Source organism: Zalophus californianus, chromosome 3 (genome assembly GCF_009762305.2).
Source record: "Zalophus californianus isolate mZalCal1 chromosome 3, mZalCal1.pri.v2, whole genome shotgun sequence".
Classification (NCBI taxonomy): Eukaryota; Metazoa; Chordata; class Mammalia; order Carnivora; family Otariidae; genus Zalophus; species Zalophus californianus.
The window spans coordinates 112,651,233-112,723,321 of record NC_045597.1 but is presented as its reverse complement, the minus strand read 5'-3'; the positions used below and the strand labels follow the sequence as shown (position 1 = coordinate 112,723,321).

Sequence of the window (72,089 nt, the reverse complement as noted above, 5' to 3'; positions counted from 1 at the left end):
AAATCCTTAATTTTGGGATTAAAACATTGGATATTCTAGCTTTGTAAGTTATACAGTGCATGGCCAACTGGGCTGGGTGACACAGTTTAGAAAGGGGATTTTTCAAGGTAGTTTCTCTTTTCTTTTTCTTTCTTTCTTTCTTTCTTTCTTTCTTTCTTTCTTTCTTTCTTTCTTTCTTTCTTTCTTTCTTTTTCTTTCTTTCTTTCTCTCTTTCTTTCTTAGTTTAATAAAAAGAAAACATAGTCATTGGAAAACATTTGCAAAATGCAAGAGGATATGTAAAGAACAACATAAAGATAATCCAATTTATAATCTTCCAACCTTGAGATAACCACTCCAAACATGCCAGTGTTTATTTTATTTAAGTCTATCCCTTGATTATTATTATTAAATTTTTTCACAAAACTAATGTTAGGGAATTCAAAGTCCATTTATTTAATAAAAGGAAGAGCTGGGAGGAGAATACCTAGCTATTTTGTTTAATACTAAATTCTTGGCATTTTCATTGACCTTTCTCATATTTCAAATGTGATTAAGCTGACTTTGCTTCTTTAGCATTCTTTAGGCCATAAGGGCTAGTTTGTCTTTTGATTCTTGATTTATTACTTCACTGTTGCAATTACCTTAGCTTTATAGAGTATATACCTCTTTTCATTGAAACACATCACCCCATACACATACACAAATACATTTTGTTTTTCTTTTATGTAAATTGTAGGTTTAGCTTGTCAAGATCCACAAAATAGGCCCATTAAAATTATAGCTTCTATCACATTGAACCTATAAATCTTGAGAAGAATTGTTATTTTTATATATTTATTTTTTCTAAGATTTAGAAAAATCTGGATTCTATTTTCTACTAAAATATACTTGTTTTTTATAAAAACATATTGGTCCTATGCAAACATTATTAAAATTATTCTGGGAATAGTTTTATTTATTAAATTTTGCTACTTTAGCTTCATTTTTTTTCCCTGCTGTTACCACCTAACTAGTTACTTTTGATATGAGAAAAGTTACTGTGAAAAAAAACAGTTTTCATCATTCTTTCCAATATTTCAACTTCTTATTTACATTTCATGATTTGTTCCTATGATCAGAATTCCCAAATCATAAATCTGTTTGTTTTTGGTTTTAGAGTTTTACCAATCGGTAGAGTGTAGGCTATGGAATTCAGATAAAACTTATACCCAGTATTTCATAGTGTTTCTAGATTTTATTTTTGATTTCTACTTATTTATTTTTTTTTTTTTTAGAGAGAGAGAGGGAGGGAGAGAGCATGCACACAAACTGGGGGGAAGAGCAGAGGGAGAGGAAGAGAGAAAATCTTAAGCATGCTCCACACCCAACCCAGAGCCCCACAAACCTATCCCACAATCCCAAGAATCCCAAGATTGACCTGAGCAGAAATCAAGAGTCGGAAGCCCAACTAAATGAGCCACCCAGGCACCCCATTATAGTGTTTCTTTTTTCAAGCATTGGTATTAAATTTTATCATACTTTAAACATATATTAATATGTGCTTGCCTTTGTGTCTGTTGTTGTAGTGTATAATTAGTGATCAGTATCTTTTTAAAATTCTATTGTTCTTGGAATACATTCACTTTGATTGTTATGGATGATGAGAAATAAGTGATAGAAAGGAGGAAACTTTGAAAGCTCCGTAAGTTAACACAATTTTTTTTTTTTGAAGGGAAGCATATCTTTCCAATCTAATTGCACAGAGGAAAGATTTTATGCTGGATGTCTTGTTTTCTAATGGCCAGATTCTCTGACTCTTGGGACATAGCCAGATGTGGAAGCCTGATTGCTATAACCACAAAACCCACAAAAATAGATTTTAGGCAGATAGTGAAGACTTTGGTATATAAAGTCAAGGCTGAGCATTTGTCACTGAATTTTTCAAAGTGCTTTGGAAACCAAAAATATTAGTAGTTGTGACTCAGGAATAATAAATGCATATTTGTTATGTAAAGAAGAAATAGACTATAAAACAACTTTTCAACTCTTGCTTTTTCCCTGGCTGTTCATCTACACATAATTTTGCAGAAAGTTGGTTATCAAAATGAAACATTTAAAAATAAATGAATATAATTTATATCAATCTTTCATTTGCCTTTTTAGCCATACCTACATTTATCTATTTGATCTAACGTGCTTTAATTCATATTATTTCTCAATCACTGCCAGCAGTAGAAACAGATTATATAGTAGCTCAGGCAGAAATACAATGAGGGCATTCTAATTAGATTTGGTGGTTGTGGTGGCATGGCTGGGCCAGAGTTGGGGGGGCGGGTAATGGTATTCTAATCTTAATAGAAAGAGTTCTGGACGTGATAGCCCTTTTATTTTTCTCCTTTGTTCCCCTACTTTATTCTCTCTCCAAAGCAAGAAAATATTATGTGCCTACAAATATTTTTAAGACATACTTTTTTAATAGCCCACTTCTGAGTTTTAGTTAAGAGTAATACTTAAAATTTTATAGCAGGAATTGTCTGTATAACTTAAAGCATACACTATTCTTGTTTCTTACATCTACAAGTTAGCTTTTAAAAAATATGCATGCTTACATTTAAGGAGTGTTTTGTAATTTATGAAATATCTTCATTGGATTTAGAGCTAAAAAGTATCAAGTATTTAGAGATCTAAAAGGTATTTAGAGATCATCTAGCCCAACTTTACTTGTGTTCCCACAGCAGAAAGAATGAGAATTGAGGTACCCTGCTCTGTGTATGGGCCTTTTAACTGCCTCATTCATATGTACTTTGTCTTCTGCCATGTGTTGATGCGATCTCACCACAAACAAATAAGGTGTTATGTTTACTTACATTGAAGAGTCTGATGCACTTAGCAAAGGTTAGTAATTGCAAATGTTGACCCCCATCACCCAAAATACTACATGCCTGTCTCTTATAGGTATTTGAGAAAGAGCTCTCTGCTACTTCATCAGTAGTAAGTGGTACCGGTTGCTTCTAGGAATTGATATAGGCATTTAGGATCAGTAGATACACTGCCTATTAAGGATACACATGAATTTCATGATGTGTTTTAATTTCTTAAAACTTTGTGAAAAAAAACATGTCAATTTTTCATGTTTTAAGGATCCCCTCAAACTCAATCAGATTGTGACATATATTATAATAGTTGTAATCTTCATATTTAGATGTGTATTTTTCTATTAACTCCATGAAAAAAGAAGTTAAGAGTATAATATGACTTAATGTATATAAAATGTTAGCTCAAATAAGGCATTCAAAAATAGGCTTTCCTTCCTAGTTTTCCTAATTTAATTACTATTATTATTATTATTATTATTATTAATTTACACACTAAGTGTTAAACTTTTAATAACATTTTCTCCTTTTTTACCTGGAATGAGGAACTAGAAGAGATTGTGGGTTTTCTTTTCATAGGAAATTTGAGGTTGATTCTGCAATTTTCTGTGAAATACCCAAGGGCTTAAAATCTCTAAGTGCTGTGTTTAGGATACTCAAAAATTTGGAAATCTCTTGCTCTTTTATAGACAGAAGGTGGAGGGATGAATGTACTATGAGAGCTCCAGATGCCTTTATAGAGAGATATGTTTCCATTATTTGGTAAACATAATAAAATATGACATTGGGGGAAAAACAGCCTCTTTGGTTAAGTTTAATGGGCTAGTTCTTCAATTCAGAATGCATTATGTCTCTCACCAGCTATAGCATCTTAAGGAAGGAATATCCATCCCTCTTTCCTTCAACTACTCTTTACAACATCCCAAGTAAGGGAGAGACACTGTACTGTCTTGTTCCTGACCGTAAAGAAAAAGCTGTTTTTTTCTGTCTTGTTCCTGACTGGAAAGAAAAACTCTGTTTTTTTTTGTTTTGTTTTGTTTTGTTTTGTTTTTTCCCCATTGAGGATGATATTAGCTGTGGGAGTTTCATATATGGCCTTTATGATGCTGAGGGTTTTTATCAAGAATGTATGCAGTACTTTGTCAAAAGCTTTTTCTGCATCTATCAAGAGGATCAGATGGTTCTTATCCTTTCTTTTATTAATGTGGTGTATCACACTACTTGATTTGTGAATATTGAACCACACTTGCAGCACAAGAATAAATCCCACTTGATTATGGTGAATACTTATTTGAATATACCGTTGGATTTGAATTGCTAGTATTTTGTTGAGAAATTTGCATCCATTTTCATCAGGGATATTGGCCTGTAATTCTCCTATTTAGTGGGGGTCTTTGGTTTTTAGAGTCAAGGTAATGCTGACCTCATTGAAGGAGTTTGGAGGCTTTCCTTCCATTTCTATTTTTTGGGACAGTTTGAGAAGAATGGTATTAATTCTTCTTTAAATGTTTGGTAGAATTCCCCTGGGAAGCCATCTGACCCTGGACTTTTGTTGGGAGATTTTTTATTACTGATTCAATTTCTTTGCTGGATATCAGTCTGTTCAAATTTTCTATTTTTTCTTATTTCAGTTTAGGTAGTGTGTATGTTTTTAGGAATTTATCCATTTCTTCCAGATTGCCCAATTTGTTGGTATATAATTTTTCATAAGATTCTCTTATAATTTTTTTGTATTTCTGTGGTGTTGGTTGTGATCTCTACTCTCTCATTCATGATTTTATTTGGGTCCTTTCTCTTTTCTTTTTGTAAGTCTGGCTATGGGTGTATCAGTTTTATTAATACTTTCAAAGAACCAGCTCCTAATTTTATTGATCTGTTCTACTAGGTTTTTTGTTTTCATATCATTTATTTCTGCTCTAATCTTTATTATTTCCCTTCTTTTGCTGGCTTTAGGCTTCATTTGCTGTTCTTTTTTACCTCCTTTGGGTGTAAGGTTAGTATGTATATTTGAGGTTTTTCTTTCTTCTTGAGGTATGCCTGTATTGCTATATACTTCCCTCCTAGGACCGCCTTTGCTGCATCCCAAAGGTTTTGGACCATTGTGTTTGCATTTTCATTTGTTTCCACATAGTTTTTTAAAAATTTTCTTTAATTTCCTGGTTAACCCATTTATTCTTTTTTTTTTTTAAAGATTTTATTTATTTATTCATGAGAGACAGAGAGAGAGAGAGAGAGAGAGAGAGAGAGGCAGAGGGAGAAGCAGGCTCCCAAGAAGCAGGGAGCCCGATGCAGGACGTGATCCTGGGACCCTGGGATCATGACCTGAGCTGAAGGCAGATGCTTAACCATCTGAGCCACCCAGGCACCCTAACCTTCATTCTTTAGTAGGATGTTCTTTAACCTCCATGTATTTGTGGTTTTTCCAAGATTTTCTTGTGGTTGACTTCAAGTTTCATAGTGTTGTAGTTGGAAAATACACATGGTATGATCTCAGTCTTTTTGTATTTATTGAGGCCTAGTTTGTGACCCAGTATGTGATCTATTCTGGAGAATCTCCCTCGTGCACTCAAAAAGAATGTGTATTCTGCTGCTTTAGGATGAAATGTTCTGAATATATCTGTTAAGTTCATCTGGTCCAGTGTGTCATTCAAAGCCATTGTTTCCTTGTTGATTTTCTGCTTAGATGATCTGTCCATTGATGTAAGTGGGGTGTTAAAGTCCTCTAATATTATTGTATTATTGTTTATGTTCGTTATTAATTACTTTATATATTTGGGGGCTAGATGGAGTTAGAGTGTATTATGCTAAGTGAAATAAGTCAGTCAGAGAATGACAAATACCATATGATTTCACTCATATGTGGAATTTAAGAAACAAAACAGATGAATACAGGGGAAGAAAAAAAAGGGGGGGGGGAAGAGAGGGAGTCAAACCATAAGACACTCTTAACTATAGAGAACAAACTGAGGGTTGATGAAGGGGAGGTGGGCAGAGGGATGGACTAAATGGGTGATGGGTGTTCTATGTAACTGAATTCTACTCCTGAAACTAATATTACACTATTTGTTAACTAGCTATAATTTAAATAAAAACTTGAAAGATAAAAACGGTGAAAAGGCTTAGCAATGTATTGATTCTGCTTCCTCTTAATTTTTAACCTGCTAATTAATCTTTGTGTCTTTGTTATTTAGCATAGAACCTACAATATTATGATTACTCAAAAAGATGAGTTAAACTGAACAGAGACTATATCAATGTGTGGTCAGCGTATCTAAATGGACTTTCCTTTTAATAAAAAGCCAATATTTGGGGCACCTGGGTGGCTCAGTCATTAAGCATCTGCCTTTGGCTCAGGTCATGATCCCAGGGTCCTGGGATTGAGCCCCACATCGGGCTCCCTGCTCCATGGGAGGCCTGCTTCTCCCTCTCCCACTCCCCCTGCTTGTGTTCCCTCTCTTGCTGTGTCTCTCTCTGTCAAATAAATAAAATCTTTAAAAAAAAGCCAATATTTATGTTTAAAAAAAAAGAACACAAAGTGAAAGTGAACATGTTTGTATCTGGATTGCTACAGGGGTAGAACGATTCTGATTGTATTGTAAACAATTGCCAATATTTCATAAAAGTTTTCAAGCTCTTCTTCAAATTACATATTGCATCTTTAAGACGGATGTCATCTATATTAATTTTCCTCCTATTGTGTGAAGTCATATTTTTCTTAAAATGTGTTATGTTTTTATTTATTACTACAAATAGGCAAGGAAAAAAGAAGGAACTTGAAATATTATGATTGTTGTTATCCTCCTTCTATCTGAAACACATGAATTAAGGTGTCTCACAATTATTTTTCTGAGGTGTATGATTAAAAAGATCTACATTTTAATCTTTTCACATCAGTAAGCATTTATTTATACAGTATTTTTCAAATTTCTCTTCACTTCTCTCTTCTTCTTAAAATTAAAAAAAAAATTGCTAGTAACTGGAAATAGGGCACAGATATCCAGGAAATGTAATTTGGCAATAAATGCTGTTTTGAAGTACACTGCATGGTTTGTGGATAAATATTTCTTTAATGCGTGTAATTACTGGATCAGCAGAATAAATGTGGTCATGTCCTTGTAATTAATACATTGTCAAAAGTTCATTTAAGTATAATAATTTTACTGGGAAAATGCTGTCTATGTGTTTCCTGCAATAATTTGTTAAATGAAGTGCAATAAATATAAAATTACTCTTAGAAAGATATTTATTCTTTTCAAGTTCTTTTTCGCTGGGTGTCACATAATGCTTTAAGAAACCCCTCCACACATCTTTATCCTAGCCCTTACCTCATCAATTAGAAATTCTCAAGAAAGAGCATAGATACTAAATATCACAATTGACTTTTAAAAAACTAATTCATTTCAGCTTTAGAATATTGTAACATACCATATATCAGAGCTTAGGTTGAAAATATTTTGCCACTAATTATGTAAATTGCCAAATGGTCTTGCCCTTAATAGAGAATACTAGTAAAGCGTGGCCATTTCCTTCTGCACCCAGTGAACATTTATCTGTGGAGGATGGAGTCACAGAAACACAGAATTCTAGAGCTGGAATGATTCTTAGCTATCGCCCGATGCAACCCTCTCATTTTATAGTCTTGTCACATTTTCCAAGCCCTCTACAGAAGGATCCTGGGCTCTGCTAAGTGAAACAGCTGTGGGCACTCAAGGAGGACATGATAAATTAACGGTGCTTTCTTTATAATGTTATGGTCAAAGGGCTGCAGGGAAATATGGTTTACATTGCCTGACATTTTACCTGTGTTGGGCATGTAGCTGAAAGTTCTATAAATAAAGGGCAGTGAAGAAACAAGAGATACTCAACAGGGTTGGGAATAGAATGCACTGTGAGGTAGACACTGCCTAAAGTGGTATACAGCTAGCAAAGACCTTTTTCTTCCTGCTTTACCAAACTAACTGAGGTAAGAGAGACAAAAGACACACAATTTGAAATGTGTGGTAGAGGGTCAGCAGGTGGAAGAGAGAATGGACATTTGCTATGTCAGTGAGCATGTATTGATCAATTGTGCCCATTTGAAAAATATGCAGAAACTATGGTTCTAGATCAGAATTTCAGATACTATACAGTTTCAATCAGTTTTCCTATGGATTACTATGGGCCTTGTAATCACCTTGCTAGTCCAAAATCTATTCTACTTCAGAGAATGTAGCACCTTTACAATAAAATCCAGTTCTTCCTATTTTAATGATCTACCTTTCCCTATAATAGACTACCCGTGCTCAATAATTCTTCCAAAGTACCACCAACTCAAATTTACCATGTGCACTTGACGTTGACTAAAGAATGTTTAGTAGGAAAGAGTTATAAGAACTTAGTGAAGTGATAAAATATCCTTAAAATCCAATATTATTCATTGTGATACCTAGAAATATAGTACAGTTTACTATCTTGGAAAACATCTCACTGATTATATCTCTTTTTATAACTCTGGCCTCTTCACATAAAACTTGGGCTCTTCATTCTCAATCAATTCTTCTGTACATTTTCCTTCACCCTTACTCCCTTTCTGTCCTTAGATGTTTGTAGAGATATTCTTCTCCTATGATGATCTAGAATTATTCAATTCTCTCTTTATATTTCCCTTTTCTCCAAGATCACATGCCAGTGGGCTTATCTCACACACTGAAGAGATATCCAGCAGGTTGCCTAAACAAGAAGCCATATCTTGTAAATTATGCTACTTTCTAATTATACAAAAACAGCACAATATATTCTTTTTTTTTAAAGATTTTATTTATTTGTTTGAGAGAGAAAGAATGAGACAGCGAGAGCATGAGAGGGGGGAGGGTCAGAGGGAGAAGCAGACACTATGCCAAGCGGGGAGTCCGATGTGGGACTCGATCCCAGGATTCCAGGATCATGACCTGAGCTGAAGGCAGTCGCTTAACCAACTGAGCCACCCAGTCACCCCAGCACAATATATTCTTGTACTAATTTTTTCTTTCTTTCTTACCACTGAAATTTTTTATTCAAGTAACTGTAGGAAACATAAAAAATGAGGGCAGGAGGGAAACCTTCACAATGCTTTGGAGGAATTTAAAATCTAGTTGTGAAAAAAAACCACGATGGATAGATGATAGATAGATAGATAGATAGATAGATAGATAGATAGATGATAGATAGATAGATAGATGATAGAGAAACCTAGGTGAGAAAGAGAAAATAACCAGGCTTTTAATTTTAAACAAATAAGCGTGAAGTAATGTGTTACAATATGAATATATGAATGTTCAGAGAGTAAGGAATTCAGAATTCACAGGCTGAGTTGGTAGAACTTTTTGGAAGTTTTGGGGCATAGTCACAGTGCTTGGCCTTGGGCCAGTAGTGTTGTTTTTAAATAGATCCAGTGAACTGAGGCAGTTTAACCTCAAATCCTATTAGGGCAGCGTTTAGGGCTCTTCACTTGCAGGAATTCCTGTTACTAATAGTGGCATGGACAATATGCTGTGTGGCCATTTATTTGCATACATGGTCAAAACATTACAAAAGTAGGGTATTTTAACTCTTATTTGTTAAAATTGCTGTCTATCCCTTCTCTGAGGTCCTCTCCATTGTACTTCCCTTTTATCCAGTGGTGGTGAAATAGGCCATTTGGGGATCTTGCTCTGGGGAAGTTTGATTGAAGATACATTAATTGGGGTTTAGTGGGTTATGTTTGTGTTTCAAAGATGTGTTTCTGTAGGGTTGCAAGATACAATTCAGGACACTAGTTAAACTTGAATTTTAGAATAACAACAGATTAAGTTTTTAGTGTATGTCCAACAAACATGATCTGTTGTTCATATGAAATTTATGTTATCTTGCCATTCTGTATTTTGTTTTGCTAAATCTTTCTTCCGTGTTTGGTTGCAGAGAGTTGCTGCTATTCTTTTCTTCTGTGTTTGGTTTCTCCTAGTCATCCTGGTATAGAAATGCCACCAGATATGCTCTTCTTCCACTGTGTCCACTCTGCATGCCTCAGAACCTAAAGGGTGTACACTCAGAGGTGACACTGCAAAATGATCAAGCGTTGTGCTTACCTGACCCCGAAATAATATAGGTAGTAGAAGAGAAACAGGGTTCAGAATCTCCAAAATCAGAAGCTATTCCATGGACATTTTTTTCCCCAAAATCTACAGCTCATATTAACAAAAATCTGACAGAAATTTCCCCAAATTTGACAACAGCCCTAGAAGTTCACATGCTCCTACCACTAATGAGTTGTGATCCTGAAAGTAACTTTTCTAAACTGCTATTTAAAAAAAAAAAGTCAAATATCATAGAGGAAAAATTTAATTCTCTCTTCATGTATAAAAATTAGAATAATTAAGAAGTTATAGTTATGTAAAAAGATGATTAAAGAAAGTACCAACCCAAAATATAGGGGAAATATATTACAGAGATGGGCCAGAAGTCAATTGGTAGAAGTAATATTTTTCAAGATTTTGTGTTATTTACCATATTCAACATTTAAAAAAAATGTTATTTTGGTGTGCTTTTTCATTCTAAATAAATATTTATGTATTCATAATTGTGTGCCTTTTTTCTTAAAGAGGGTTCCCGGAACTCTAAAGGCTTTAGGCTTGGTGTGATGTCTTGAGAATCATCGAGAGAGTCATAAATTTATTTTCATACTGTATTTATTTAGTCTGTTTTCTAGGCTTTGATTTTTTTCAGTTTTAAGAAAATGAGCAACTGTGGGTGCCTGGGTGGCTCAGTCGGTTAAGTGTCTGCCTTCGGCTCAGGACATGATCCTGGGGTCCTAGGATCGAGCCCTGCATTGAGCTCCCTGCTGAGTGGGGAGCCTGCTTCTCCCTCCCTTCCCTGCTCATGCTCTCTCTCGCTATCTCTGTCTCTTTCTTAAATAAATAAAATCTTAAAAAAAGAAAGAAAATGAGCAATTGTGATTTTGAGTCAGTTACCAACTACTATGGGAATGATTATTGGGAATTATCTATGGTGTCAGATTACCTGTGTTCAATCCATACCCTTTCCTCTTTTTACTTTTATGATCTCATGGAAATTGCTTAGCTCTTTCTGCCTCAGTGGAATAAATAAGATTATTGCTAGGACAAAGGGAAAGGATTCATGTGATACACTTAGAAGAATAGTTGACACATGGTTTAAAGTTTCAATACATTGTGAACGATGTTATTACTGTTATTATCAGTATTATCATTAGGCTAAAAATTCACCTGATTTAATTCATTAAAAAGCAGTAGGTATAAATGGAAGAATGTTAGGCTTACAGTCTCATGGATCATTTAAAAGTTATTTCATTATGGGGTGCCTCGGTGGCCCAGTCTAAGCATCTGACTCTTAGTTTGGGCTCAGGTCATGATCTTGGGGTTGTGGGATCCAGCCCTGTATCCTTGGCTCCACACTCAGCACAGAGTCTGCTTGTCCCTTTCCCTCCCCTGTACATGCTTTCTCTCTCTCTCTCTCTCTCTCTGTCTCAAATAAATACATTAAAAAATAGGGGCACCTGGGTGGCTCAGAGAGTTAAGCATTCCACTCTTGATTTCAGCTCAGGTCATGATCTCTGGGGCCTGGGATCCAGCCCCATGTTGATCTCTGTGCTCAGCGCAGAGTCTGCTTATCCCTCTCCCTCTGCTCCTCCCCCTGCTCACTCACACATTTCTCTCAAGTAAATAAGTAAAATCTTTAAAAATAAATAAATAAGTTAATTAATTAATTTTAAAAAGTTATTTCATGAGAGCATCTACATAAAGATGGACAGGCTTTAATAAAGTAACAAAAACAAAAATATGTGACCTCAAATGTTCCTACCATGCAGCACCAAATAAGAACCATCCTGAAATTTATAGGGTTATGTTCATATGTATCTGTCATCTGGATTTGGAGTTCTTCGAGTTTCAGAAAAAAGAGTAGCCATGATTTTGAAGTAGTTACCAACTACTTATGCTCGAAAGATAGAAGTTCTACAAAGAAGATTTTCTTCTCATTATAAAGGAGAAAAAAATCAGCATATGATTCCTTCACAGTGTCAGAGTGATTCAAAATAAAATAATATCATTAAAAGTCACATTTGCTCAGTTCCCACTAACACCACATCCACAATTGGGCCATATAATCAACTTGATTTTCACAAGGAGAGGGCAGAAATTGTCCATCAATCCAGATGATCTTGGTTATGTTGTGCAGTTACGGGAAATGAAATACTTGCTAACCCTTAACACTGCTCAGAAAACTTCCCTGATATCCATTAATTCAGTGTCATGATTTGACGATAAGCATTCAACATAGAATCAAGTGTATATCTGAAGCAAAGGAAAAGTAGTCACTTTACATATAAGGAAATTATCATAGATATTGAATAAAAACACAACAGGTTTGTGTGAGATGAATATGTGTTATGGACTGAATGTGTCTACCTGAAATTCCTGTGTCAAAGCCCTAACTGCCAGTATGATGGAGATGGGGTCTTTGGGAGGTAATTAGACCAGGTCATGAGGGTGGGGCCCCTTATAAGAAGATGTATATGAGGACACAGTGAGAAGCTGGCCATTTGCAAGCCAGAAAGAGGGCCCTCACCAGGGAACCAAATGAGCCAGCACTTTGATGTTGGACTTCCCAGCCTCTAGAACTGTAAAAGATAAATTCTGTTCTTTAAACCACCCAGTGTTGTTATGGCAGTCTGAGCTGACTAAGACAGTATGCATTGAAAATTATTCTCTATTAATTTAAGAGAACTCCTAATTGGCTTCATTAAACTCTGATATGATGTCATGATGTCGTTCTTTGTGATGATGACCTGTGCTAGATTTCCCTGCAGTGTGCTCTCTCCCATCATGTTGCTCCCAGTATGCTCTTCCCCTTAGTATAGCATTTGTCCAAGTCAAATGTAATTATAGACTCTCTCACCCCACTGGATTCTGAGATCTTTTAGGTCCCAATTTCCTTGGGTCCCTTGTGCCTGCTACCGTTTTGCACAAATTATGCTTTCAATAATGTTTAACTAAAAGAATGAGACAGGGATACATATGTTTTACTTTCCTAACATTTCACTTGGCTACTTTCATATCTTCTGACTGCAATACTAGTTACATTATAATTATGGGAGTAATTCACATTGGACCTTTCCATTGTTATTTAAAGTCCTCAATCCCATTTTGAATGAGAACCTCATGCCTCGGGTTTTATAGAATGCATATCTAATACATAAGTATATCAAATAAAGATGCAATACATGTGAGGCACAACTGAGTATTAAACATAGAAGAACACAGTAGAAGCTTGATCTTCACATCTCAGAACATGGTTCCAAATTTCCAGTAAATTTACAGAGAGTGGAATGTTACCAGGAAAACGTATTTCCTCCTAAAGTCTGTATTTCACTTTTCTAAGTGTTTACTGCCCTGGATCACCACCCTGCTTAAACACATATTGAAGGAGCGCAGAGTTCTTTACTGAATCCTAAACATCATCAGCACAGGGACAAATGCTTAACTAAGGCTCACATCTATCATTCTGGTTGGTACATATGGTAATTTTCTCTAAATTGGCTGGTTTTCTCAGGCTACTGTATCATCCTGAGATATTAAGTTTTTAAATTGGCTCTTCCCACCTCTTTTAAAGTTAGATGGCTGATTGCTGTCACATAATTTAATGATCTAGTCCAATCTATACAATGACTGTGTAACATGGGCAAGATAATTGTAGATGAATTGCATGCCATTAATCAGTTGGCTTTTTGTTCTTACATGTTCCATTGCTTATCATTCAAGGAAGAAAATTGTCTTTTGACAGGGGTCCCATTGCAGCCTTTTTACTGTCCAATAACATCAAGGCTGAGATTTCAAAAGATAAATGAGAATGATCTAAGTGGGGTGGGAGAGGACTTAGTTAAAAGGCCTGTTTATCTAGGAATTATTTTTGGAGAAATTAAAAGTTTGCCTGTATTGTTTGTGGATAGGTTGTATAAGGCTTGTATATTTTAAAACATAGAAATAGTTTAAGTAAAATAGATTTTCGCATTTGAGATTCATCAATTTATGCAAGAGACTACCCTTCATTGAGAAAAGGATAACACCAAATTTCTAACTCTTGGTAGCATCCCCATTCCTTCCACCCCCAATAAACGACTCTATTGGCAGTGGAACTCTATCTTAAGTGATAGTCTAGTCCCTCTATCCATTGTCATTATACTTTACCCCCTCACAGGTGGGAAACATGCCTTTTCAATCATTGTACTCCTACAGCTTACCTCAATTATCTAAAATTTATTAGATGCTCAATTAATGTTTCTTCAACTAACCCAGTCTATTTTTGATCTGCTGCTAAGGAGTTATTACTAGAGAAATAAATCATGAGCTGTCTGGTGGGGAAAGTCAACACATTTGTGTAGTGACATTTCCAATTGTATAGAAGATGTATTTAGCCATTTGAATGCCAGTAAAGTTCCATCGTGTAATGGTTAGCACTCTGGACTCTGAATGCAAAGTAAAGGCCCCACTTATATTCATCAACATGCATTATGGAGTTTTAATTCAATTTTATTTAATCTTTAAGGATGATGACAAAATCAAATGAGATTTCAAAATACTGTTTTTTTAAACATTATATCTATGTCATTCTATTTACATTACAAGGATGATGACAAAATCAAATGAGATTTCAAAATACTGTTTTTTTAAACATTATATCTATGTCATTCTATTTACATTACATTATATTTACATTACATTACAGACATTATCTATGTCATTCTATTTACATTACATTACATATTCTATTTACTATATAAGCAAGTATATGTGTTCTTTTTTTTATCTTTTAAGTTAACCCTAGACTTTCTGAGTTAAATTCCTGATTGAACCACTTGTAGTAAATTACTCCTCTGATGCATCTCAATGCAGGGGCCAAGAAAGGAGATGGACTTTGCTTGTCTCATAGACAGATTTTCTTGTTGTTGTACCAGATGTTCTTAAACGTATGCTCTGTTCTTCTTTGAATGTTTCCACTTGTATCCTCTGGGGTAAAGATGTTTCTGTGGGAATGACTGTCAGTCAGGAAAGTGTGCTTCTTGATGATAACTTGAAGGCAAACTCTTACTGTTGTGAGGAGACTGATGGCCCCAACAGTTATAGAAGCAAAGTTAAAAATCTAGAGGAAAATATTGTTACAAGGTTATTTCAAAATCAATATAAAATATGTATTTCTTTTAAACAGAAAATATGTGAACAAAGAATATCTTACACATGGTATTTATTTTATTTAAGTGATAAATTAAAGTTTTTAGGTAAAAACAACAGCAAAAAAGTAAGTAAAACAATTTCTCCAGTCTTTTCTAGCTGCATCTTCACCTATAGAAATCTTAGCTTATTCATAACTCCTATTGTTTTCTCTTCAAACTTCCGTTTTCGTATAAGCTATAAGATGGCACCCCTTGATGAAAAGCAGATGTTTTTTCGTTGCTTCTTTTTCCTTTTAAGAGTGTTCGGATTTTTTCAGTACAATGCATAACACTAACCCTTTTTAATAAGCAAGAACATAGCCATGACACTTAAGTGAAAACAGGGCAGAGAGGCTGGCAGTCATGTAAGGAGAGCTTCATCAAACACCAGGACATATGAATGTATAAGAATGAATGATCAGAAGTAGGCTTTAAATCAATTTTATTTTCACCATTTTAACATCAAGAAGAGTTGTTAGTTGTAAACCAATTGTTATGCAACTTAATGAACTAATTAGGAAAATCAGTTGCAATAATAGTATTGGTGCAAACTGATCTGAATATAAAAAGTAGAATTAGAATTCTCACACAAAACTTTTCCAACTAAAGAAACTACATAATACTGCTGATAAGATGTTCTTTGTAAAATTAATCATAGGCAGTTCTTCATTTACTGCATCTGATTTCTATAATCCATTCTTCTCTAACTGTGATACATCACATTTTTACTTGTGTTATTTCTGCCGTGTGTACATGTCTTGTGGTCTGCCCGGATGGTCTAGTTAATTTCTTAAATGACGTGCGTAAATTGGCTCCAGTATTATTTTTCCTATTCTTTTGCTTCCTTCAGTGAATGAATGGCCGTCGTCCAGAGATATAAAATAGCAAGATGTCTGCTCAAAGACCACACTTCGACTGGTAAGAGTGCTACAGTTGCCTATTTCAACATCAGAAAGAGCTGGAGCATTCTGGAGCAAATTCACAAACAGAGGAGTGTCATATGAATATTGCCTAAACCATTTTTAACATGGGATTTTCCAAAGATGGGATCATAAACTCCAGAAGATATATGTCAGCTGTCACTCCTATCTTTTGTTCCCTACGTTGTGCATTTTTAATATAAACAAAATATTTTCCTCAGAGGTGACTGGGTAATTGTCTTGATGGTTACATAATTTTATATCTTAGATGAAATATTTATGCATGCAACTCAAGTTATCTGTTATAAAAGGAAACTATTTAACCATAGTGGACTAATGGTACATAGGGAAAATGGGTGTCAAAAGGAAATTTATTATATCTTCCAAGTACTGCTTTCTGTGATAAAATACAATTTGTATGATTGTGAAGTAGCATTGTTTATTTTTCCAGTCAAAAAGTCACTGTCAAAAGTATGTTTGGGGAGGAAAAAAATGGCCTTAAAACAAATGTATCACAGGGAATATCTAGGTTGTTTAAAAAAAAAAAAAAAACCCAGGGCAGCATGTTAAAAATGAACATTTCCAATACAATTTGTCACCCATGCATAAATCTTGCTGACATTTTCAGTCACTTTAATAGCCTGCCCATTTTATAAATCAGTATGAACTTGCACAGTTGCAAAAAGTGTGTATTTTGAACATCTCATTTGCATACTTTACCAAAAGCCAATGAGGCAGTGGGAGCAGCACTGGTGATCATAATACGTGTTTGGGGAAAGGCAGAGAAATCACTAATGGCTTTGCCTTTAGGGATTTCTGTACTCCATAGGGGACGAAAATGAGAAATATTTTTCAAACAGCAGGGGTAAAGGTTTTAAAACTAGAAACACATGGAGTGATAAAGATGTTAGTGCCACAGGGCGCATAGCAGGAAAAATTTACAATGTAAAAACTGTAATTTCAGCATTAGGAAGTAATAATCGTGTTTCATCATTGTTATTAAAGCATGACCCTTAAAGTCACATAAATTAGATATAAGTTTCAAGAGAAGTTTATTAATCTTTAGCAGGAAAATATTAGGAAAGTTTATTATCAGATAAGATTTTCAGGGGAAGACTTGTTCTTTTGATCGTGTGTGTGTGTGTGTGTGTGTGTGTGTGTGCGCGCGCATGTGTGTGTGTGTGTTTCTCAAGGAAGTGTGTATCATTTCAAAGAGTAAATAAAACTTTGCTCACTGTTATCCAATGAGTATCAATAATGCATACAGATGGATTGTTCTTATTCTTTTAAATTAGCAGTTTGAGGAGATAACATGATATACAAAGAATGGAGACTGACCTATCCCGAATATTTCTACTTGTCCAGAATAGAAGGGTAGATGGAAACTAAAACATACCTTATACAGAACGTTTCTTAGATGACAGTGATGGTAAAACAATGTTGCTAACATAATTAAATAAATTAGTAAAAAATTTTAAGCTTCTTGGAATACTGGAAAAATTTATATACCTAAAAGATGAAGTTTTATTAGTAGCTCTGTGACAAAATCAGTGAAAAGCTACAGCTGAGAGAGGGACAAAAACCTATAATTATAATTATCAGTGGACATTAATGAGAAAAAAACAGTTTATGTAAAGAAGATAATTTATTTAGTGGTGAATATGTTGATTTAGAACTGAACATGTACATTATAGGCAAAATATTGTTTTTACCCAATTGAGACTTTTTTTCAAAAGTCTGGCTTTAGAATCTGTGAACTAAGCCTGTATCTTTGCATAATCATTTAGGTAAAACTCAGTTTTGCCAAGGTAAGGGGGGAAAACTTGTTTGTGGATTAATTGTTCAATTTTCTTCTCATACTCTATTTTAACATTCATGGAATAGGATGATGAGTTGTAAATCACAAAATTTATATAAAATAATTTTGGGATAGCAAATATTCCTCAAATACATTATAAACTTAGACAAACCAAATTTGTATTAATACAAAATCAGAAATACACATTTTTGTTTTCAAGTAAGAATTGTAAAAAATATAAAGAAAATATAAATAAGCATAAAAAGTAACTATTTCCTATGACACAAACATAGCCACTTTTAACATTTTCATCTACACTATTCCAGAATTCTAATTATACATATATATAATATTACATATATAATATATATAATCTTATAATTGTTTATACAAACTGTTATAGAAATATATATTTTAAATGTATGAGTATCATTATTTTTTGGCACATACAATAAATGAGCTATGTATCAGCAACGTATGGCCAAGTAGAAAGCATACAGAATTTGTTAGAATGAAAATTTAGGATCATTAAAATTATATTAATTGAATGCAGGAATCTGCCAATAAGATACTAAGCTTGTGTAATACACCCCATCTTAATAATAAGTCTGCTACTGATTTATTTAATAATGCCTTCTCATTCATAGATATTGTTTATATTATTCTGTAGTGACTAATTATTTTAAGTGTTTTGTGATATATTCAAAATTCAGATAGATGGTGATATTTATCCTCTTTCAAAAACAGTAGCCATCAATAGCAACAAGTTGACTGAAAGTCCATCTTCCATTGCAGAATCATTAAGTAAATATTTTTACTGTGTTTGTTAATTTCCTGCAAGGAAAACAAAAGGAGACCCAGTGATAGGAAATTCATGAGAGACAAGAAGAAACTACAAGGATTGAGAAAATGACCATTCTCGTTGTGCTCAAGGTCTTTTTAACTAGAGAGAATATAGATGTAGGAACTAGATTACAGTGGAAAGAAGCAGAGTGAAACTGAGTTGTTCAATGTTTCAAAGGAAAAGGACATGGTACAGTCTGTATTATACATAGAGTGAGATAGAAATAATGAGAGCAGAAGAAAGTCGGTGAATCCAGATAACTATGGTGTTTCAGTGCTAAGTCATTGGAAAAATAAATCATAATTAAACCAGCACATAAAGAGCACTGGGAAGCTGTAAATAGCAAGCACACAGTAAGTTCAGACTTTTGCCCATGTTTAAGGCAAGTAGAATTGGACAATAAACAGAAATAATGAAGAATGAATTCTATGCTTTAAAAGTAAGTAGATGGAATTCCTTTCCCTTGAGAAGTCTTTTATGTTATTCTGAAATCAGCTATATTCTTTCTATTTAGTGCATATTATACTATTTCAATGAAATGTTCACTCTATTCAGCAAAGAGTACGATCTTAAGTTTGGAGAAATTCATGTTGGAGAAAATAAATATCCAGATACCACCCGATAGAGTGAAAGCTGTTCTAATGCATTAGTCAGCTTTTGTGAGGTTATGTGGTAGTAACAAATCACCATCAGATTTACACATATATTTTTTTTTTACCATATTACATGTTCTTCAGTTTTGTATTTTATGTGGCTCTGGCTTATATTCATTCTGGGTTCCAGATTGAAAGATCGCTGTGAAACAATATGGCTCTTAAATCATTCTGTCAAATCTCCTTACATTTCATTAGCCAGAGAAAGTCTCATGGCAAACCTGGTATCTATGCTGTATCCATGCAGCATCCCATACGAAGTTTCTGTAAATGGCTGGAAAATGGGATGCAATGTCCAACAGTTTTATGGGGGATTTGGGGACAATAATGAAATTTGTTATATTTGTAAATACAATAATTTAATTTGCCATATTGGTAAATGTTGAAATCAGAGTATGTATCTAACTGCAAAAATTCCCTGCCTCCTTTAATTAGATTCTTAGAATGTAATTTTATCCTAACCATGATAATTGGTCAGAAGATAGAAGATACAGTAGGGTTGGGGCCATCAGAAAGCAGTGCTGATAATTTCAATAACAAAACAATTGGAAAGGCGAAATCAAAAGAAGTCACCAAGGGTGGGGAGGGGCGGGGAGGCTTTCCAGGCTCACTTTGTTCTCTAATGAGAATCTTTGACTTAAAGAGTGGAGCTGTTAGTATGTGGTGCAGGCTGCTAGTTGTCCAGGAAAAGCTATGCTTTTTCTTTCCTGTTGCAACTGGGATGTAACTGCCCAGTCAGACAACCCAATTTCCAGTTTCTCTTCAGTTAAATCTGGCCATGTGACTAAGGTCTCTTCAATGGAATATTTATGGGTGTGATGTCTGCCACCTCCATGTCTTTTTCCATAAAAAATTTCTACATGTGCTCCTTCTTGCTCCCCCCCACCTTCCCTGAAGATGGAAAGTAATGATTATTCTGTCATTGCAAATCATGTGTTGAAGTTGGAAGAGCTACTGTAACCTGTGTCTGTGAATGGGGCAGAGCCTTCGCCTTTCCTAAGCCCTCCCAGGAGTACGTGCCCTGCACCGTTAGATGGAAGAGAAAGACAATTATTGAGCTACTACACTATGTATTTATTATAGGAGTTTACTTTTCCTAATACATTATCCTTCTTCTAATAAGGTTTCTTCTTAGTCATTGCAGATATTTTCTATAAAACATGCATTCTCTGTTTCTTCCCTGCTCAAGTAAACTTCAGTGACGTCCTGTTACCTACAGAGTAAATTAAGAATTCTTTGGCTCACCTTTCAAAGCTCTTATCAAATGTTTTACCTTCTTGCCACTTCCCTAGTATAATATACTATAGATAAAAAAGACTTGCTTCGTTTCTCGATACTACACATTTTTCAGCTTCTGTGTATTTGATTATTCTGTTCTTCTTTCCAGTAAAGCACCTCGTGTTTTCTGAAAAACTATTGATTCTTTAATCTGCCATATCCCACACATACTGTTCTCTCAATCCAAACATTAAGAATACTTGCAGTGACAATGAGTTTTTTATCAGCATATACCATGTATCACAGAAATTAGTCTAAATACAATTTTTTTCTGTATTAAGTCATTTATTCCTATAAAAGAGAATATTTCAGGGCACCTGGGTGGCTCAGGTAAGCATCAGACTCTTGGTTTTAGCTCAGATCATGATCTCAGGGTCCTGAGATTGAGCCTTACATTGGTGGGCTGCAGGCTCAGCCAGGAATCTGCTTCTTTCCCTCTTCTTCTGCCCTCCCCCCCAACCCCTGGCTTGTGCTCTCTCTCTCTCTAAATAAAATAAATTAAGAAAATCTTTTAAAAAAAGAGAAAGGTTGTTTTCTCTTCAGCTGGGTATTCTCATCACAGGATCCAGCTTTCAACATGTCTTTTGTTTTGTTTTGTTTTGTTTTGTTTGTTTGTTTTTAGAAAGAGAGAGAAAGCACGGGTATGCATGAAGTGGTGGAGAGGGACAAGGGAGCAGGAGAGAAAGAATCTTAGTCAGGCTCCCCACCCAGCGTGGAGCGCGCCTGGGGCTTCATCTCAGGACTCTGAGATGATGACCTGAGCCAAAATCAAGAGTTGGTCGCCTAATTGACTGAACCACCCAGGTGCCCCAGTACGTGTGTCTTTTAATTGTAAAGACTATACTGAAAGGAAACTGAGTAAAATTGATTGGGGGATCCTGTGCTGTCCATGGGTGATATTTCGTCCCGAGATTCAATTAAAACTCCAAGAGATATAATTATACAGAACTGACTCATACTGAGGCAGGAGGGAGGGGAGACTCAGGAGACAAGTTGACCAAAGTAAAGCCATTTTGGATTTAGGCTGACCTTTAAGCTATAAGTCAGCTGATCATAAGAGTCACAAGATCAGACATATGGAAAACCACAAGAACCCACTCTCTCTGGCAGTAAAAGCCACAAAGGCTGGACATTCTTCAAATTGCTCTCTTTGAATAATTCCACAACCCTAAGACAATGGAAAAACTAACTGCCCAATGTGAATGATAAATCTGAAGTTAAAGAGTAAGCCCCTCCCTATACAGTTAGCTAATTAAAAACAACAACAAACTTATAAAACCTTTGGTTAGAGGCAAAGAGGGGGTCCCCTTTTCCATCTGGGAGGAGAGACTGCTACTTTGTCTGTAAAATAGCTCCTTTATTACTTCTATACTTAATAAATCTTTGTCCCTTATGCTGGGCTTGTTCTTGATTTCTTTCTAATGCAAAGCCGTGAATCCTCTTGGCAAGGAATCTGAGGCCCTCCCTCTCAAGGCCTTGGCCCATCTGTTATCAATATTGCATTGATTGGTAAAGATGACCATAGGATGTAGTATGAATTAGAATATTATCTTAAATTTTGAAAGACTAGGTTTTGAACAATTAAATATCCTCTGTTGTCAAGAATTTTGCCTAGTCTTCAAACTATGGATACTATGTTTTGAAGCAAAAGAGAACACATCAATACTGGGGGTGGGGCACTCCATCAATGAAAGGGAGAATTTGTGTATTAAATATTGGTCTTTCTATTGTCACATAAATTTTACTTTCTCAAGTCAAATATCTCAATGCTTTTGTGAGTTCATCTGTGGGTCCTGGAAGATTTGGACCTCAGAATTTATCTGAGATATCTGTCAACAAGTGATCCAAGTCATGATTTGTTAAGGATATTAATTCTCTTTTTCAGATAATTTAAGCTGTTTTTCCGTAATTCCTTTGGGTTCTCATTATCTTACTTTTACTTGTAGATATTTTTAGAGTGTTTATATATTTTTTATAGTAACTTATAAAGTAGATAATGCAATATTGTAGAAAAAAGAAGAGCCTCATTGACTCGCAATTATTTCTAAAATTGTGGTTACAGAAAGCTATCACAAAAGAAAAATTAGATGTAACTTTTGTGAAAAAGTTGGGTTGTTTTTAACAGAAGTCTTTTTATTGTACATGAATTATTACAAAAAGCTGAAGTTACATTTGTTTACTCTCAATTTTCTCAAAAGTAACCAATAACAGCATCTTCTACAGGATATTATGATAAGCAAGAAATCATGTAATGACTCTGATTATTCAGGAAAATAACAGAGTAGGAACAAATTTGTAATTACTTAATGGTAATGGGCTTTTCAAAATTGAGATTTCCAAACTGAGATTACATATAGCAATAACAGAGTTATCTGACTCTTGAGTCAAAAGTAGGCTAAAATATCACAGATCTTAAAGTTTATGAGACTCAGTCACAAGTTGTCAATATGGATTTGAATTGTCAATTGTGTTGTTGGCTCTTTTCAATTAATTTTGTTAAGATATGTGAATAAAGGCAGGACACTCTATAGTAAAATTTGCACAAGTAATTCTGGACTAATTAACTAAATACAGTGGGCAGAAGGCCCTGAATTTTATGGATCATCTATCTAAGAATCTGTAATTGATTTTCTATGTGGAGCACATAACTGGCTACCTGCAGATGATTATTTGAGGAGAAAGTTATACTTTTTGAATACATCATTGGCATATATCCTATATTAGTATTTCTGAAAACAAACTATATTATCCAACTCTGGTTCAATTGAATAATTAATGGATTCATTAAAATGCATTAAATGTGGGCGCCTGGGTGGCTCAGTTGGTTAAGCGACTGCCTTCGGCTCAGGTCATAGATCCTGGAGTCCCGGGATCGAGTCCCACATCGGGCTCCCTGCTCAGCAGGGAGTCTGCTTCTCCCTCTGACCCTCTTCCCTCTCATGCTTTCTATCTCTCATTCTCTCTCTCTCTGAAATAAATAAATAAAATCTTAAAAAAAAATAAATAAATAAAATGCATTAAATGTAAAATATATATCAACAACATCTCAGGTTTTGTTTTTTTGGTTTTGTTTTATAAATAACATGACTTTTTATGGTAAGAATCACCAAATCATTAGTCAGAAAGAAAAACAATGAGCTTATATTTATTGGCCATAGTCTCAACTCCCGGACCAGTAAAAAGCTTTGGGCTACTTCTGATAACGAATGTCTCAGGTTTTAAGGATAGAAACATATCCATAAATACTTAGCATCTAAAAAAGTTCTAAGGAGGAATGTACTATTCTCTCAGCATCTTCACAGGAAACAAATGGCACATTCAAATTAAAAATATTCAATTAACTAATAAAGAGATTATTTCTAAGGCTCAGGCAGAATTTAGGTAATCCACATGGGATAGAGGGTAACATGAATTTGGTCAGGAGCAGGGGCAGCTCTGCCCCACCTAGGCTTTAAAGAGCAAGAGGCCAGGTTGTTTGCCAAACTTGAAGACAGAGAAGGGGCTATCCTGGGGGTGAACACTTCACAGGTGCCAAAATACACCAGCTCTCGTGACCCTGCAAAGCACTCCTACTGCGCTTCTCTCTGCCACCCAGTCTCCAAAACCCAACAGATGAAACAACTAGAGGCCTGAGGGGAAATGAGCTCATGAATGTCTGTAAGGTCAGCCTCAGAGGACAGAATGAATTAGGCAGAGGGAGGATGGGTGAAAAAAGCCATCTTGCCCAACGATTATACCTATTTTCTGGATGAGAAAACTAGAAAATTCATGGCTAGTAAATGGCAGAGCTAGGATTCAAAGCTAGGTTGGCCTGATTGAGAGCCTTGCCGACTTTGCAGCAATGTTTGGTGAATGGCATCTGCTCTCAAAGGACTTGTAGTATTGTAAAGGCTAACATACAAAAAAGAGAGCAATGCAGTATGATCAAAATCAAGATGTCAGCTAGGTTTCCCAATCTGGGACCATGGCTGTCCTTTGTCTCCTCAAAGGTGCAAAAGGAGGAACCACCGTGTAATTTTATCCAGGAATGGATTTAGAATTGGCCCTCGCCCAGGTGAAAATGATGAGAGGGCATTAGGGGAGCATCCCATCACATAGTAAGTGTTGAGCAATGTTCATTTAAAGAGGTTGGTTGTTGCAGCAAGTCAAGCTTCTGGGGCCCATATCTTCTCTATCTATGACCTTTGTGTAGAAACATATTTTGTGTGTGTTTTTTGTATGGGAGAATTCCTGGAGGCTACGAATATTTTAATTTTGGGATCTTTAGAGTGTTGCTGTTGTTATTGTTACTGTCTTTGAAGATCCAGGTAGTGTGAACTTTATCTCTGTTGGTCATACTTATGCTTTTATTCTAAATCTAGGATTGCCATAAAAATACAAATCTTGTCAGATGGCAAAATTTAAAATGATTAGAAAGTACTTTGGAAAAGATGAAGGCTGCTCTTTCTTCTTAGCCCTGCATGTGTGGAAATATTCTGTAAAACTCCAGTGTCAGCATCCAAACATAAAGGATGCCACTGTGCATTCACAAAACCCCTTATATTATACTATGGGATCATTTTCAACCGTTGTCACTGTGGTACAAAGGACAGCTTAATAACTCTGGTCTAAACTCTGTGATTACATACACTCAGATGCTAATTTGATATAATTGAGTGTGCTCTTTTGTTTGATTCTACATTCAGTTTATGTTTAACGCGGGAAGACTGTATTTAGTAGTGGTTATCAAGGGTAGAATAAGCCCCACAGGTGTTCCCCCAGAATCAAGCTTCTAAGTCACCTTTTCCATGAGCTGCTAACATTGTTAATGTCTGAGGCAGCTGGTGTGGGAATGAGAGAAATCTGTAGTTCCTTTACTTGGGACAAGATTCATTTAATCCAGATCTGAATGCTCTATTTCTATGGCACATCTGTTTGAGTGGCATAATGTATGCATTTTTTTACTTCTTAAACATTTTCAATTTTATAAGATTATTAAAAGATGTCTGATCATTTCTTGGTCTTCTCCTATGAATCATTTAATTTATAAATCCCACAAATACAAGATTCAGACATACTTTGTCACCAAAAGTGTGGAGTTTTGAGTTGTATTAATTCTGAATGCTTCAATTTTTTTTCTTAATTGGTTTTGAGAGTCACAGTTTGTCTGCAATTTCACTATCATAGCAGGAGGTAACAGTAAAACTTAATCTATTACAAGTAATATAAGCATTGTTTGAATACCTTCTTTCAAGAGTATCACCTAGGACCTAGGTTTTTGTTTGACTTCTCATTATTTATTTATCTTTCCTCATAAACATAAGAACATATTGAGATTTCAACTTGATTGTTATATTCTTAAAAGGGCAAATACCTATTTATTATATAAATAGGTGAGCGCATACCCCCCCAACACACAGCTTGCCTAGAAACTTTGAATTTAGTATTAATACTATTCCTTATGAATTTTGAAACCATGTGTTAGGGTAGATTGTATTTTTGTTTGGAATTATTTGTTTATCTCTGGACTAACAGGCACATAGGACTTCAGCCCATTTGGGGAGCTTGGTCATGTGACACTTTAGCCAATCAACATGATCAGAATTGAGAGCCATCATGTCTGAGAAGAAGGTTTAAGAAATATTAGATGGGTGGTTTCATTTTCTTTCTACCCATGAGAATAGCATATCCTACATGGTGACTGCTCCTTTAGGTTGCTCCTTTCATCCTAGATGAAAAAGGCAAGTGAAGCAGAGATCATCTCCAACTTCAATGCAGTGCAAGCAAGAAATAAATCTTAATGTTGTGAACCACATACAGTTTGTTGTAGTTGTTACCATAACATACCTAGGAAAAGATAACTGATAAGAAATTGGTACCTATAAATAGAATGCAGTCATAGCAAAAGTCCCAAAATATATGGCATTTGCTTCAGGGCTGTGGAGTGGAGGTGTAGGAACCCTCAGGAGAGACAGGAGAAAATGGACAAACTTTATCGAATGGTGTTATATTTGGTAAATCTGTCTCTTATGATAACTTGAAAGGCTGATAATGTACTTAACAAACTTGTAGTTTTAGATGAGGAAATTGGGAAACAAAATGTGACTGACGGGACTTGGTTGCTTTTGATGGCACTAAAGAAGTTTAAAAGAAAGACATGAACTTAGGACATAAAAGTTAAAAAATAACAGAAGCAACATGTGGATCTAGAAACTTCTCAAATTGCACGATTGAAAGATACAACTATTTATTTTATTCAACCACTAAAAATAAAATTGACAAATGCTTTGAATAACAAAGACTTACTGAAGTTTTGGCAAAAATGGAATCACAGAGGCTACTGACTTGCCTTAGCTAAACTCCACGACAAGATTAAATTGGCTCTCAGTATTTTCTTTTTTTTTAATTTGGACAAAATGGCTTACAGGAAAAACAAGGAAACAAACAAAAAAAACCCAAACAGTATTGTTTTTCTGCTGAAACCCAATAATCTTAAGGTACTGACAATTAAGCCTAGGGAGAGAAAGGTGCATTTCAAAAAGAATTATAGACATGTTTACTGGAACATGGAGCTTACTAAAATCATACAGATGAAGATTTAAGAGGTTTGTACTGCCAAATAACTCCTAGACTGGACCAAAAAACCCAAATATAGCAAAACAAACAAAACAAAATGAAATGTGAGAGTTAAAATGGCATTGAGCTCCCATCTATGGACAAGATGCATCTGCTAACACTAATTAGGCCCCCAAGGAGGGTATAAATTTAATACTTTCTTTAGATGTGTCCAAGGAAAATGAAAAGGAAGGATCTTTCTGAGATGGAGCCATAACCAAGAGAACCTGGTGATATAATCAGAAAGCAGAAATGAAGAGTAATTCTGGAAGATTCTTTACCCCTAAAGTAGGTGGGCAATCCAGATATCTTCCAGGAATAATTTCAGGTGTGTTATGGATCAATTATTTTATGCCTCCCGTTCTTCTTCTTTTCTGTTGCAGGCTTTATTGAAATCAACATGTCACTGTGCCACTACTAAATATTTGGTGTTGTAGGGTGCAGATAAGTTGTTTCTGTAGTGTACTTATCTTTGGATCAACAGTGGCCATACTCATGATGTAGAGTCAAGCATAAGGCCCTAGACTTGAGTCTAATGTCATGATTGGTTGGTACTTTTTGAAAGACCTTTTTTGGGAAAGAATACGTGTACTTTGTGTGCAGATGGAAAACAAGAGAATATTTTACTGAGAGGGTGAGATGTAACAGACTGTAATTATTGTTACCATTTATTCATGTTCCTTCAGTAAGAGGATCCTGCACAGCTTCCTACTGCCAAGTGAATGAAGGTGAATCTTTCTGGGAGGCATTTACTTCTGTGACCCACTGATGTGAGGCATAGCCATGTGATTTAATTTTGCCAATGGGATAAAGGCTGAAATGTCCATACCATATGTGAGTGGAAATTTATGAGCCATGAAATGGGTCAACCATTCTCTTTTACCTCTGTCATCGGAACAGTATGTCCCAGAATCCAGTTGCTCCTTCAGCCTGGATCCCGTAATGAAGATAAGAGAAGCAAAGAAGAGCCACATCTGACACTCACACAGCAAACATGTAACAGCAGTGAGAAACAGACTTGGATTATTACAAAATACTGAGCATTGAAGAGGTCACCTAGAAATGGCTATGTCTTACATGTATATTTTAAACTCTTTTTTCATTTGCCCTTTTTCTTGGTAAGAGTATAAAAGGATAATAAAGGCATTTCCCAGTGAGATGTTAAGGAAAAAAGCTAGGGATCACCTATAGTCATTTGGATGTGTGATAGGGCAAGTAGTAGGGAAAAGAGAGATATGGCTTATGGTTTCTTAATTCCACAGTTTAAGACAGGAGAGAATGTTTAAGTGAAGCCCCAAAGAGGAGATTTCATCCTTTCAATTTTTATACAATCACTGTGTCACTCAACTTTCATCGACATTGATAAACATACTTATTATGATATTGAAATGCAACCACTTTCTTGACCAGGGGATGTGTTCCTTCACTTTTCATGTTTTCTTCAAAACAGTCTCAGCTAATGTTAAGATTTCTTGCATTATGAGTTGTCCATGCAATTCATCTTTGGCATTTTAGTAGCTCATGCATTTTGCAAAGCAGCCTTCTTACTATTTTCACCTTTTGATAATGTGGTTTATAATGAGGTTAGCTCATCTACCATACTGAACTTGACACAAAGAAAACTAGAATAAAATATTGGTCTTCAAATCTAAAGATTCAAATTGTACTATTGCAACATTACTCAAGAATGTACATTAGGAAAAATTGTCAGAGGCTTTTAAGGTGTCAGAAAGGGCAAGATCTGCATGGATAAATTATGAGAATTTTTTCTGTTATGCTAAAAAATACCACCAACCAGTCTGTATTCTGTATTGTTGAGCTCAAGCCTCTGAAATAAGAAACCCTAAAGCTCTCTAAAGCATTTCCCTATTTATGTTGGTTTTATTCCTATACGTTTATGTTTCTGAGCATGTCTTAATTCAGTCAAGTTTCCATCTCAGGTATCTGTGCATTATCATACCAATCCTGTGTTTGACTATTCAGCATGTAAAATTATGAAATTTTTATTGAAGTTCAATTTCAATATAAAAAATGTTATGTCACTATGATATGATTTGCTTAAAGAAACACTATTTTAATGTTATTCAAGAGCATTAGTTAGCAGTTTTTAATGTTAAGAGGTAAATAATTTTCAAAATAATACCAAAAATGAAGGGTTTGTAGGAAGGATTAAAGAATTCCTATGGTAATGTTAATACATAATTTATTATTTCTACTTGATAGTAATAATGGTACTATCAAATATTTTTATAGTCTTTATTGTATGCCAGGACTAAAAGTTATTTACATGTGTTAATTCTTTTAACCTTAAGAAAAATCCCAAACAATGGCTATTTTACAAATATATCTATTTTATTTTTAAAGATTTTATTTATTTATTTATTTATTTATTCATTCATTCATTCATTCATTTGTTAGAGAGAGAGCGCAAACACGTGAGCAGTGAGAGAAGCCAAGGGAGAGGGACAAGCGGACTCCCCGCTGAGTGAGGAGCCTGTGGCGGGGCTTGATCCCAGGACCCTGAGATAATGACCTGAGCCGAAATGAAGAGTCAGAAGCTTAACCAACTGAGCCACCCAGGCGCCCCCAGATATATCTATTTTAAAGTTGAGGAAACTTAGGCACAGATAAGTTAAGCAACTTGGCTCCTGGACACACAGCTAATAAGTGGTGGATTTATTGGGCAATACAAACCAGAGCCTCTCTTTTAAAATATGATAGCTTGACAAATACCAACATTAAAATTTTGATTACTATTTAGATTTCTCAGTCTTCTACTAATAACACCATAAACCACAGGCTTTACAGTTTTGTAGGAAAAAGATGAGTAGTTGGATTTGGTATTAATCCCTAATCTAAACCTTATTATTTTGGTAGAGATGATCACTAACATTTGTGTTTATTTTCCATACAGTAGAGTTTTGTTTTGGTACCTCAAGTTACTGGGTATTTTGTTTATGGGTCTTACTTCCTAAATTAGGAGACTCTAAAAAGGCAAGAAGAATGATTTGTTTATCTTGTTGACTCTACATCATCAGGGCCTGTCTTTGCAGGTTCTTATAAGTAAAAGACACTGCCTTATTACTTATGTAGGTTCCTTTTTTTCTAGTTTCTAAGTCAACCCTAACATCTGACTTGATAGGTGGTAGTGGTGGTGGTGGTGGTGGTTGTTATTGTTCCTCCTAAATGGACCATTCATGCAGAATCACAGTATAATCATCCAGTATCTCAGGTCAGTCTCTTCTGAAACATTCAAAGTGTCTATTACTAAGCAAAACATAAATAGTTATTGTTACCTAGCTAGACCCAGTCTGAATTTTCCAGTCGTTCTTCTTTATTCAAAAAAACACACCTTCTCAACCTTGTACGTATTTCTTGAATCATCCGTATGGCTATATGCTGTACTGTTCACTCAGTCTCTTCTCTACCCCGGCCTTTGGTTCCAGATTCTCTTCATTTTTGTTCCAACTAATAGAAGTTGCAGAGGTCTGTGAGTGCTCTCCCCCTGGAAATTCATTTACTACAGAAGCACAAAAGGCACCTGATACACATTTATAGAATTGAGTTGAAATGTCCAACCAAGATTATTCTATGAAGAAATGCATTTAATCTAAATTTATTTGAAGGGGGTAGGGTTAGATAAATTGGTAGAATTATATGAGTTAAAAGGTTTAGCAAGTTTAGCAAGAGGATACTGTACAATGTTTAGCTATCAATGATTAAATGGACTTTAGTGATATGAATTAGATATTCCTGGGTCTAAAAATGTATTCCATTATAAAATAACATGTGTATCACACATTTTGCCAGATTGTTATGAAATAGAAACAAACATTTTATTTATGGAGTATATGTTTTTTTCTTTGTCTATGAGGAATGAACACTTGGAGAAGACTAGAGGAATGGGATTCATGCAGAGAAGTTATTTTAAAAATAGTATAAAAGTAGTTCATTGATGATCAAGGAAGGATTGTCAGTTTTCATGATTAGGCCTTGAATTCTAAACCAGTACCACCAATGAATGGACTTTTGTTGTGGAGATTAATAAAATGATTAAGGCATGTAGAGTAATTAACAATGATGCAATTCATAAAAAACCGATACACAAAAGTTAACAGTATTAAAAAGTAAAACACAGAAGAGGAAAAGTACAAAGTAAATGATCATTGGTCAGCCCCTGGAATAAATGCTAGTTACTGAAAGATGGGCATGGGAAGAGCTTGGAATTCTTTCCCATTGTTTACAAATTGTGAGAGAAAGCCGATCGTACAGGCAGTGTCTGGAAATAATATGATCATATTTCAGGACAGCAGTTATTTCAGGGATACAAAATAACTTAGGTCCTGATAGACAAGAAAAGTAGGGCAAAGGCAAGCCTTAAGGAAGTTGGTATTTAAAGTTCAGGCAGACGGTTGGTGTCTGGGTTGTCTGTAGAGTAAGGGGATTCTAATCTTGGACTGTGATTCAGGTTCAGGAATCCATCTTCTAAGAGGGAAATATAGCTAACTTTTGTACTTAGCAAGTCATGAACAGGGATTCACAGCACTTTTGCCCATCAGAATCACCTGGCAGAACTTTTAAAATATCTAGGTGGCTGGAACCCACCCCCAGACCAATTAAATTGTAGTTTAATTAATTTTTCTGGGGTGACTTGGAACATTAGTTAATTTGTCCATTGTTTGTTTTTTTGCTGTTTGTTATTGTTTGTTTATATTTTGGTTTTAGTTTGTTTGGTTTTGTTGCTTAAGTTCCTGGAGATTCTAGTATACAACCGGATTGTGAGCTCTGCATACAGTACCTGGGGATTTTATGAAAATGCATATTTTGACTCAGTAAACTTGAAGCAAGCCCTGAGATTCTGTATTTATACCAAGCTCCCAGGTGTTGCTGGTTCACATACCACACTTTGGGTCATAAGGTCTACTTTATGGTCTAACAGACACCAGGGAAGAAAGTTCCCTTATTAGAACCCAGAGAAGTCATTCTGATGAGCTCACGTTTCAGAATTAGATTAAGAGGGGATTGGGACACAGCTTAGCCTTCATTCATCCATTTGATTTGTCCTAGAAAAAGCTTCAAAGTCAATCTTCACAGTAGTGTTTCTCATTCTTTAAAAAAAATCTTGATCCCTAAATGGCATTTGACTCCACCTCATGGTCTCCACAACAGTAGTATCTTGTCAAGCTTTATTTTTGGAAGTTGTATTAGGACTTGATAATTTCTTTACAAACTATACAGGTTTTCTTGGATATGCTAATATTCTGTCTCTTGCCACCCAGTTCTTTATGCTTTGTACCACAAGAACATAATTTGTTTCCTATTTCTTTAAAAAAAATACTTGAACATTACGTGAACAAGATATTACTATGCTTCATATCAGTGGTGTGAATTTTTAAGTCATTTTAGTAATGACAGCTACCAGATCCACTTCAAAAGAATTTTGCCATTCATCTCTTTTGTTTTTTAAAATCACACTAGAGAAGACTTTATCACCACAAAAAAATGCAATCTAATGAATGATTTCTAGAGCAGTATAATAACAAAATGAGAGAACTCAATTTGTTAAAAAAGGAAAATTTGCTCTTTTTTGGCATTGCTGCAACGTTTTTAGGGATTCCACTAGGGTCATAATGTGCTGATAAAATGTGCACTAGCATCACTATGCACATACTTTTTTAGTACACTAGACTGAGCCTTCTAAATTCTCCTATTTGAATAAACATTCACTGTAATATGTAAATTAAGAGATTGTATCAGGAGTATTGAAAGGCCTTACCAATGCTTTTAGTCTACCTACTTGCTCTTTAGGCTTAGTTGAACAAAACAATAATTTATTAAATCTCCTGTGTAGCATGTCTCTTTACATGAATTTCTTTAATGTTTTTTGCACATTTACTGTTGGGATTTGAGAAAATATGTGTGCATCTTAGAATAGATTTGATCTCTTTCTTAATAAGATATGTGGGAAGTCATATGTATTGGTTTTCTATTGCTGTGTAACAAATTATCACTTTAGGGGCTTGAGGGAACACAAGTTACAGTTTGGTAGGTCGGAACAGTTTACAAGGTCAGGATTCCTGCCATTGGTGAACTGGGTCCTCTGCTCAGGTTCTTACTAGGATGAAGTTAAGCTGTTGTTTAGGGCTATGATCTCATCTGAGGCTTGGCATGCTCTTCCAACCTCACCTGTTGCCAGGATTCAGTTGCTTGCACTTACAGGACTGAAGCCCTCAGCTCTGAGAAGGTGCCTACTGTTCTCTCCCATATAACTCTCTCCAAAATGTGGCTGTTTGCTTCATTAAGGCCAACAGGAAAGCATATCTGTCATGTGGAATATCTCTGACTTCTTCCTGATTCTGAACACTAGATCTTTTACAGAGCTCATCTGGTTAGGTCAGGCCCAGAGTTAATATTCTCACTTTTTATTAACTTAAACTAAAACCTTACTATGTCTGAAAAGCCCCTTCCCCTTTTCCATATAGCATAGTCTAAAAACAGGAGCGAAATCCCATCATAGTCATAGAGCTACAGGGGCTCCACCCCCATCTAAGCCTGCATAGGTGAGTCTATCACCCCAGTGTGTCTGGATGGTGGGAGCATGAAACCAAAGGAGCTTATTCAGATGATTTAAGATCTAATGGAAATTGCTTTGCTAGATTTGGGACTTGCTTAAATCCCATCACCATTTTTTCCTTCCAATTTATCCCTGTTAGAATGTCTATCCTATGGCTGCTCTACCATTGTATCTCAGAAGCACATAATTTGTCTAGTTTGACAAAATCACTGATAGAGTGGAATTTGGTTTTGGATGAATTGGACTTCAAGTCTCACACATACCTGATTTAGATGGTACTTAGATAAAACTGTGGACTTCAGAATTGATGCTGAAGGGCGCCTGGGTGGCTCAGTTGGTTAAGCGACTGCTTTCAGCTCAAGTCATGATCCTGGAGTCCCGGGATCGAGTCCCGCATCAGGCTCCCGGCTCAGCAGGGAGTCTGCTTCTCCCTCTGACCCTCCCCCCTCTCATGTGCTCTCTCTCCGTCTTTCATTCTCACTCTCTCAAATAAATAAATAAATAAAATTATAAAAAAAAAAGAATTGATGCTGGAATGACTCAACAATTTGGGGGCTCTTAGGATGGAATGAATGTTTTATATATATATATATATATATATATATATATATATATATATAAAACTGGGGCATCTGGATGGCTAAGTCGGTTCAGTGTTCAACTCTTGGTTTTGGCTCAGGTCATGATCTCAGGGTCATGAGATCGATTGTGCCCCTTGTCAGGCTCTGGCTCAGCAGGGAGTCTGCTTAGCATTCTTTTTCTCTCCCTCTCTTTCTGCCCCTCTCCCACTAGCTTTCTCTAAAATAAATAAATAAATCTTTAAAAAATAATAGTAATAAAATAAGATGCCATTCCATTGTTCTGTCTTTCATGATTTCTGTTCATTATTCATCTCTCACTCTTCTTTTAACAAAATATAATGTATCCACTTTTCCTTTAGCTGTTTTTAAGATTTTCTTTTTATTTTTTTTAAAGATTTTATTTATTTATTTGACAGAGAGAGACACGGCGAGAAGGGGAACACAAGCAGGGGCAGAGGGAGAGGGAGAAGCAGGCTTCCCGCCGAGCAAGGAGTCCGATGTGGGGCTCGATCCCAGGACCCTGGGATCATGACCTGAGCCAAAGGCAGATGCTTAACGACTGAACCACCCAGGCGCCCCTGTTTTTAAGATTTTCTAAAGTGTCTTTTTTTTTTTTGCAGTTTTCTTGCTGTAGTTTTCTTGGTATTTATCCTCTTAGATTTTGCTGATCTTCATGAATCTGAGTTGACATTTTTCAATAGATTCGGAAATACATTACCATTATCTCTGCAAGTATTATGCCATGTTCTCTTTCTCTTTCTCTTCTTTCTCTATGACTCTCATTACAGGTATATTAGAATTTTTAAACATTTTACATGACTCATATGCTCTGTTCTTTTTTTTTCTTATTTTTTTTTCCTTTTCCTGCTTTAGTTTGTATATTTTCTATTAAATTCCCTTTCAGTTTACAAATCCAGTGGTTTTCTGCTTGTAGTCTGCTGTCCAACCCAACCATTGAGTTCTAAATTCCAGATATCTTATTTTCCAGTTATAGAATGTTTGTTTTTATATGTTGCAATATTCTGTTGAAACTTCCTTGCCTTCACTTGTTTTTTCCAAATTTATTCTCTGTTCTCTTAAACATTATAATCATGTATATTTGAAGTTTTTTCTTGCTAATTCTACTATCTGTTTAATCTGTTGGTAAATGTCTTCTGTTTTCTCTTGATTTGCTAAAGTTTCTACTTTTTCTCAGCTCTAGAATATATATATATTATTGTAGGCCAAATACCGTGTGTAAAGGAAACAGAGAAGTTCAAGTTATTGTTACCTGTACCTGAGGGTGTTCCTCTTCTCTCTGCTAGGTAGCTAAGGGGCTGAAATTTCAATAAAATCATGACTAATTTGTCACAGAAATTTGGTTATAGTTTTACTGAGACGCATTCTTTCTTGTGTTTGTCTTCTTTCTTGGAAATGACCCTTTTGAAATTTTTATTGAAAGCCTGGTTTTCCCTCTGTCTTTATCTTTTTGAGATTTCAGGAAACTAAGTTTTACCCTCTAGAGTTTCCTAGCCCAGCTCTCATGATTCTAAACACATGCAGCATTAAAATCTGGCTAATATCTTGAAGGAGAGACCAGCCAAATATTTGAAATAGTCCACTCTCCTAGCAGATCTTTCTTGTCCAAGGTCTATAGAACACTGGATATTTTATGGTGCCTTTTGACCTTCCAAATAAACTCCCAATCTTTCTGCACACTCTTGAAATTCTACAATATATTTTTAAGGAAACACTGGCCCTAGTGACGAGGCTTCTCAAATATCTAACCTGTTGCTCTTGTACTATTTGAACATTGAGACTTTAGTTGGTTTCTTTATGCCATCAGAGTATGTAAGTTTGGAGTAAGCTTGAACATCAACCTATAACTAGGAAATGCCCTTAATTTGGCAGATTTCCCTAGAGGGAAATGTCTGATGGACAGGAAGTCTCTTTGGAATGTTCTCTACTTTCTGGAGTTTTAGTTTATCTAATACTTGTTCTTTTAAAACTTAATGCCTATAAGGCAGTAATCTCTCTGACATTGGCCGAAACAACCAACAAAACTAAAAGACAACCAACCTACTGAATGGGGGAAGATATTTGCAAATGACATATCTGATAAAGGGATTTCTATATATATATCCAAAATATGTAAAGAACTTACCTAAATTGGGGCACCTGGGTGGCTTAGTTGGTTAAGCGACTGCCTTCAGCTCAGGCCATGATCCTGGAGTTCCAGGATCGAGTCCCACATCGGGCTCCCTGCCCAGCAGGGAGTCTGCTTCTCCCTCTGACCCTCTTCCCTCTCGTGCTCTCTCTCATTTTCTCTCTCTCAAATAAATAAAATCTTAAAAAAACGAACTTACCTAAATCAACACCCAAAGAACAATAATCCAATTTAAAATGGATGAAAACATGAGCAGACATTTCTCTAAAGAAGACATAGAGATGGCCAACAGACACATGAAAAGATGCTCATCACTCATAATCAGGGAAATGCAAATCAAAAGCACAATGAGATATCACCTCACATCTGTCAGAATTGCTAAAATAAAAAACTCAAGAAACAACAAGAGTTGCCAAGGTTGTGAAGAAAAAGGAACCCTCATACACTGTTGGTGGAAATGCACACTAGTACAGCCACTGTGGAAGACAATATGGAGGTTCCTCAAAAAATAAAAAATGGAGCTACTCTACCATTCAGCAATTGCACTACTGGGTATTTACCCAAAGAATATGAAAATAATAATTTGAAGGGATATATGTCACCCTATGTTTATTGCAGCATTATTTACAATAGCTGAATTATGGACACAGCCCAAGTGTCTATCAACAGATGAATAGATAAAGAAGATGTGGTACACACACACACACACACACACACACACACATGCACACACACTGGAATGTTATTCAGCCATAAAAAAAGAATGAAATCTTGCCATTTCTAACAGCATGGATGGTTCTAGAGAGTATAATGCTAAGTGAAATAAGCCAGCCAGAGAAAGACAAATACCATATGATTTCACTCATATGTGAGATTTAAGAAAGAAATAAACAAAGGGAAAAAAAAGACAAACCAAAAAGCAGACTTTTAACTACAGAGAATAAGCTAATAGTTAAGAGAGGAGAGGTGCATGGGGTCATGGGTAAAATAGGTGAAGGGGATTAAAAGTACACTTATCTTGATGAGCACTGGGTGTTGTGTGGAACTGTTGAATCACTGTATTGTACATCTGAAACTAATATAACACTGTATGTTAACTCTTTGCTGGAATTAAAAAAAAACAATAATGAAAAAATTAAAAAATAATGCTTGTGAAAATGACCTTTGAAATATATTCAGTTTTTTAAAATTGCTTCAGTGAAAGCATTATCTGTTGCAGCCTATCACATTCTTCCCATAGTGGGAGCTCCCAAGGTAACCTCTTTTCCTTCTTAAAGTGAGATTTATTGAAAATACAATTTAAATACAGTGAAACAAGTCTCAGTATGTGATTTAATGAACTTAGACAAATGCATACAACCATGGAATCACCATCACAACCATAATAGAGAAAAAAGAATATTTCCAGCACCTCAAAAATGTTCCCTGTGCACCTTTCTCACAATGACTTCCTTCTGTGACTAGTCCCTGGCATGTATAAAGTCCTCTTCTTCTAGTTTTACCTAGTCCAGAATGGAAATCCAATATAAAGAGGATCATACAGCATGCAGTCATTTGTTCCCAGTTTCTTTCACTTAGGTTAAGGCTCTGTAGATTTAGTCATATTGTTACATAAACCAGGAAGTTCATTCGTTAATACCACTCCAGTTGTATTTCATTGTGGATGAGCTGACAGACATTTGTGGTGCTCTTAGATTTGGTGATAATGAATGAAGTCTTTATATGGGGACATATATTTCTGGACTTCTTGGAGTGGGTTGAGGAGGCTTTGGTTATTTCCAGCTAGTAATTGCATACAGGTATTTGAATAGGCATGTTTTTATTTCCCTTGAGTAAATACCTAGGTGAGGAATTACTATGTTATATAATAAATAGATATTTGACTTCATAAGAAATTGACAAACTATTTTCCAACAAGGCTGTATTATATTTTTTGTTCCCCACTAGCATGTGTGTACAAGTTCCACTTGCTCCTCATCTTCACCAACACTCAGTATTTTCAATATTTTAACCATTCTAGTTGGTAGGTAGCGGTTTTAACTTCCACTTACCTAATATCTAAAAATATTGAGAATCATTTCATTTGCTTATTTGCAATCTACATTTTTTTCAGTGAAATGTTCATTTTTTACCTATTTTTATTGAGTTCTTTGACTTCTTGTTGAGTTGCAAAAATTCTTTGTATCCTATGACTATATGTCTTACATCAAATATGCACTTTGTAAAGATCTTCTCCTTATCCATAGCTTGTCTTTACCTTTTCTTACAGTATTCAGCACTCAGCTAAATTTTACCCAGTTTCCTAATCTACAGAAACTGTGAGATAATAAATATTGTTATTTTAAACCACTGTTTGGGATAATTTGTTATAAGCAATTAATAATTAATATGCCAATTATGCCATCACCTTCTGTTAAAAAGATTATTTTTTTCGCCATTGCATTACCTCAGTAACTTGGTTGAATTAACCATAGTCAATTAACCATAAATGTGTGAGTCTCTTTCTGAATGCTTTCCCCCCACGTATCTATATGACTTTCCTTTTACTAATGTACCATATTTTGATTACTGTCACTGCACAGTATGTAGTTTCTATGTATTACTGTTACTGCAGTTCCAAAGATTACATTTTGAGAGCCACTGCTTTATAAGAATTTTGAGAGAGAGAGAGCGCACACAAGCAGGCAGGGGCAGAGGGGGAGAGAGAGAGAGAGAGAATCTTAAGCTGGGCACGGAGCCTGACGTAGTGCTCAATCTCATGACCCTGAGATCATGACCTGAGCCAAAACCGAGTCCGATGCTTAACTGACTGAGCCACCCGGGGCCCCAAGAACCACTGCTTTAAAAGGTTAAAAGTCAGGTGTATTTTATTAGCTCCTATAGGTTTAAATTTCTGTGACTAACTACTTAGACTTGTGAGCTTATCAGGAAAATTGATCTAGTTTGATAGGACCCACCTCACAGAGGATGCATAGAAGGTTACATGATCTCCTCAATGCCCCCAACAGGGACTTAGATAGGATACAAATCCCTTAAATGCCCTTGCCTCAACATGGGACAACTATGAGGGGAGCCTCATCACCATGGTGTAGGCTAAGGCTTAACTTTTCAGAAACTACATTCTTGCTTGTACTAGTCTCTGTTCCCTCCTTTATTATGCATTTCTCTCTTCTTTACAAGTTTTTCCTGATGAACATTCCCTTAATGCATATCTGAAATTAAATCCCTGCTTACACTCTGCTTTTAGGAAACCCAACTGAAGACACCAAGAATTTCACTCATGCATATTCATATCCATTCTTAGGGCACTTTTGCACAAATGGTGGTGGAAGAATAATAAATACATGAAAATTCTGTGGCACAAAAGTCATAGAATACTATCTCCAGATTTTATCCAGAAGATCCATTTCACTGTAAGTTCTGTCTTCAGGTAAAATTTAAGAAATGCTAAGTAATTGGTGATTCTCATGGAAGAAATAAGGAAGAACTTTCTTGCCACAGTGATTCCCTAAAATCCAGTTAATGAGACAGATTAAGGGAAATGTTGTAGCTTTTGAAATATGGCCCTAGCAAGAGAGGACATAGGAAGCAGTATTCCCTTTATGGCTAATATCATTTTCAAAGTTTTGATCTGAAGTCTCAAAACTTCAGTTTCTATTTCTTGTTGGAGATCTGCATATTCATCCTTCAACAGAAGTAGGATATTCACATAATGCTAAAATGGTTGGGAATGTTTCAATGTAAAGATATGTTATCTAGATAATTAACCTATAGTTTTGAAATCTTATCTGTGGACCTGAGATATAACGAAGATTTCACAGGTTTAACTGTGAGGGGGTTAACTGAATACCTGTCGCAGTAGAAAATTCTGTGCCTCTAACTTATCAGAATAGCTCTCACACTGAGATACCAACTGTGGAAAAAAAGTAAGCACCACTTGAACACAACTAGACTAGGGTGAAAAACAAAGTATAATTGAAGCATAACACTTTCTTTGTGGTTAAATATGTATTTGATTTTCAAGCCAAAAACGTTTCTATAAGAACTAGACCATCAAAAGCCAGGTCTTAGATTATTCCACAATGTGTATTTAAAGAAAGGTTTTTACTAAACAACAACAACAGCAACAAAAATACATTAAGATAATTACAAAGTTCTAATTAGTCTTTCTCTTAAAAATGGCTTGTCTGCTAGGAGTTTAATAGGTGAAGAATTTTAAAGGGGTTATAGAGAAATTGTTACAATAATCATAGAAGGAAAAAGCGCTGAAGGTATCACGGAGCCTCATAATTAAACAGAAACTTACAGCTCAATTAAATTTAAGCATCATTATGCATAAAACATCAGTGAGTACCAAGAGACTAATAAAAATAAGTGCTATTGATGTTAATAGGCAAAAGGTAAGAGATCATATAGATTGGACTAACACTGCAGACAGAGTCAGGAGAAATGTGAATGATACTAGAAACTAGAACTCAGTCCTTTTTTCTAATAGGCAGATGGATATATTCTTGACACAGAAGAGCTCTCTAGTGTTTCAGATTTCTTAAAAAAGATTTTATTTATTTATTTGAGAGAGAGATATATAAATTTATCTATCTGCCATCTATGTCTTTTCTAACTTATACAGGTATATCTTATCTATCAATCTTTATCATTGGTGAGATTTCTAGATAAGAACCTTTAATACTTCTGGGTCTTGGTTTTCTCATATGTAAAATATGGAAGATGGACTACATAATTTGCAAAGTCCTTTTGCCTTTTAAAAGTCTTTGAACTCTGATACCCTTTAAGATCATTTCTACCACAACTTTTCATGAATATCTAGTTCTTACAAATGGGTTTTTTTTGGTCGTAGAAAAGAAATTTGCTGCTTAAGCAAAGTGTTTTTGGACATAGTCAATTAATGTTAAGTCAGGCAATTGAGTGTGGCATTAATACTTTATTGGAATTATATCAATTATATCAACACTGAATATCTAGTTTCTGTCTGATTTTTAATCTGGATAGAAGTCAGGTAATTCATAGTCATTCTAAGATGTACAGTGATTTCAACATTTGTACTGAAATATTTTCCTCCATTCTTTTCCTATCTTGGACAGCTTTCTGTATGTGACATGCCACCTAATTTTTCCTCCTTCCCTGTAGTAGTGTTGATGTAGCAATAAACATGTGGGCTTTGAATAGATTGAAGTCAGAATCACTTCTACCTCTTGCTTTGCTCTGCCTGCATTAGGGAATCTTTCTTTTTGTTTCATTCCTTTTGTAGGCTCTCTGTCCCTCTTCAAAAAGACAGATGTCTTCATTTTTTTGGAGAAGCTCCTTCTGTTACAGGCGTCTGTGCTAATTTACTGCCGTAAAAAATGAGAGAGGTTATAGGAAAAATATGCTCAGGTAAACAAAGTGTACAAATTTGATTTGGAGAAAGCATGTTAGTCAAATATCATCAGAATCATCAACCTACAAAGACAAGTGATAAGGTTCTGAGTTTGATGTAACAAAAATGTCTACCTGACCAACTGACCAACATAACAAAATTACAGCAATACTCAATTTTGTTAAACTTTCTGCTCCTTCTCTAATATTTACAATTGTCCTTCTTTGTTTCTTCCTTCTTATATATCTCTCCCTCACTTCATTCTCTTCTTTCTTTGAATTTTTTTGTGGACCTGACATGATTTCAAAGAATTATTATATAGACCCCAAAAAATCATTGTATCACCTGAAAAAGGCAAATATAACTACATCTTACCTTATGTTCATGTTGTTTGTATGTTATGGTGGGAGAATTTTTTTCAACTTTTGTCTGTGCTTTTATTTTACTTTTAACCAGATTAAACATAGTTTTAGATTTAGGTAGCTCAGCAAATTTTGTATTGCTGTGTCAGTTATCCCTCTTGTGGCTGAAGTTTATTCTGATAGAAAAATGTGGCTTTCTAAACTGGTAATTAATTATAAAGGCGTATAGTTAGAGATTTATTTGTATCTCATGACTAAAGTTACAGCTTGGTTAGTTTTGACTTCAATCTCATTTTTTACATTGACTAAGTAACCTAGAAAATAACACTATTTTTCCAGAAAGAAATCTCCTAAGGACACCAAAAAGATGAACATGTTGTTTGGTTTCAAGATGGCATAGGCTTAGATTTGCATTCTTAGAGTATTACTTCTAATGATCTGAAAGGACATCCAAGTATTGGGGCTTATAAATTATCCTTTTATTGCATAGTGTTGCAGATTTCCTCATAGGTTTGTTTTGTTTTTTACCTTAAAATTTCAAAATATTTTACTGAGGTGTAACAGAGAGTAAAAATATCTAAAACTATGAAAATTTAAAAAGATTTAACAAAAAGTCTTTCAAAAGGATTAGGTTGAAGGGCACCACAGGGTTCTGAAGCATTCTGGAAATAGAAGGGAGGGACAGAAGGTCATGCTTATATTATTATGTTAGGATTTCAGTTAAAAGCTATAAGGCACAGTTCTCACATATTCACAATGAAAACTAATACTGTCTTATGCTAAAATCTTTCAGATGTTGCTAAAGACAAAATATCAACATTTTATTAAGGTGTTATTTTTTTCTATGCTTATTAGAAATATATATATATATATACATAAATACATATATTTATATATGCATTGCATGTACCCATTCTTTTTCTATATAAATTTCATGAATAGTTGAAAGAAACATCTATTGGCATGAAAACTAATTTTATTACAAATAAATTATACACATTATAAATTATACAAATAAATGTAACACAGATTTAAAAATATTCTTAATAATTTGTTGTACTGAGGGAAAGGTATTGCATTTGAAAATTAAAGTAGTGTAAAAAAGAAAATTATAATCTCATATCTAAAATCTTTGGGTACCATTTTTTCATATAAAATATTGCTATTCTTATTTTTACATTGGAAAGGTTTAAGATTTAAATTATCTGACAATTTGAAAAGGTCAGGTGATATTAGTTTTCAAAATTACTTCCCCCAAATATAGCACTCTGTTTTTTTCACTTTCAGAAAAAAAAGTTACTATTCCCTCATTGTTAATGAGGGTAACATTCATAGGGTAACATTAAGAGTCCATAACAGAAGAAATGCATTACCTATAGTAAGAATTATCTTTTAGATATTTCATGGAATGTTTTTTTATTTTAATCTGATTTTTCTAATATCAAACTCTTTCTTTCTTTTTCTTTCTTTCTTTTTCTTTCTTTCTTTCTTTCTTTCTTTCTTTCTTTCTTTCTTTCTTTCTTTCTTTCTTTCTTTCTTTCTTTTTCTTTCTTTCTTTTTCTTTCTTTTCCTTTCCTTTCTTCCTTCCTTCCTTCCTTCCTTCCATGACTCCAATATGTATGTGAGTTATCGTAGATACTTAAATTTAGATCTTATTAAAGGATTTTAGTAGTGACTTATATGGGGTTATTTATAAACTATTTGGATAATCAATATAATCAATCTCCTCTTTCCCCCTTCTTTTTAACTCCTCTCCACCTGACAATTAAATTTTATCAATTTTAAAACATTATTTATCTAAAAGAAATATGGCAGGGAAAACATCCATGGCAAACATTAGGAAGGTTTTGAGAGTTATTTTCTAACTCTAAGCTGTATCTTAGACACTTAATCTGTTTGATAATTTTGAATAAACTGACTTGATATTTCAAATACAGACAGTGAGTTTAATTTCCAAAATCAAAGAAATCAGACAAGTTGATTATTTTTAATAAAGAATTGATCCATTTGATTAAAGTACCAAACTATTTATACACATTGTCAATTTTTTTTGCTATTAAATTCTTACCTGATCCCTAAAAATACTTGTTATACAAAAGAATAAAAATCTCGTTCTCCCCATTTCAATTGTCCTACTAATTTCACAGTGGTATAGTGGGAAACATGTTGAGTAAAAGTATTAAAATATTTTAAAGCCACATGGGATTATTAAGAACTGGAATGAATCCTCTAAATCATTGGGGCAACTGTTCATCAGATGCTTTTCCTTAAAAAGAAAAAAAAAAGCACAACTCCATACTTTACTGGAAACCTATAATTCACAGCTGTTATTTCAAGCAATGTTCCTGGAGAATGGTCAGAGGAATATACTGGAACACTGGAAGAAGAAGAAATTAACCAAATTCATCATTTGCGTTTAATTTTGCATTTTCATTCAATTAATTCCCCTTACTTGTCTAGCAAGACTGAACTCCTCTTAAAAGTCATAATTCCTTTCAGCTCAGTGTAAATTATGATGCCTGAGAGTCTTGGACTATGAATAATGTGGCCTATTTTGGGGAGCTGCTGTACTGTCATTTTGGGATGGGAAAAACAAAAGCATTTCACACACTCAAAGCAAAGGTAGTGAGTGTTGAAAGTAATCAATGACTTCCTTTTATTGCCTCTAAATGACAAGCTTAACAATTGTCATAGAACTCACCAGTGCATTCTGGAAATCTCATTCTGTCATCATAAAACTCTGACTATAGCAATATCTGTCTAGAGCTGGACAGAGCCCCAGTGACCCTGTGCTCACATTGTATCCCTGGTGGTCAGAAAGCAAGCAAGAAAGGTAAAAGTAAAGAAACATGTAAACAGCTTAAAAGAAAAGTACTCTCAGAAGGAAACCTTTTCTTTCTTTTTGTTCATAGCTGTCAGAGAAATTCTCTGGATGTATCTTTGCTTTCACTGAACAAGAATCAAAACAGAATTTTATGTCATTATACAAATAAAATTAGTGATGAACTTTCAACTCCTTTTTGCCTTTTTCCCCCACTGCCTTCCTAATCACAATATGTGGCAAAGTTTACTTTTTGTTGTATTGGGATTATATTTAGATTTGACAATATTATAACATAAGGCAAATATTAACAGATCATTGAGGAAAACAAGAAAGAAAGAATGGACCTTCATCTTGTCTCTCTTAAGGCCAAGAGATTTTATTTTCCTCTCTCAGTTCCACATGGGGTTGGCAAGGATATTATCACCAGGTCCTTTTCATTTTCTAGAATGTGCCATTTCACCCAGCCTAGAAAAATGAATTCTTGCCACCAGACATTTTTCTCAGCAATAATGCAAAGAAATTAAATGTATAGATATACTAGTTCTTTCTGATTTATTTTCTTTAAAACTTATTATTGTTCTACTAAACTTATTATTTTCTATATTTTATCTCTAGATATGTTTTTCTTGGACTTTGGAGGCCTCATATCACTGCAAAACTATTTAGATGAAACAAAGTTTAATGAAAGGGAGTGCAGAGAAATTCTGTTACTTGTTCTACTTTGAATTTCTAAGTTGTAGACAACATCTCTTCTTATTTATCTGTGAATGAATGAACATACCTTTGCCAAGAGGGGGATGATTGAATAATAAGGCAAATTATAAGGCCAGTATACTTCTCTTGGCACTCAAGCAAATCAATCACACTAGGAAAAAAAAAAGACTGATCATTAAAATTTTCAGACAGGGTTTGATTGCCTTAGACTATAAAAAGGATTTTTTTTTTCAAATCTATGGGAAATGTACCTTACAAATACAAATCAATTTATGTAACATGCTTTCTCAGCTTTACAGATATTAGAATGAACAGAAATCTTAAGCACTTACTACCTCTAGTTTTTTGTTTTGTTTTGTTTTTAATTTGCCTATGAACATTCAGAAAAGTTCAGAAAACTCACATATACGACACAAGTTTTCAGTTCCACCCCCTCTGCCTCAAGTGCACCAAGACAAAGCAGTAATCTATCTAGTTTATTTCTTTGAAAATGGTGTTCTTAAAGTACATCTTGCAGATAGATTATCTATCCCTCACAGCAAAGCTTCACAATGGGAGTCTAATAATTGCTCCTTTTCTAATTTCACTAAATGAGTTATAATTATTTTATGTCTGTTTTATGGTTACTGAATAGTATTAACCTAAACTCTAATTATAATATAAATTTCAAAGAAATGTATGGACACCAAATTGATGAACAGCCAGCTTATGTAGGAACATTCCATAAAGCAGAAACACAGCTAATAGTTTTAGGAATAGCATGTTAAAATTCAGGAACACAATTCATTTGTGAATGAAACAGGATGTAAATTCATTGAGTTTATATCTTCCAAGACTAGGTGGACAGGAACATGCAATTGTGATTAATACAATTAAAATAAATTTACATTTAAGCACAAAATTGCCATTTTCCAATATGTTTGAAACAAATGATAAACAATTTAATCCCATATCATACTCATACTGTGAGTATATAGTGGCCATCCAGTCACTGGGATTTATAACAATCTTAGCAAAATAAACACTATGTCACTAAAGCAGATTCTGTTTTTAAAGGAAGCAATTTGCCTATGATGTTTTAGTAGGCAATTGCTATTTGGAAATTCTTCAAGTAGATATTTTAATATTTTAATAAAAGAAAATTGATTTTATCTATGTATTTATCATAAAGGAAGGGAAGAACAAATGTGTCCTTTAATTTAAAAAAAAATTCTGTAAGTACTGAAAAATAAGTTTTTTAAGGGAAATATACCTTAATGTTTGACAAACATTTTTTGAAATGTTTCCATAAGTAATAAATCAGAGAATATTCACACACAGATTGATTGGATTCATTATGTAATTAAGTGCATTATTAATTGAAAAAGTTTTGTTTTATCAAAATAAATGGCAATCCAAAGCACTCATCACTTTGTGAAATCCTTACAACTTGCCTACAAATATTGACTCATATGAGCATATTTAATTCAACATGTCTTTAATTTTATTTCTTTAAATTTTGAATGGACAATGTTTATAGATTTACAGCCTGTTTTAGATATTGAAGATAGCAGCTAGATTTTTTTAATTTCAAAATTTCTAAAATATACAAATCAAATCATTAAAGAGGTTGAACATATTCTGGTCACTTTATGGTGGCTGGAGGATGGAGTTTATGCTCAGTCTGAAAGAAGAAACTGGAAAGCTACCTATCAAAGTAAAACTTTCAATAAAAAAGTACATCTTGCAGATTTTTGTTGATTTTATTTATTTATGTTTTTTTGTTGATTAACATATTAAAATGACTCCGTTAGCCATCTTGAATGTACACAGGGCATTTGTAGATTCCAAGTCTTAATTACTACTACCTGTGGAGCATTGACTACCATTTCTAACAACAATAAAAATATTAAGAATAGCAGCCATTATTTAATAGGTGCTTATGATGAGTCAGATAAGGGCATTTTAATGATTATTTTATGAGGAACTCAGTAAAATAAGTATTATCAATATCACTATTTTATGGATGAAAAACCCAGGTATCAGAAAGGTTAAATACCTTCACCATAATAACTTAGCTGTTGGTGCTGAATATGAATCCCAGAATATTGTTCCCATTGTCAGCAACCAAAATGTTTTCAATCAGGTGACTAAAAAAATCACATCAGTCCTAATGTTTTTCTGAGATTTCAATATAGGGTTAATGGTTTCCCAAAAGACTATTCTAAACTCTGGTATAATCCACTGATTATTTATTGAAGACCTCTAATAAGCCAAGTACTGGTACCTAGGAGTACCAAGGTAATAAAGCATCGCCCCTTATTCTCAAGAGGTCTCTGGTCTGGTTCTAAAGACTGATGTAAACATTAAAATTTTATTTAATGTGATAACCCTGTGAAGATGGTTTCTAGACTGGGGATATGCAACACAATCTGTGGAGTCTAGAAAATACTTCCTATTAGATATAATGTTTGAACTAAATGTTTAATAGTTGAGGAAGGATTGTCAAATTAAAGAAAATCAGAGGCTTTCATCAGAGGGAACCTCAAGATGAAAGCTCAAACCCTTTATCCACTCAGAGGTGAATAGAGATATGGAAGGGTTGTATCTTCTTGTTGTTTTTTATTTTCCTTTGCAGATTGAGAAAAGAAAAATGTGAATAGCTGGTGAAGGCTGAGAAAGTGATGCAGTGATCTGATTCTTTGTCATTTACAATTCTGGGCAACCTTGAAAATAACTTCTCAATTTCCAGACTATATTCATTTCCAGATTCTTCATTCTATCAACTAATCTCATTATTATAATTATTATCTAATTCTTAGAATAACTGCTATAACATAAAGTATGGATATGGCAGCTGCCAACCTCATGGCTATCTAATAGTCTAGCAAGAAATGTTTTCTGTTATTGCTAATGTACAAGTTGAATTTTGACTCATTTTCTCATTTTACCTTGCTCCATTTCCTTATGGCTGGACAAATTGATTTAAAGTCTGTGTCCTGCGTGCCTCTTTTCTTTAATTTTAATAAGAGAAAAAATTCTGTTAAGCAGCACTATAAACAACTGATTGTGGTTTTAAGACATAATTTGTTTTTGGTGTAAACTTTTGACCTCTTTTCAGTACACAAGACTTCTTAAAGTGAGCTTATTTGAATGGCTAATAATTTGCTTAGCTAACAAATTCCTATGTCTTCCATTATATCTCCTAGCACTAAACAACCTACTTATACACTAGCAAAATAATCTGATAAAGAGTTCCATAATATCAGCACTTCACACTACTAGCCTTCCCCTCCCGGCCCAACCAAGTTACAAAGTGAGCTAGGCTATTTTCTCTTCACTAGATTGTCTATAAAACAACATCTGGGTCTCCTCAGTTTATCATTTTTGCTCCCTTTATACCATTTGGACATCCTTATAAATTCAGAATGGGCTTCCATCTGCTAAAAGCTTTTTAACATGTTTATTTTTTATTCTTTACCTTGAGTTTAAATCCATAATGCAAAGGTTTTTTTTTTTTTTTTGCTACTGTTATTTTAACCAACCTTGGTATACAGTGTGAGAAACCATCCTGTAGTTAAGCATTTGCTCATCTGTAGTGCAAAAGATGTATATTTTTGTGAAATGTGCCATGACCTCTCCTAGAAAGAGGTGACTTCTTCATCTGTTTGGGTTCCCATTTCATCTACAGGAATACCCTGAGGAAAATTTATGTTTTGGTTCCATGTGCTAAAATTTAATAGGGCGAAATATTATGTGACTATGTGCTATTAAACATTGTATTTTTACTGAGGGGTACAAGGTAGAGAAAACACATGAATCTGAAATGCTGACATGGGAATGCCATTGTCTCATTCTAACATATTCTCCTATACCTTTTCCTATCCATCCTCTAAATGTGATCTTCATGCTTTGGTAGAAGAATGAATGACTTGGTACAACATAGCCTTCTAAAAATGACAAGCATAAAACCAGGAACATTGTCTCAAATTCCTATATACATAGATATAGGTAATAAAATTACAAAGAGCAATTTTACCAGAAGACATTTCTCAATAGTATTATATCCCATTCCCAGCCAGGACTACTATGAAATGGAGCCATCCATGCAGCCTGTGACAAAATTGACTGATCTCATTTTCTAGAATGAATATCCTTCTCCAGCCAAGGGAATGGAATGCTCTCACCTGTATATGACAAATTTTGGTAATCTGCTCTCTGAGCATTTATTAAAATGTAGTCTTAGTTTAAACTCAGGAATATTAAATAAGGCATAGCACTCACCCAGCTTCCCAAAGAGACTGCAATTAGTTCAAGATAGATGTCATTTTTCTCAGTGCTAAGGGATCTGAAATTGCTTCATATTTATTTAGGGGCTCAAATTTTCAGTTTATGAAAAAACAAACCAGAGGAGGAAGTATGGTTTAATAAACTGAACAGAGCTTCAGGGGTCTGAAATCTACTACTTAGCTTAGTCCGGTGGCTGCTCAATCATTATTAATCAATTATGAATATTTACCAGTAAGAGAAGAGAATCGATCTGTATCGTTTTCTTTATATAATAAGGCATTTAAGGAAGTTTAAAGGACATAATTGTTTACCATTTGAATTCAACTAATTCACTCTTGAGGGATCTGATAATCGTATCATCACTATAGGGCTGTTTCTGTTAAACACACTTAGTCTGTATGTTCGTATCGTTAGTTACTCAGATGGATTCATGACTTTTTGACATTTTTGCATACACCCAATTATTATTTCCTAAAAGGTTTAGTTTTTTGTTTGTTTGTTTTCTTTCCACCCTTCAAATATTATACTTTCTCTCTACTATGGAGTATAGAACCATCTGTTGCATAATTTAGGTAGAGTGATGCTTAGGATGGTGGAGTGGTGAGGCCAGCAACATTCTAAAATCAGCCCCACCTCTGTCATTGAGTTTATGTGTGACTACGGAGAAATTAAACCTCAGCTTCTGCACTGGTAAAGTTGGGGAAATACTCTTCAGCTGGTAAAGTTGGGGAAATGCTCTTCAACAGCGCATTTGATTGCTATGAACATTAAACAGGGTAATATATATATAGTCTTCATCTCTATACTTCACATATAGTAGGTACTCAATAAATATTAAATAAGGTTATTATCACTGTTTGCCCAGTGGCTTCTGGAGCATCCATTTATTTTTAAAAATTGAATTGTTATGTATAGAAAGGCCAGTGAGTGCCAAAACAGAATTTATATTACTTTCTTTTATTTCCAAGAGGTTATGAATGTCTGCTCTGGCCTAATAATCCTTTATTTCTTATGTAATTGAGGAAGTGACTTCTTCCCATTATTGTGAGATCAAGAGTAACTAAAAACAAACAATTTTAGTTGAGCTCTGAATTATTCTTTCTGGTAGTCCTTTTTGAACCTTAATACCTGAGTTTCAGAATGTTTTAATACTTACCATTTTCACCCCATATCATTTTGTGTCTCTGCCATTTTCTGTCTGTTCTCACTGGTATTAGAACACTGAATTAGTATTCATAATTTAGTGTTCTACCATTTCTTGTGCCAATAATTAACTCATGAGAATTTACTATACTTCTATGGGCCTTAGGGTTAAACTTCACTGTAGGAAGGATCTTCATTCATTTAGTTCAATGACATACTTTAAGCCCCTAAGTTAGTGCTTGGCCAAAGTAGCTGTTTAAAAAATTTTATTAAATGAGTACATAAATAAATTGAATTATATGAATATTGGAACAATTAGACAATATCTAAAGCTCCTCTAATTTTAAAATTGTGAAGATTTAATGCTATTTGAACTCCCTCTGATTTCTAGATTTCCAGCTTGATCAATAACTTACATGTAGAATTCTTTCTTGGCTTTTTCATCATATTAAGACTATTACTGTTTTCAGCTGTCAGACTGATCTTTTAGTCATTGATTTACATCCCAAACTCCCTTTCCTCACAATATATTTCTGGGTTGGTGATGGCGTTCCTGGTTTTTGTTTTGTTTTGCATTGTTTTTGTTTTGTTTATTTTTTTAAGATTTTATCTATTTATTTGAGAGAGAGAGAGAGAGAAAGCATGAGCCAGGGTGGGTGAAGGACTAAGGGAGAGGGAGAAGCAGACTCCCCGCTGAGCAGGGAGTCTTACTGGGGAGCTCGATCCCAGGACCCTGAGATCATGACCTGAGCCGAAAGCAGACACTTTACTGGCTGAACTTACCAGATGCCCTAATTTTGTTTTTTAATATGCTTGACACTTTACAGTTTACTTTAGTATAGGGTCTATCATTTAATTAAAGATATCCTAAATCAGCCCAGATCTTTCCCTCTTTGAGTTCTAGGGCTCATCAATTATTGATTAAGTAAAATTCCATAATTTATAATTCTCTTATCTTCTTAGAAATACATCTATCTTTAATTTACTTGGTATTTTCCTTTACATATCTCTTAGATGTTTGAATCTAGCTCATTTATCTTCAACATCTTTCCTAATCTCATAGTACTCAAAGTGGAATCCTTTGTCCACATCATTCAATATCAACTAGGACACTGACTTAAAGATGTAAATCGGTAGACTTTTCCTAAAACCCATTCACTCCATGGCAAGGGAGGTGGGTGTTCAAAAACCTGGACTTTTCACACAAAATCTAGATGATAGTTGAGGCAAAGAACATTGCCTTACCCTATTCACATTGTCACCATGGCCACCTGAATTGTAATTTCCTGTGATAATTTCTTGCCTGACTTTCTGTGAGCTTTATTCCAAAAAAAAAAGTTTTATTTCATCAGACTAAACATTTCTCCTAAGATGCAATGTGTATAAATATGTACTGATAGAAGAATGACTTCCAGAATGGCCATGTGAATAGGTCTGCAGATCCTCTCCCTAGGGAAATTGTCATAACTAGTGAAAATTATTTTTAAAGATAACCAAGGTCTCTGGAAATTGTCTTAAGGTCATAAAGAAAATGAAGAAATACTTGACCAAGAAAATATACTAAATATCAGAAAGAACAGCAAGAGTTTTTAGCATTCAAGCCACAAGTAGCTACCTTCTTCTCTCTTCCCAACTCAGCATGGCAGAATCTCCATTCTTCACAGGTGTATGCAAGAACATAAAGCTCTCTCTCCTCTCAGGTCCTGGGCTAGAGCTATATAGTATGCCTGGAGAAATGCAGGACATGAGCATCCACCCAGCTCAGGTTGTAGAAGTTCTTTTCCAGGCAAGAACAGCTGAGAAGTCTGGTGCTTTCTTTTTCCCTCAGCTCCAAATCAAAAGGCAGAAACTCTATACCAGGTGCAACAGGCTGAGAATACCCTAACTGTTATTGTATTAACCCCAGCTTGTTTGCAGTGCAGAGGTTTAATGCACGGAGAAGCAAGTCAAAAAGACAGAAGGCTTACCTATCTGTCAAATCAATGCCCTGTTGATAGAACAGTGGTCTTATTCCTACTGAAGCGGGACACTTTCCATGCCCCTAGCTCCAGAGCTGTGTTGTGGAGGTTTGATGCAGGCAAGAGGTAGGCAGTAAAAATAGAGAGCTCTTAACTTCTACCTAAAACAGTTGACTTTATTTTGAGCAGAGAGGGGAGAAGTTCAAGACTAAATTTAGTGTTGAACAAAATGGAGAACATGGAGATAAGCAATCAAGAGAAGGCTATTAACTTACAAAGAGCCACAAGCTAAACCATAAAGCAGCAAGAAGACAGAGGGAAAAAAATAGCCAAGAAGAGCCCTCTTCAAATATTGCTTCTGCAAAGGGCCCCAAATTTAATTGGGTCAGACTGTTAAGTAATAATGTCCCAGGGCATTATCAAAAACAATAGACCAATTAGCTAGAAATTAGTGGAGGCTGATATCTGGGTGTGATCCTAATGGAGATGCAAACCTTAAATGAAAGACAGGCAAACAGTGCAGGGAGTTCTACAAAAGTCATTGTCATCCTTGGGTGACTGTGCAAGGCTTCACACTCTGAGGAGAATCATTAAAAATTACACATTGATATGTTAAAAAAAAAAAGATAGCAGGAGGGGAAGAATGAAGGGGGGGAAATCAGAGGGGGAGATGAACCATGAGAGATGATGGACTCTGAAAAACAAACTGAGGGTTCTAGAGGGGAGGGGGATGGGGGATGGGTTAGCCTAGTGATGGTATTAAAAAGGGCACATACTGCATGGAGCACTGGGTGTTATATGCAAACAATGAATCATGGAACAGTACATCAAAAACTAATGATGTAATGTATGGCGATTAACATAACATAATAATAAAAAAAGTTACACACTGAGGTGGGAAATTGATGATCAGTATCTAGAGTTCCTATGATATGTTATTTGAATTGCCAGATTAAAAAAAAAACAACAACAACAAAACCTGCAAAGAAACAGGAAATTATGACACAGACGAAAAAATTTGCCAAGAGAAACTACCTTTGAAAAGGTGCAAATGTCAGATTAGCAAAGACTTCAAAACAACTATTGAAAATAAACTGAAAAAAAAAACAAACTAAAGGAAACTTTGCTTAAAGAAGTAAAGGAAGGTATGATCACAGTGGCTCATCAAATAGAGAATATTCAAAAATAGACAGAAATTCTTTAAGAAAAAGAAATGGAGGGGCACATGGGTGGCTCAGTTGGTTAAACAGCTGCCTTTGGCTCAAGTCATGATCCCAGGGTCCTGGCATCGAGCCCCGCATCGGGCTTCCTGCTCCACAGGGAGCCTGCTTCTCCCTCTCCCTCTGCCTGCTGCTCCCTCTGCTTGTGCTCTCTCTTTCTCTCTCTGTCAAATGAATAAATAAAATCTTAAAAAAAAAAAAAGAAATGGAAATTCTAAAGTTTAAAAGTACAGCAAACAAAATAATTTACCACAGACACTAAATCGTAGATTTTATCTGATGTAAGAAAGAATTAGCAAATTTGAAGATATGTCCATAGAGATGAACAGAGAAGAAAAGAAAGTGAAGAGTCTCAGAGAATTGTGGGTACCATTCAGTGCATCAACATATGCATTATGGAAGCACCAGAAGGAGAGGAGAATATGAAAAAAGGCAGAAAAATATTTGAATAAGTAATGACTTGTAACTTCTCATATTTGATGAAAAATATTAATCTATACAGCCAAGAATCTCAACTCCAAGTAGTAAAACATGAAGAGATCTTAATTCTGAACATCATAGTCAAAATATAGAAAAATAAAGTCAAAGAGAACATCAGAAAGAGATAAACAACTCATCAGGTAGAATTGAGACCCAATAAGATTGAGAGCTAACTTCTAATCAGAAACAATGGAACCAGAAGATTGACATATTTGAAGTACTGAAAGAAAAAATTACTTGCCAATCAAGAATCTTGTATCCAGCAAAACTATCTTTCAAAAAGTGAAAATAAAGGTTAAAAAAATCCCAAATAAACAAAAACTGAAATGATTTCGTTGTTAGCAGACTAACCTTGACAAAAAGAAGAGGGGACATATCCCAACTTATCCTCTGAGGCTGTTATTACTGTGATATCAAAACTGAAGACCTGCCAAGGAAACTACAGAACAATACCTTTTATGATTCTAGACACAAAAATTCCTCAACAGAATACTAGCAAATCAAATCTAGTAAGACATAGAACATATAGAAAGGACTATACATCATTATCAAATTGGATTTATCCCAGGAAGGCAAGATTGGATCAACATGAAAATCATTCAATATAATACAACTTGTCAACAGAGAGCACCAAGTCATGTATAGAAGAGTTGACCACCATATTGTACACCTGAAGCTAATATAACTGGAATTAAAATTTAAAACTTAAAAAAAAAAAATTTAAAAAAAGAAGTACAGAAATACAGAAAAAAAGGACAAAAAGCACATGATGATTTTAATAGATGCAGAAAAAGCATTTGACAAAACCTAACACCATTTGATGATAAAAACACAACCAACTAGGAAAAAGAAGGAAACTTCCTCAACCTGGTAAAAAGTATCTTCAAAAAACCCCACAGATAACATCATAATTAATTAAAAAAGATTAAATTCTTTGCCTCCAAAATAAGGAACAAACAAAAATGTCCCCTCTTGCCACTTCTATTCAATACTGTACTAGTGGTTATAGTCAAGCCAATTAGGAAATAAACTGAAATAAAAAGTACCTAGATTGGAAAGGAAGAAGTAAGATTATTTTTGCATATAACATGATCTTATAGAAAGAAAATCCCAAGGAATCTGCTAAAAATTTATTAGAATTAATAAACATGTTCAACCAGTTGGTAGAGTATAAAATCAACATACAGAATCTTTAATTGTACATACTAGCAATGTACAATCCAAAAATAAAAGTAAAGAAACAATTTTATTTATAATAGCATAGAAAGGAAAAAAAGCAATAGTTATAACGTTATATTCTGCAAAAGAAATGTAACACTTATCCTCTGAAAACCACAATTAAAGGAGGAAATTAATAAATTGAAACATATCCCATGTTCATGTGTTGGAAGAGTCAATATTGATAAAATAGCAGTTCACTCAAAATTGATCTAAAGTTCAGTACAACCCCTATCAATATCCCAGTTGCATGTTCTCTCTCTCTCTTTTGCACAGATTGATAATTTGTTTTTAAAATTCACATGGAAATGCAATATATTCTGCATCGTTAAAATAATCTCCAAATAAAGGCACAATAGAGAATTCATATTTCCTAATTTCAAAACTTGGGACAAACTACATTTATCAAAATGATTTGGTAGTGGTTTTGAATAGAACAGTGGAACAGAATTGAAAGTGCAGAAATAACATTTATACATTTATAGCTGATTAGTTTTTAACAAAGATGCCAAGACAATTCAGTGTGTGTGGGGGGAGGGAGGTGATAATATTTTCAACAAATAATTCTGGCTGTCAAAGTGCAAAAGAATGAAGTTGGACACTCTTGTTCATGCCATCCAAAAACTAACCCAATATGGATCATAGACCCAAAAGAGAGATCTAAGACTATATAAGTCCTAGAAGGAAACATAGGTAAAAATTTTCATGACCTTGAATTAGGCAATGGTTTCTTCATAACCAAAATCACAAGCAATATAAGAAAAAATAGATCACTTGGGTTTCTTCAAAATTAAAAAACTTTTGTGCATCAATGGACACTATCAGAAAATGAAAGGACAACCCAAGAATGAGAGAAAATATTTTCAAATCATATATCCGTATAAGTGACTAGTATCCAAAATATATAAATTCCAGGGGTGCCTGGGTGTCTGCCTTTGGCTCAAGTCCTGGGATCAAGCCCCACGTTGGGCTCTCTGCTTAATGGGGAGGTAGGGAGTCTGGTTCCCTCTCTCCCTCTCCTTTTGTGTGCTTTCTCTCTCTCTCAAATAAATAAATAAATAATCTATCTATCTATCTATCTATCTATCTATCTATCTATCTATCTATCTATCTATCTAAACTCCATAGCAAAAAGACAATGCAGTTTAAGAACAGGCAGGGGATTTGAATATATATTTCTCCATAGAAAATATATGAATGGCAACAAGCACATAAAAAGATGCTCAACATCATTACTCATTAAGTAAATGCAAATTAAAATCACAATGAAATAACACTTCATACCCAGTAGAATGGCTATTACAGACAACAACAATTTGACACTTTCTTGAAACGTTAAATGTAAATTTCTTATGACTCAGTAGTTCCACTCCTAGGTATCTTTATAAGAAAATGAAAATTTTACACGTGAATGTTCATTGCAGCAGTATTCTTAATAGCCCAAAGTGGAAACAATTCAAATGTTCCTTAACTGATGGATGTATAAACATGTGATGTAGTAACACAGTGGAATGTTACTTTGCAGTAAAAAGGAGTGGAGTACTGTTTAAATGCTATAACATGGATGAACCTTGAAAACATCCTAAATGAAAGAAGCCAGTCACAAAAGACCTCATATTTTATGCTTCTCTGTATATGAAATGTCAAATATATGAATTGTCAAATATATGGTGACAGATGTTTTTTATTTTTTTCATTTTTTATTGTTATGTTAATCACCATACATTACATCATTAGTTTTTGATGTAGTGTTCCATGATTCATTGTTTGTGCATAACACCCCGTGCTCCACGCAGAATGTGCCCTCCTTAATACCCATCACCAGGCTAACCCATCCCCCCCACCCGACAGATGTTTTTTAATAGTTGCCTAGGAGTAGGGGAAGGGGAGTTTGGGAGATATGGAGGAGTAACTGCTAATGGGTTCAAGATTTCTTTTTGAGATGGTGAAAGTATTTTAAAATTATATTGTTGTGATAGTTGCACAGTTCTTTCTGTGAATATACCAAAAACCACTGGATTGTAAAATTTAAGTTGGTGAATTATATACTAGGTGGACTGTATCTTCGTAAAGCCAATAAAATGTTTGGATTGAGGGAATGGTTGCATAGCTCTGTAAATTAATTAAAAATCATTGAGTTATACACTTAGAATAGTGAATATTATAGTATGTAAAAGAAAACAAACCTCAAAAAAGTTGCTTTAAAAATCATATGAACTATTAACAGTTAATTTAGCTTTAGAAAATTTATTTATTGTGACAGGGAGTGGTAAATGAAGAATTGGAAAGAAAGTTTTGCTGTAAGTGAACACAGAGTATCCATCCTGGAACTGAAATAAAATCCTGGCTAAGATTTGTTGGAGTATAATCATTATCATTATCATCAACATTTATAGATGCTTTTTTGAATGATGTTTGGAATTTTTGCTTCCTGCTCTGACCATATTATCCCCATTTTTGTCACCATATTGTAAATTGTATAGGTATGTTTTGCCCATATACTGAATAAGACTTTTCACCATTTCTTATTCATACTGAATTCCTTTGCTGTACAGGTTTGCAGTTGACTTCAGTTTTACCCTCACTTGAGCTTGGCCAAAAGTCTGCATTTTCTGTAGATGTGCTTTTTAGTTTTAAATAGTTGAGTAATAATAATGATAGTGATAGTGACAATAAGTAGTTAATTTTCATTTTATGCTTACTGTCTACCAATTTCTATTTACTATGAATGTATTAGTTTTCTTAATACACATAACACAAAAGAAATGTAATATTAACTCTGTATGAGGAAAGGAAGTACAGTCTTCACTTGCAACATCTGATTACTTTGTAAGTATAAATCGCATTGTTTTCACTGTACTAAATGAATCCCACATTTTAGTGTAGTTCAGTTGCTAATTGAACCTTGATATTTCTTTGTCACCAGAATCATGCATTAATATCTTTGACTAATTGTGTGTGTGTATGTGTGTGTGTGTGTGTGTGTGTGCGTGTGTGTGTGTGTTTGGGGGGTAGTGTTTAAAGGGGAGGTCAACATGTTATATTACATCATTTTCTCTCCATAATTGCAATGTAAAGACCAATAATGAAGGCTTACCCACTTTTATGCCCTAACCTATTTGAGTTCAAAACTTTTCCATCATGTTCTCCTTATTTTCTACTGACTTTTTGGATTCCAATATTCATGTTTTAACTTTGAATTTTCTTTCACTGAAAACCCAGGGATTCCACTGTATCTGTTTTGAAATCTTCCTCTGTTCAGCAATTCCACCCTTCTGGTCCCCTGTCTATATATTTTTTCCAGTGTGACTGCTTGTAGTGTTTCACTAATAGCCTTGAACCCCACACTGTCCATATGCTGGCTGCTAGCCATCAAAAACATAGATGGGGGTGGCGGGGAGAGAGTGAGCTGCCATGTTAAATCGCCTCTTTCCCTCCCTCTGGGAAAGGACCTTAACCTCAAGCACTTTCAGTCAATCACAGCCTAAGAGAGAACCTTGAAAATGTTCTGCAACACTGATTGGTTCCATAAAATATGCTGGCTGTATGCAGAAGTTGAGTTTCTTTTTGCTTATTTTATAATAAAGGGCAATGCATGTGCTGTATTCATAGTAATTCAAATCTGACACAAATAATACAGCAAATAATTACAATGACCTTTAACTCACCTCAAATTTAAACAAAGGTTAAGCTGCCCTTTATAAAGTAAATATTTTCTGTAGTCAAATAAATGCAGACACCTTTGGAGAGGAGACTACGTTGCCAAACTAAACGAATCTGAAAATTGTTACAACAGAATAATTTCAAAACATAAAGAATGCAGAACTCTTCAGCATAAACAACATCCAGACATGCTGGTATCTGCCATTATTAATTTACCTTCCCATGTTTCTGATGGGCTTCCCCATATGTTTGCTGGGAACCGTTGCTTGAAATTTCTGTCCAGGAGGGGAGATATCAAAGAGAAATATTAAAAGTAAGAGAATTTAGCTCTCCTTTCCATTCCCTGATTCAGTAAACAGTTTATATTTTACTCCATAAAGCTGAACAAAGCCTTAAATGTTTAAGTGGTTACCATGCATATCCCAACTCTTACAAAATAAATGCAGAAAACAATGCTAACTCAGCAAAGGAAGCAGCTGATAAGTTTAGGTAATTCTTATACCAAGGTTTAGCTGTTGGTCAGATAAGGACCAGGTGTGTTTTTGCACATTTTAGTTTGTTTAGTCTATGTCTATTTTAAATAGCACTTAAAAAAGGAAAGAAAAAAAAGAAATTCAGAGGTGGACTATGTTATGTATACCTAGTCTTTAATTTTAAAAGTTTATTTAAAAAAATAATTACTCTCTTTCTGGGGTCCAAATGCTAATGATATGTTGACTGTGAAAAACAAGTCATCAACTTGTTACTGCAATTGGTACCGCCTCCAAATTCTCCCTTCATTAAAATAAGGCCACCTGATGTAATTAGACGTAGCATGCCTATAATATTTTTGGTCACAATTTAAATTACATGTCTCAAATAGGGATTGAATTTACATTTAATAAGACAATAATTGTATGTTAAAAGGAAAACTAAGTTTATTTCTTTTTGTTTCTCTCACTGCAGCTTTGCCAACTCTGTTATTAAGATCCAAGATGTTCTTAGAGACCTAAATTAAGGGGTTTATTTTTAACCAATTTAAAAAAAAAATGAATGCAAAGTCCCAGATCAATAAAACCCTCCTACATGTCTCTCCTAACTCTGACTCAGCAAATTTTTCTATGCCTCAACCCCTTTTTGAAGTTGTTGAAATAACAGTACTGGGCTGTCTACTTTCACCCCAAAAGGGTGCAAATCTAGGATCTGAGGCTGATCTATTAATAACCTTGGGGAGTATGTGTTTGTTATCTCAAAGATCGCAGCTCCTTTTGGATTCTTGCTCTTTATGACCTTGACAGAAGTACATGATTTTGTAATGGGAGTGAGAATGAATTCTTCATGAAAGTAAAGCAACTCTGGAAGTGTACTGGGCTCTTTTACTGTTGCTTGAATTCCTTATCATTCTGTGCTCTTTTATTACCTAACATTTGATGAGGAATCTTCTTCCTCTATACTTTAAGGGTCTTATATTCTCCTATAGTTCTTAACTCCTTGAATCTCCTTTTCCTCTTCCTTTCTGTTAGAGGTTAATTGGGGACTTAGGCAGTCAGGGCCAGGGTCAGGGTCCCCCAACAAGAAAACAGGGAGCTGGGACAGCTAAGGCAAAACCGCACTAGCATCCTGTTTTACAGCTTAGACAAGACCACATTAGCATCCTATCTAGCAGCCCCTGAAGAAGTGACTTTCGCAAAACATCCTGAAACAAAACAGTTAACCATAAAACACTGGTCACTATCACAAGTCGAGGCAGTTAGTCTCCAAATGTCAGCCCAAAAGACCATCAACACGTGAACAATAACTGGATAGGTAGACAGGTGCATGATCAAAGCCCTGATTGGCACACCTTAGCAGCCAATCCACAGGGGGCCCAATCTCAGGGTGCTCAAGATAGTTCCTTGAAAGAGCTTATAAAAACCCCTAGATCTGAACACCAAAATGGCAACCCTCTCAGGTCCCCTCCCTCTCTGGGAGCTTTGTATTATAGCTCAATCAACTTTGCTTTGCTGCCCACCGTTTGTTGTCATCTGGTCTACCACTTCATTCTTCCAAGCGGCGTGACCAAGAACCCTGGACACCAAGGGAACAAAAATCCTGTAACACTGCCTTTGAGGAAGAAGAAATTACCCATTGCCTTTCCTGATGTTTCTTACAACCTTCCTCATTTTCAGAAACATTCTTCCTCTTTGGAAAATTTTTTTAGAGAAAAGGTCTATACTGCTCTGATGGATAACTAGAGAGAATATATAAGGAACACAAATCCAAATCAAGAGATAAAAAATTGATAACTTAAATATGTGTTATTCAGTAGTGCATGGTGCTTCTCTAAGTTTTGGGTTTGAGGGAAGATACTGCTCTTAGGTTTAGATCCTTGACCCGGACAAAAATTGAAATATACCAACTCCTCAGAGGTTCTGCCTCTTTGTGTCTAAAAAGACCTGTGAGATCCCCCACCTCTTATTGAGGGCAGAGCTTAAAACAAAAGAGTGCAACCCTCCTTGGTTCCTCAAAATGGAGGTTATAGAACTGAACTTGGTGCCTTCAGCATCATGTTTTTTATTTTCTTTTCAAATTTTATGTTATTTTCCCGAGACTTTGAGTTTGTCTGTCTGGTCTACAATTACTTGTTTGCTCTTCTGATTCTTTGTCCCTAAGGATTTCAGTATGTATATACAGAGAATCTTACATATGTAAATAATCACGGAAGTATCTCTAATACTCTTCTGCATCTGTTTTCCTTCTCTTAGGATGTGGAGTTAAAATGCAATTGAGTGCTATACTTAAATATCTTTTCTTCTTGTCTAAGATCATTTTCTTCCATAAGCAGAGTTTATACTACAGAGGTAAGTATGGCAAGACCAGGTGTATTAAAGCAATACATAGAATACTATTTTGGAAAATCATAGTTGTTTGATTAAACTATAAGTCTCATGAGAAACTGTTTGTAATGTTTCCCAAAGAGGAATAAGATCCATCACATTGGGCAAGTGGAAGGATTTGCAAAGAAGTAATTGGATTTTCATGATGTTACGGGCTTTTTTTCTTTTTTCTTTTAAGAGACAGCACAGGTGCCTGAGCAGGGGTGGGTGGGGAGGGCGGGAGAGAGAGAATCTTAAGCAGGGAGCCCCATGTAGGTCTTGATCTCACAACCCTGAGATCATGGCCTCAGCTGAAATCAAGAATTGGCCCCTTAATTAACTGAGCCCCAAGGCACCCTGTTGTTATGGGCTTTTAAAGGGAGTATTAGAGAGTTTGTTTAGCCGTAAAGAAGGGATGGTATAATCAATAAGGGGGGGGAAATGCCCCAAACTAAAGATATGAGAAGAGAACAAAAGAAAGTCAGCGAATCTGATCAAAACAACCAGAAAATCTGACCCAAAAATCTGACCACTAGTGAATTGACAGTTACAACTGGTCCGAGTTTCCAAGGTATTAGAGTATCTCTGCTACATATGCTGTGTAACTTGAACTTGAAGCCACAAGGGATAGGGTATGGAAGCCGACATAGAAAACACTAATTTTCTTGGAACAATATGTATGCCAGAAGAACGATAATTAGTTGAAATGAATAGAATTATTTTTTTAATTTAATTCCAGTAGAGTTAACGTACAGCGTTACATTAGTTTCAGGTGTACAGTATAGTGATTCTATACATTCTATACATTACTGAGCACTCATCATGTTAAGTGTGCTCTTAATCCTATTTACCTATTTCACCCATGACCCACCCGCCTCCCCTCTGGTAACCATCCGTTTTTATTCTTTATACATAAGAGTCGGTTTTTTGGTTTGTCTCTTTTTTTTTTCTTTGTTCATTTGTTAAATTAAATTTCACATATGAGTGAAATCTTACGGTATTTGTCTTTCTCTGACTCACTTATTTTGCTTAGCCTTATACTCTCTAGATCTATCTATGTCATTGCAAATGGCAAGATTTCATTCTTTTTTATGGCTGAATAATATTCCATCACATATATCTTCTTTATCTTCTTTATGGATAAAGAAGAAACACTTGGGCTGTTTTCATAATTTGGCTATTATAAATAATTCTGCAATAAACATAGCGGTGCATATATCTTTTTGAATTAGTGTTTTTGTAGGAATGCATAAAATTCTTAAATGTGGGGTGGTAGGGATGAGTCACGTGGAGACAATCAGAGTAATGCAGAGGAGGGATGAGAATGTATTGTTAAATGCAGTGAATATAATTGAGGAGATGCTACCAATGGTATAAACATCTCTGAGAGAGACTGGTGGAAAGGTCTTTCTGGGTTAGAGATAAACTATTTTTGCATTTCTAAAGAAGGCTTCTTACCCTTTCCAAAGACATCTGCAAACTTCTACTCGTCATTTAAAATAATCTTGGGAGCCTTTTCTTATACCTCCAAGAGAAATAATCATACTCCTCTCTGTTACATCTGGGCTTTGTATATATTCTTTTAATGTGTGTTAGCACACCATCTTATAATTGTTTCAAAACCTGTTTTTTTCCTTTTCTAGAAGGGAAGTTTATTAAGAGCAGGTTTCTATTTATCTCTGTAATGCGCTATATTTGACATATTGTGGGTGTTCAATAAATGTTAAATGGAATTTAATTTTGAGAACTGTCCTGGCTTTAACTAAAGTTGGCCACAGTGTTTACTGATACTAAGGATGGCTGAATGCTTTGGTGGGGGCAGGGACAGTTTCCTCTGTTTGTATATCTGTATGGGCAGGAAGGAAGAGGTAGTATTCTTTGACAAAGATCCCTAAAAATAGTGTGTTAATGCTGTAGTTTATGCATCGACTGTGATTTCACTGCCATCAATTACTGGAGATGAGGTGACCAGACGATTTGTGTGAGGAGAAAATTTCTTCCATTGCTAGAGAACATAAAGACTCCTGGCAGAAATTTTTCACTGACCTTAGACTTTTGTAAGGCTATATTTCTCTTGATTATCTTGCATATTTTACTTCCCACATGATGTAAATAAATTTGGTTTATTTTTTTCTTAGTTTTTTTATTTTTCCTACTCTTTGCTTTGGCTGCTATGAAGCTCAATGAAGCACTGTTATCTCATCTTAAATAATTTTGTGCATTATGTCCTTTGTTTCTTTATATTACCTCTCCCTAGGACTCTTCTTATATTTTAGTCCTTTCTCCCTTCACCTCAATTACTCTATCATATGGTTGTATGATTTTTTAATAGCTATCTCAAATACATCTGGGAACAAGGCAGGATATAAAGTAATTAATAAGTAAAATAAATCCAGGCACGTTAGCCCCACATACTACCTGCCTGCCAATACCACATAATACAAACCACATTGCGCTGTTTAGAATGAATGAAAGCAAAGGTCTCGAGCTGGTGGCTAACAGGCAAAATCCTGCCCACTGACATGTTTTGTTTGGCCCACACAGTGTGTTTAAAACATGAAATACTTGCCAAACTTTAGGACTCAGAAAATTTTAAATGAAATCCCAGTTTTTCCTGAAGGGGCCTATATTCCATGGCAACAACGCATGAGTGGGAGCACTCTTTCTCCTGGTCATCACAGCCCTGGGTGCGCTATTTTATTTCTGCTATATTGCAGTTGGCACTACTGTATTCATTTATATGACCTGCTAGATACTATAAAGATTTTGCTTGGGGCTCCTGCATTAATGAGATGAGCAGTTTACTTAAATAAGTCATCATTTTTCAGTAGCTTTTTATTTCTATTAATAAAATAATGGCAGACTTTTTGTTGTTGCTTTGCTTCTTTTGAACATGAAAAAGCTAACCAACATTTTGGAGCTTAAATCAGAGAAATAATGTATTGATTTATGATATTTCTACCCAGACACTGGAAGTCTTCTTATCAGGGGATTAATATTTAGGATACCTTTACTATTCAAATCATAGTCCTGAATCTGGAAATAAGGCCTTGGCCTTGTGACAGTTGTCAGAAACTTCTGCCTTGTAGTCATGGACTGTAATGCTTTTGACCTCAAGTGAGGGTCCTAGTAACTCTTACTCTACATAATACTTTTAGCAAGCTTGATTTTCTTTTCTTCAATCCAGAGTGAAGTAGGAATATATATATTTTTAAACAGTAGGACAGTTGTAAAAGGAAAGGTGACAAAACACACTTTGATGCTTAAGGGAAACTACCCCCAGACAAAAAAAAAAAAAAAAATCTAAAAATTTAGAATTACTGCTTGGTGAAATTAAGTATTTTCATAAATGTTCAGTTATGTTTATGTCTTGTATACAGGAGATTGGTCACCTACCATATTGTCCAGCTCCACTGGCTTATAACAGCAAGTGGTTTCTTTTTCCAACTCTGTGCTCACTGATAATCATGATATTTTTTGTTTGTTTCCAAAGAGCTGATTGTTAAACACTTACCTGAACACAACCACATCCAACGCCTGCTAGGCATTTTTCCCTCCATATTTTTTGTACTTTAGCATATGCTGCTCTCCATCCTTCCACACTGAAATACTCACCTTCCACTTCCTCCACTGGAAAACTCCTACTTAAAAAGAAGAAAAGAAAAAAAAAACAAACTCCTACATATCTATTTAAACTCTTTTTATGCATCATCTCCCTTGTTGAATTCTTCTTTAATTATAGACAGAAATAATTATTCATAATTTGTATCAATACTCTTCCCATTGTATTTTTTTTAAGATTTTATTTATTTGCAAGAGAGAGAACGAGAGACAGAGAACGTGAGAGGGAGGAGGGTCAGAGGGAGAAGCAGACTCCCTGCTGAGCAGGGAGCCCGATGTGGGACTCGATCCCGGGACTCCAGGATCATGACCTGAGCCGAAGGCAGTTGCTTAACCAGCTGAGCCACCCAGGCGCCCTTCCCATTGTATTTTATTTCTCTCTTTATACTTTGCATTTTTTCTAGGTAGTGATTATTTCCATGAGATCAAGGACAAAATATTTTTATTTACCTGATGATACACCCTTTAGTGAATCATTCCATCCAAGGCCATAATGGTTATCCTCTTTAGATGGAATATAAAGAACTGCTGAACCTAAATTGAATTGATCTCTTAGCAGATGAGTGATATGGACATCCGTGGCATTGTACTATCAATTAATAAGGACAGGAAACTAAAAGGCAAAGGTGTAAGATGGGATTATGAAGGACCAAATTCTCCAAACTGGCAGAGAGGGTAGGCACTTTGATTAAAGACTGAGAGTACATTGTTCTCTGACTTCATAAGGGCAATCTGGCATGGCTTGGACATTTATATGAATGTGTCTGATATTTGGTAGTTGTTTTAGGGAAAAATGATTAGGTGAATTATTTCTTAGCAATATTGAGTGCTTATCCATGTTCCCTATCTTTGCATTGCAGTTTCTCAAAATATAGCATTCTAAACTTTCTGTGAGCCTCACGCAAATTGTATGTGACAGGTCACAGTTATTTAATAGAGACTAATAGTCCTCATTCCCATAATCCATATTATTTAAATCCTCCCATGTCAGTCACTGTAGACTAAATTTGTATCCAAATCATTTTCATTCCCAGAAGTTAAATGTGATTCTGGCAAAAACATAGCTCTTATATTATTTGGCGCTTTTATTATTAAATAATTATGCTCAAGAAGCTTCATTGCTTGTTACAAGCTCGGGATGTGAGGAAAATTCCAAAGCAAAGACTGCATCAGTTTGTGGGCATTTCTTTGTCATTACCAAGTTGTTTTTCTTTGAATGTTCTTTGATTCTCCCCCGAAAGAAAGAAAGTCCATTCAGTAGCATCAAAGTGTGGATGTTGTCCATAGTGATCTGGATGGGAATCAGTAGCAGGGGGCTTCGCCTCAATGTCTGTGGTTCAAGGGAGGATGTCACTCTTCAGAGACAGTGTGAGCAATAGGGAAGCAGGGGAAGTTTCTGAATGACCTCACAGCAAGAGATGAGCGGCCAGTACTGTAATAATGGTTTACATTGGCAGGACTCCACTTCTGGGGTGGTCCATAGTGACATTGTCAAGAATCTCTTTCATTAGTACTGTGAATACTTCAGGGACACATTGGTTGAAAGGTGAAAAGTTGGAAATGCTGCTGTTTTTCATGGCTGGGGCTAAGGAGAGCCCATTGAGGAGCTTACAAGAAGCTGTTTTTGAAAGAAAATACAAAACGCCAACACGATTTTTCATGAACTCTCAAATGCAGTGTGGTGCAGACTCTTGATTAACAAACTGCTCTCTCTCCTGTTGGAATTGTGGCTTCCTTTTGGTAGTGTGGTTTTTTTGCTAGGAAATCTCAATTTACTAAGGTTGAGAGGTTAATGGTTTAGGCTGCAGGTAGCAGCAATTATCCAAACTGGAGAGCAAATAGCATAAAGTAACTGACATGCATTTTATCAAGTTTATTGATTAAGGTTTTGTGTTCTTTCCATTTATAAGACTTGAAGATTTTTTCCATGGAATGTAACAACCAGTGAAAACCTGGCATATTACACACTCCCTTGCATACATGTTACCTTCCTTTGAGGCCCTTAAATAGTAATGTCAACAACATTAGGGATCTAAACTCAGTATCTGCTTTGTTGCAAAGGTGCATGTGAGTGTTTTATATATATTTTTAAGGGAAAATATAGGAAAAATTGATAACTTGAACAGGCATGATCTAGAGTAATTTAAAATTAATAGGACACTTCATATTTTGGGAGTAATTTACATTCAGTGTTCTGTCACTTCCAGCAAGTCTTGAAAAAGATCTAAACTTGTCTGACTGCTCTATATATCCATAAGCACATCTTTCCAGATTTGATTGACTAGCGTTTTAGTAGTGCAAAACTTACTGGTATGAAATCTTTAAAAGTTATATATAACAGTCTCAGGAAAACAATACTTTATTTTAGTGTTATATTTTAGATATTAATGAATATATAATTTATTACTTAAAGGTTTTTTTGGATTTTATCTGAAGTTAGATTTTAATCCATAAATCCATTTGCCATGTTTATTTGGATAATTTCATCCTAATTAAAATTTTATGTTTTTGTAATTATAAAATAATGTATGGTTATGTTAGACACACAAAAAATCCTCTGTGACATTTTATTGTTCCATCTTTCCCAGCTTAATTTTTCTATCCATAAATATGTATTTTTACAGTTATGAATAGATACTTATATAAACAGTGCAAACATTAGAAAAACTTATGCTGAAAAAATAAATATTTCTAAACATTTCATTTCCAGACTAATAAATAGCTTGTATAGTTTTACCAAATTTTTCCATGAATTAAACGTATGTAACAAGTTGTTAGATAACTTGTATTTAAATATTTAATAAGTTGTATTTAAGTATTTTTAAAGAAGTGGATCTACGTTATACATGCACTTTGAAATCTTTTTCACCCTCAAAATAAACAAAATAGGGGGACTTGTAGGTGAGTACATTCTATTTGTATTTTTTAAGATTTTATTTTTATGTGACCTCTACACGCAGCGTGGGGTTTGAACTCACAACCCTGAGGTCAAGAGTCACGTGCTCTACTGACTGAGCCAGCCAGGAGCCCCTATTCTATTTGTAATTTTAACATATAGATTCATGTTTACTTATAAGATTGTATGCTTTTCTTTTTACTTATCATGATAACTAGAATAATTTTTATTGTTATGTAATATTTTCATGGTATTTTCTTTTAACTTCATAATACTCCATTGCATTACTTAGAAATAAACATTTAAAAAATAGAAATGGATGTTTTTATAATTTTGATATCAGTTGAAATATCTTTTTCCTCTTCCTCCTCCTCTTTCTTCTTTTCCTACCTCTTCTTTGCATTGAATCTTATCAAAGGGAAATATTGGACTAAAGCACATGGAAATTTTCAAGTTCTTGTAATATATTCAGTAATTACTAAATACAATATTTATAGCAACGGTGTATAAAAGTACTCGTTTCCCTGAAATTTCATATTTAGATGATTTTATTGATGTTTACCTTTTGTAATTTGCACTAGATGGTAGAACATAAATCTTGCTAAGAGTTTCCATCTAATTCTCACCAAAATCTATTGATATTCCTGATAAACCACTGAGTGGTTTAGTATGGAGCAAAAGCATGGCCACTAGAAAGCTAATGGTGAGAAATTATTCCCAGATTAGTACTTCAGGTTTTGAGAACATAATTATAAGAATTTATAATTATAACAATTATATGGAGAAATTTAGAGTGCTTAAATAATTACTGCACAATATATATGCACAAATGGCAGAATTACAACTAACGATGTGTGAAAATGTAGCTTGGAGGGGCCTAACTCTTGGGAGGTGATGCTCTGAAAGGAACATCTAGGAGGATGCTGTGAAAGGGAGTCCCATAATGATCTGATAGTTGGCTTATGTATGTAATGATTTAGTCATGAAGTCCTCCACAGGTTTTTCCCAGAAGAATGTAGGATTGGGGAAAGGAGCTTTTATCTTTGTTGTCATGTCAAAATTATCTGAATTTTGTTACTGGCCAACTGTCTTTTGTTTTGATTTTAAAAAATATAAGAATCTAGGGCCACCTGGGTGGCTCAGTTGGTTAAGTGTCTGTCCTCGACTCACGTCATGATCTCAGGGTCCCGTCGCAGGGCTCCCTGCTGAGCAGGGAGTCTGTCTGTCCCTCTCTCTCTGCTCCTCCCCCTGCTTGTGATTTTGGGACGAGGGTGTATTGGGATTCAGAGACCTAACTGATGTAAATTTTTGGCCTGCTGCCTGTTCACTCATTGGTCTACATCCAGTCTCAGATGTTAATAGCTCTTCAGGCACTGTAGGAAGTTTATCTCTGCCTCATGCTATTTAGGTCATGTAGTCTATTGTTCTTGGACTTCCCCAAATTTCATCACGGTTATTGGGCTCTATCTCCCTAGAAGAGCACAAGTAGTCTCCTTATTTTTGTTTTCACCTCGATAAAATTTCATAAAGAGCTGGTTCTCCTTTCGTTATTTTTTTTATTTTGATCTAACCTGAATGTGAATCTTTGTCATCAGTATAAGGCAGGCCCAACATGAAGTTATTAGGGGGTTTCTGAATCTAGCCAACCATTGATGTGAAACCTGCTAGGACACTTGAAGGAAGTATCTGAGTTGTACAGACGTGAGAATCTTTTGGAATCATAGGACTTTAGAACAGGGAGTGACCTTAGAAATCATCTTGTCATTTTTCCCCCTCATTTTATTTATTTATTTATTTATTTATTTATTTATTTATTTATTTATTTATTTAAGAGAGAGAGAGAGAGAGAGAGAGCGAGAGAGAGAGTGCATGTGAAGGGTGGGGAGTGGCAGAGGGAGAGAGAGATTCTTAATCAGGCTCCAGGCACAGTGCAGAGCCCAAGGCATCAGGGCCTTGATCTCAAGGACCCTGAGATCATGACCTGAGCCGAAATCAAGAGTTGGATGCTTAACTGACTGAGCCACCCAGGCACCCATTTTTTTCTCATTAAAAAAAAAAAGATAATCAACAATATGAATAGAACATTGAGCACAATGGACTGTACCAAGTACTGAGGGTGAGGAAGAGAAGTGGTGAATGACTCTTCTGGTCATCCCTAGATGTTTGATGGAGGAGTTATAACTCCTGTAAAAAAACTAGTGAGTTACCCTGTCCTCTTTATAAATGTGGGATGACTCAATGATGGTTTTTCTATTCTTTTTCTCTTGAACATAAGACTAATGCTAAGAAACATACAGAAGTTGATGATTATTAATAGTAGAGGATTATTGTAAAGCCCAGTATATGTTTTCCAGATTTAATAATCAGAGATGAAATATACATGGAATCCCTCAATAGCATCATATTATTAGAGTCACAGTTTGACATGGATTGACTTTATCAATGTGTTTGCATTACAGTAGTTTTTTTTCCTTTCATTGGTTCTGTAAGTACATAAGTGATAGAGTAATATTTGACCTAGCATGTTAATAAATTTATCCTATATAAAATACTTGGATTTAAAAGCTAAAATTTTATGCATCATTCAGAAAAAGGAGTTGTCTGGACAAAGATAACTCAGCTGGTCCCTGAGGAGTTTGGACTTCCTGTTTTGCTCAATGTGTGTCAAGGACAATCCATGTCATTAGTATTTTCTAGGTGATTTGTAGGTTTCCCATAACAGTGTCTTTTTATTCCATTGTGGTGCTATATCAAATATTTCTTCTTCAGAAATGGCATATAATATAAATATATAGAAGACAAAATATATATTGTGTTGTATGTATATCTAACAAACTGCATTTGTATTTCCAGGATTTCAGAAAGAACTGCTTGGTATTTGTTAATGAAAATTGTGCAGTTAGGGCTTTCTGAACACTAAAAGGCAATCTAAATTTACAAAAAAAAAAAGGGGGGGAATTGATTGATTTGTTCTTTCTAGTTTGTATGATGACATTCCATGAGTCTCTGGGCCCCGACCAAGGTAAACTGAAATAAGGATTAACTGACTA

At 34.9% G+C, this 72,089-nt stretch overlaps 1 long non-coding RNA gene across 2 annotated transcripts; it reads right to left on the bottom strand.

The window, feature by feature from the left end:
• Positions 1 to 41,412: 41,412 nt before the first annotated feature.
• Positions 41,413 to 55,239, bottom strand: LOC113920956. 2 transcript variants are annotated; one of them, XR_003519450.1, is made up of 4 exons: positions 55,159 to 55,239; positions 52,765 to 52,876; positions 45,805 to 45,888; positions 41,413 to 41,811 (listed from the first exon to the last, which is right to left on the bottom strand). It is a non-coding gene; the product is annotated as an uncharacterized LOC113920956 (long non-coding RNA). The 2 variants fall into 2 exon arrangements; XR_003519451.1 differs by lacking the exon at positions 41,413 to 41,811 and adding an exon at positions 44,407 to 44,576.
• Between the last annotated feature and the right edge of the window lie 16,850 nt (positions 55,240 to 72,089).